The sequence below is a fragment of the Tasmannia lanceolata genome, unplaced genomic scaffold, assembly GCF_043159265.1.
Source record: "Tasmannia lanceolata isolate RefF3 unplaced genomic scaffold, GAP_Taslan_0.1 ptg000020l, whole genome shotgun sequence".
In the NCBI taxonomy this organism is placed as follows: Eukaryota; Viridiplantae; Streptophyta; class Magnoliopsida; order Canellales; family Winteraceae; genus Tasmannia; species Tasmannia lanceolata.
In genome coordinates, this window is record NW_027518697.1 from 28,932,807 (window position 1) to 29,004,895 (window position 72,089).

The 72,089-nt window shown below is 41.2% G+C and overlaps 1 protein-coding gene across 1 annotated transcript; it reads right to left on the bottom strand.

Moving 5' to 3' along the window:
• Positions 1 to 5,470: 5,470 nt before the first annotated feature.
• LOC143855142 (monothiol glutaredoxin-S6-like) lies at positions 5,471 to 26,332 on the bottom strand. The gene is made up of 4 exons (XM_077365354.1): positions 26,038 to 26,332; positions 6,397 to 6,470; positions 5,856 to 5,954; positions 5,471 to 5,736 (listed from the first exon to the last, which is right to left on the bottom strand). Exons 1-4 carry the CDS (start codon positions 26,235 to 26,237, stop codon positions 5,678 to 5,680), a joined length of 432 nt encoding a protein of 143 aa, XP_077221469.1. The 5' UTR covers positions 26,238 to 26,332; the 3' UTR covers positions 5,471 to 5,677.
• Positions 26,333 to 72,089: the final 45,757 nt, after the last annotated feature.

Consider the following 72,089-nt stretch of genomic DNA (forward strand, 5'->3'; position numbering starts at 1 on the left):
GAGGGATCGAGAGATAGGGAGAGATCATAGCCACAGACCAAGCTCTTTTTCCTTTTTCTTTCTTTTAACAGAGGAATAAAAGAGAGAGAGCTGGTTGTGTGAGGAGAATGGGATGAAACCGAGGGTTGTGGGGGAGAATCCGAGGCCGAGAGTCCTCAGAGGAGGAGATCCAAACCCAAGTTATCCCCCGGGGAGAGGAAAAACCTCTTGTTCTTTTTCTTGGCCACCGTCCTTTTTTTCCTTTTTTTCTTTTCTTTCTTTTCTAGTTGCTGTGTTTCCTCCCTTGTTTCTAAACATGGGCTGTCCCAAAAATCCTTCGAGAGATCCATCTTACCATTCTTAACATTATTGCCATATGATAGGGGAGAAGAATTAAGAATTGATTTTCCAATACAAGAAGGCTGCCGAATATTGTTTCTAATATGGGCCAAGAATTTCCAAAATTAAATACATATGGAATAGAGAGTTAACAATCATGACTTATTAACAAAAATGGCTTTTTTTTAAAAAAAAAAAAATCTCTTACGTGAAGTACTTTCTAATATAGAGGGATGGACAAATGGAAATGTGGTCTACATTGTAAGTTGATCTCCACCATCCATTTAGCATGCCACGATGTAGATTAGTTGCGCTCTCAACTCATTGGTGTAAAATGATCTGGATCGTCCATTTAATAAGCCACATTGAATGAAACAATGAGAGGCTCCACTTAAATTTGGTCGAACATGTCTCTCTTCCAAAATTGCGATTTTAAACATTAGTGGGCCCACTTTTTCTCCCACGCACGCCCATTCCAGTTTACATACCCATTTCAGTTAGATGATCAAAACCGTTCATTTGATGGGCCCATAGAAATTGCATCCCAAAATATTTCCATTGGATGATCTCAGCCGTCCGATTTATGGGTCACGGCCCAAATAGATTGCGCGCCCCAAATCACTTCCATAGAATGGTCTGAACTGTTCATTTGATGCAACATAATGTAGATTGGATGCGCCCCTCTAAATCATTTCTGTAGGCTTATCCGAATAACTTAACTTGATGATCGTAACAACATTGGTTGTTAAAACAACGTCTCTGAGATCCTGACCGCTCCCTTGATGGACATCTTTATTCATTAGATCGAAGCAGGCTCAAAACTCATTTTTCATTAAAACCATATGTGGGCCTCCTGATTGATCCGAATTTAAACAAATGTTCAATGCGGGCCTACCGATGGGTCCAAGCTCTCTCTTGTTTGGGATTCTTCCGAAGAACCCTTCTCAATCACTTAGCGGGAACATGCAAAACACGACGAAAACGACCAAAATATTTAGAAATGTAACAGACGGACGCGGAAAGGAAAGACATTGGAAAACCGATAAGAAAAAACTAATTTCTTTATCGATTAAGGCAGAGCAAAATGGGGGTGTCTACAACATCCCTCTCTTGTTTTGATGATCAACAAACCCAAATTGATGGTAGTTTCCTAATTACTTTTCTAGTGTTGTCATTTAGACAAGTTTCATTGAAGTCAACACTTGAAGCTAGAAGAACAAGGGCTAGTCTTGGAAAAAGTTAAGTATTGGTGGTTAACCTTCAAGCCATATGGTGTATTGAAGAAACAAGGGAACCACAAGCACAAGAACATGTTCAAAGACTATCTCAAGATAAAGGAAGACTCATGCAAGCAGACTATTTTTCAAATGCATAGGAGTCCTCTTGAAGATCAAGAAGATTGAAGATCAAGAAGACTCAAGGTTCATATGTTTAGAATGCATAGGAGTCCTCTTGACATTTAATGTTTGCATGCTTGGATTTTTTCAAACCATCTTTAAAACTATTTTTCTAAGTGCTTAAATGTATTTGAAAACACACGTGTAAAGCCCAAAGACCATGGCCCAAAGTCCCTCAGACCAAACATTTAAAATCAAGTTTTTAACACAGGGCCGGTCGACCGAGGTAGGCTGGGCGACCGCGGAATGCTACTTGGAATTCCAGGGCATCTCGAAATTTATTAGGCTGGTCAACCAGGACAACTCGGTCGACTGCGGGATGATTTCTCAATTTTGAGAAATCATCCAGGTTGGTCTCGGCGGACGACCGCGACCCCCTCGATCGACCGCACTATTGTTTTCAAAGCCAAAATATTTTTCAAATAGGTAGCCCTCGGCGGGCGACGGCGGTGACCCCGGTCGACCGCGGCGATAAAAATTTTGAAAATAAAAAAGAGGCGCCCGATAAGAGAGGGCGATCACGGTGGCTCGGTCGACTACGCCGGTTCGGTGAAAGAGCCATTTGAGCTTGTCAGTGGTAGGTGCAACTACCCCACCTACCCAGTTTTATTAAGGTTTTGCCATTGAGATTTTCTAAATCAACTATGGGTATTTAAACATGAAGAGAAACCTCATTTTTCACCTTTTGAGCATTTTATCAAACCCTAGAGCTTTACTCTTTGAAATCAAAAGGATTCTTCTTCAAAATCTCTTGAGCATTCAAACTTGCATTCATTTCTTGCCAAGAGGTTCTCCCTAAACTTTTAGTTTCAATCATTGAGAGGTTTGTGAGCTTTGAGAGTTGTATACGCCTACAAGAGGCTTGAGTGTGTTTCATTTTCTTTTATCCTTCTTTCATTTGTTGTTGAGATTGTAAAGAGGAGTTTCTTGCTTCAAGGTCGGAGTGCAACGAAGAAAAATGTCCTTGGAGGGGGACTTGTAATATGAGGGTGTGTTCCCTTGTTGAGGTGGCGAATATTGTATACGCTTTGTGAGACGGCGTCAAGGAGTCTCATCATAGTGGAGAAAAATCCCAAGGAAAGGCGAAGTACTTGGGTAGTGGAGTAGGTCAAGTTGTGACCGAACCACTATAAATCATTGTGTGGTCTCCTTACTCTTTCTCCTCTCTCTTGTGGTGTTGGTAATCTCTTTCCCTTCTATTTTGAATAAAACTTGAACAAGGGTTCGAACTAATTAGGATAATCTCACTTGCCCTAGCTTTTTAAATAGAAAAATTTGAAAACACCAGTTCACCCGCCCTCTTGGTTGTTGCCCTTTGGGATTTCAAACCCTAAATAGTGGTTGAAATTGGTTTTGCAAAATCCTAACAAAACCCTAAATAGTGGTTCACATTTGCAAAACCGTAACAAAACCCTTACATAGTAATTGAAATTAATTTTGCAAAACCCAAAAACAAATCCCTTAATAGCGGTTGAAATTTGGTTTGCAAAAAGTAATAATAAAATAATGGATGTAATTGATAGATGTGATTGAAAAGGAAGAGAGAGGTAAGTTTCAAAAAGTAATAATAAAATAATAGATGTGATTGAAAAAAGGTGAAGGGCATTTTCATCCTCCAAAATCCATGAAGAGTCAAAAGCACTCTTCTTTAGTTCTTTTCAAATCACCACTGCTTTCTTCATATTCGTGCAAAATAGTGCTTTTTTTTTTGTCATTTTTCCTAATTTAAAAGGGATAAATTAAGGGGGAGCTATTTGGCTAAAGAAAATATTTGTGTGTGTGTGTTGGGGAGGGGTCGGGGCTTATATTGGAAAATCATCTTGTGTTTGCCATCATAAAAGGGGGGCTTATATTGGAGAATCATCTTGTGTTTTGCCATCATAAAAAAAATAAAGAGATTGTTAGCCCGAGGGTTCAACCTTGGTCACTCATGTAATTCATGTTTTGATGACAACATATCGAATACCATATTGTATAATACTTGATGTGGTAATGTATGAATGTCTTAAAAGAATGCTCTTCTAGGAGCAAAGCAAAGTACGTTGGAACATGGATCGAGCTGATGCATTGAAGAATCTAAGTAAAGAGAGAGGATTTATGGAGCATGAAGACAGATTGAAAACCTACTTGAGCATTAAAGATTGAAGGGCCTGAAGAACTGATATATTTGGATTGTAAACTAACATATTCAAGACCTAGTGAGTAATTGCACTTTGAGTCACATCATGACATCAACCCTTCTTGTTCTAGACTAATCATCATCGGAGCTCCAAACTATGTGCCGGTTGTGATCAGTTACATAATGAGGTATTCACACGGGGAAAGAGAAATCGGAGTTCTATTTTTTTAGCCAAAAAATAAAAGAAAGGTAGTTTAGTAGATCATAAAATACCCCAATCTCATGAAAAATTACCAAAATATCCATATCCCGTAGAAAATGACAAAAACACCCTTATCTCATATAAAATTACAAAAATACCCATATCGCGTGAACAATGACAAAAATACCCATACCTTATATAAAATGACAAATTACCCCTATCTCATACAAATTGCCAAAATACACATATTTATTAGAATATGACAATGTACCCCTGTCGCATAAAAATGACAAAATTACCTATATCTCATGGAAAATGATTAATACGGTCAATCTCCTAGAAAATTAAAATCGCCCTATCTCTCGGAAATAACAAAAATGACACTAACTTGCATAAAATGACAAAAATAACCATATCTCTTAGAAAATGACAATTGTACGCATCTCATAGAAACTAGGGGTGCAACTCGGGTAGGGTTGGGTCGGGTTGAGGCCAACCCAAACCCGACTCGAACAAACATTTACTCAACCCGAACTCGAACAACCATTTACTCAACCCGAACCCGAACCCGACCCGACCCGAGCAACCCCTTTTTCCAACCCAACCCGAGATTTTAAGCTTAGAAAATCAAAAAATTATAAAAATGCCGGGTTTCACTCAGGTCGGGTTGCCTAAGCCCTCAACCTGAACCCAACCCGAACTCAACCTAACCCGGCTTTTTTTTGGGTTGAACCCGACCCGAGTTGCACCCCTAATAGAAACTAACCAATGTAGCATTATCTCTTATAAACTTATATAGGGGTATTTTACCATTTTCTATGAGAAATATGTATTCTGTCATTTTCCATGAGATATGGTTATTTGGTCATTTTTTATTAGAAAGGGATATGTTGGTTATTTTCTTAGATATTGGTATTCTATAATTTTCAATGTGATAGCGGCATTTTGTCATTTTTATGAGATAGGGGCTGTTTTGCTATTTTTTATAGAATTTTTATCATTTTCTATGATATAGGGATATTTTGCTTATTTTGCATAAATATTGGTGTTTTTGTTATTTTGCGTGAGATATGAGCACTGATCATTTCTTGGAGAGGTGTACTTTGGTAATTTTTTTAGATCTAGATGTTGATGCTGTGGCCATGGGACATGGGACATGTAGCTTTTTTATCTTTTCTATGAGAAAGGTATAGTTTGGCTATTTTGTATGAGATAAGGTATAGTTTGGCTATTTTGTATGAGATAAAGATTATCTGGAGAAAATGCGTTGACCCAAACATCTTAGAAGGACAAGTGACAAGCACGAACCAATTGGCCCTACATATCTCCATAAGGTCAATGACCAATGAGCGTCCTCAAGGAGGTGTTGAATCTGTTGATTACCAGCCTCGAAGAATAAAAAAGAGGGTGTTTGGCCACTAACAGAAAAGAACAGAAGAAACAGGACATGTGAAGGTATTCCATGAACATTCAGACCAATATATCCTCACAAAGGCGGAGTCACAATGCTCATTTATTGTAAAAAGAAATGGTCATAGGAACATATGAAAAAGATCTTCTATGAGATTTTTCTGTAAATATTATCTGCAGTAAATTGCTAGCTCCAGAACTAATTCAAGGTATGGCTTTGTATGGTTCACATCAGCGACTTTCGCTAAGCAATTTTTGCAGTCGGCCACTTTTGAGAGCTTTCAGTGTATCTAGAGAGTATAAAATAAAGACAGATTAGAAATGTAACAAAATTGGGAACAAAAGTTTCTGCTAATTTATGGTTCAGAATAGGAAATAAGAAATAAAGGAGCTGAGTAAGAGTACCAACCATCAGATCCACCAATATGCTTGCCATTGACAAAAACTTGAGGCACAGTGCGTTGGCCAACTAGATCTAGAAGAACATTCTGAATTTCGGACCCATCATCTGTGTTCCAAAACAACATAATTTCATGTCACCAAAAGCACATTCAATTGGCATAGCATCATCTCTAAGTAACAATTACTACTTTCTCATGTAGTAATGTGAGTGTACATGTGTGCTACAAGACCTTGAAATGAAAAAATTAACCGATAATTTTGGAAATCTCATTACTGACTGGGGAATTGACTGGTAAAAAACGCAGGACTTTGGTCATGGGTTCCTGAAGCACATCATGATTTTCAGCAGATTGCAGAATTCCACTCTCTGATGCCCAGCAAACCAAAGGCAGTAAGAGCAATCATGCAAGTTATGGGACATACATAATTATGGTAGTGTTTTTGTTGTTGATTGAAAGACGAGAATAAGTGAAGCTTTATAGAAAGTAATTCATGAGTGCATGCGTGCATATAACTACGTTCTTTAAATAATTAAAGATAATAGGTACCTCGAAGGTCAATCTCCACAACAAAAGGCTTCTGAGATAGTTTGCTGAACACACGCTTAGCACGTATGGAATACCTAGTAACACGAAGATAGAAAGTTAAAACAACATACATGCCTAGTTTACACATTCTAAAAATTGCTGAACGTATATAAATAATTGGAGCAACAGCAGAAACCAAGGGATACAATCATAATTGCAAACTGATAAAAAAAAAGTGGGGTTCAATAGAATGACACTACATCTTATGTGACCTTCAAAAGTTGCTGTATCGAAAATATACTCAAAGCCGCCATGCAAAACCTCTTATATACTCGAAGCCATGGTTCACTCATCCAGAAAATTGTGGCAAAAAAATGGCATACAAAATTAAACAGCGTATCAGGCCAACACCATGAAGTCTACAATGGTGGAGGCTCTCTCAATGCACTCCTGCCGCAAAGGAATACGAATCTGTAAGGCTCACAGAAGAGCAAAGTTGAGGAAGCTGGCAGCTTCTGCTGCTGAAATGTCAATGCAATAAAGTGGCCACCAATTGGACCAATCATTTGTAACATATATTACCAGATGTAGGGTATGGCAGCATATAGGGTTCTTTTATCCTTTCACCTTCAACTTAAGCCTGCCACAAGTTTCTAATATTAGGATTTGGGGAAGTGGGTCTAGGTTGGACTGAGTAGGATGCAAAGTCTATTTTGGCTAATAAAAAGAATGATGGAAGGGAAGACATGGGCAACTATAATTCTACGGTCTGAAATTCATGGTTGAAGTTAAAAATTAGTGAGATTCTTTGGGTAGTGTAGTTTACTCTCAAAAGCTAATTTTGAGGATAGACTATTATTTCTTATATTAGACATATGAAAAACTGTTATTTTGGCATTAATCTATTCAGTGTCATGATTACCATGGTACTAGCATTCTTGGCCAATGCTATGCATGGGTGTAAAATAATGGGCCGCACCACATCAATACATGAGGTGTAACATGGTGGGCTCCACCCTATGCGGGCTTGGGTAGAGATCGTAGGACCCACCACATCAAAAAATGAGGTAAATTCATGGGCCCCAGGGTTTGAGTGGAGTTGGTAGGACCCATCATATCAAAACATGGTGTAAAGTGGTGGGCCCCACACTAATGCATGAATTTGGGTGGAGATGGTAGGCCCACTTATGGGTGTAAAATGGTGGGGCTCATCATATGCATGGGTTGGGTAGAGATGGTGGGCCTTACCATATCAAGAGGTGCAAAATGGTGGGCCCCACACTTGCTATGCATGGGTGTAAAATGATGGGCCTCACCTTATTAAAAAATCGAAAAATGATGGGCCCCACTTGTGCATGCTATGCATAATGTATAAAAAAATTCACCACAGAAAATTCAAGTAAAATTTTTCCACAGAAAAAGTCTTTCTATAAAAGTGTCATAGAAAGAAAGCGAATGACAAAGGAAAGAAACATTTTTGGTATATATAATAGATGATGATTTAAGTGTCATATTAGACGTTGACATAAGGTTCCTTAAGTAACATTGTAGGAACATCATGCCTGGTAATAAGAAATTCATGGCAGGAGACATGATGTTTTAGTTTGAGGGAAACCTGAAATGATTCTAAGCAGAGAATGAAGACAGGGAATCTCATTTTGACACAGCTAACACGTGTTGGTATGAGATAGAGTGACTCTTCTCAATCAATGAGTAATGGATCCTAAGCAGACATGAGAGTACAAAATAGGTTTACACACTGAGCGAGGTCATTGGTTGCAGAAAACCCATTAGATTAATCATTGTCCTATTGTAACCGTTGTTCTATTACAGGATATTGTTACTATCAAGACCTGAAGGGTCCATATTATTTCGTATATTGTTCGGGTAAAATTGATATTACCAAATAAAGTTTCCTGTACCCAGTGGGCTATGCACAGGAAAGTTGGGTTGCACACAGAGTATGGCGATGCAGGGCGATCGAAGGAATGACTAATGCTTTGCTCTGATACAAAATCTGATGCACTGCTGATGTCGCTCTGATACTAAATCTGAGGCATGACGATCGAAGGAAGAACTAATACTTCGCTCTGATACTAAACTAGAGTAGGACAAATGATGTAGGGCCGGGAAGAGAAATAGAAGAAAGGGGAGAGAAATAGAAGAAAGAGGAGAAGAGGAGAAGAGGAGAGGAGGAGAGGAGAAAAGAAGAATAGGGGAAGAAGCGAATATTAAAGGGGAGAAATCTCAATCAATTCAATTAATCATCCAACACTTAATCCCTAATACATAAGGACTATATATAGGCAATGAAAGTAAAATTCCATAGAAATAAATAAAAGCCCTAAACACTAAAAAGCATGAAAATAAAATCCTACAACTAAATAACATGGAAATAATATCCTAGAAACAAAATAACATGTAAATAGATCCTAATGGGCAAATATGCCTCTTAATGGGCCTAGAACTCGCCCTCGAGTTCTAGTCCGCCTGGATCAAATATGTAAACGATCTACTAAAGCAGCAGGAGTCGTGATCCGTCAGAGGCACTCCTGATGTCTAATGCTCGTGACAACAATGAGAATCAACTGAAATCCTGGTGGAGCGAGAGGGAAGAAATCACCCATGTATAATCATAAGAATATAAACCACTCTGGAGAAGTAAACTGGCTGGGAAGGTAGCAGCATACTCCTCCTGGATCGGCATGGTAGCTATGGGCAGTACCAATTCATGAGCATCCTCTAAAAGGTCAACATCCGTTGGTATCTCATCAGGCCCAGTGAAATCAGCAATAAAATCATCTGTTGGGACCGTATCTCGCTCATGGCTGTCGTCTGGTGTGCTGAAATCCTCTATCTGAATATCCACGGAGACTCAACACTGGCATTATGCTCCCGTCATGAAGTAGAAGAGATATCCTCAGCGTAATGCTCAATCTCTCCATGCTCTGATAATGCCTCATTAGTCACTGGACTCTGTGGTTCTATACCTTCCATCTTTGATTATGTATCTTCCATCATGGACTTTGTATCTGACATAATCACGGGCTCAACGTCGGTAACGATCTCGTCAACAGTAGCATCCAGATCCTCAATAGTGTTCGCAACTTCCTTCTCCCCTTCTTGAGAAATAATATCAACAAGTGGTAGGGGAGAAGAAGTAGCTAAGTGGCTTTGCAAATCCCACTCATGTAAGTGATGCTCTTGATATCTGTTGGCTGCTTCAATTTCGGCTTCTTGTGCACGACAGGCTGCGGCTTTTCGTTCACGGCAAGCTGCCTCCTCACGTACCAACCTCTGCTCGAACCGATAAAGAGCCACTGACGCATAAGCTCTCATAAACTCATAATGGACCTCCTTCCATCGACGGAATGGAGGTTCGCCTAAGTTACGGCGCTCCATCACCATGTGTATCCAGAACAATTAGGATTGTTATCACGGCCGCTCGGTGGTCATAGGCATAGTATTCATAATCTGCAATTCTGCATCCATAGCATAAATCCACAGTAGAAATGCATCCTCATAATAGCTATAGTACCCATCAAAATATGGAACAAATGGTGGAGCAATTGAGATCGGTGTCGAAAAATGAAATCAACGGTCTGATCTATCTGTCATGTCAAATGGAACACAATGCGTTTTGCGTATCTCAGATCAGATGGCTCGGATTAGCGGTCAGACTAAAATGGACGGACGACAAAAGCTGGTTGAAGTAGTACTTGCGCTAACTCCTGGCTGCTGAGAGTGGGCTGGATAGACTCCTAAAATCGTCACGACCCACTTTTGTGTTGATGACGCGGTCAAATTCCAAGCGGAAATTGCCCGAATGAAGAGAGAAAGTGTATAGAGAGAAGGTGGAGAGAGAGACAGCCTACCTTTTTTTGGCCCAAAAACAGACAGATGTTAAGATCAAGATGGGGTGCTAAGGAGGAAAAAGTGGGGCGATTATAGGTACTTTTAGGATAGGGTGTGGTCCAAGGGTAGAATGGGAGGCAGAAACCCTAGGGAGGGAGGCGAATCTCTCTCTCTCTCTCTCTCTCTCTCTCTCTCTCTCTCTCTCTCTCTCGTTGAAGCCAGAAACAGCAAGGGCATGGCTCTTCCGTGGAGGCCAGATCTGGGGTCTTGGGGGCCGGATCTGGAGCCGTGGAGGTCGTGGAGGCTGTGAGGCCAAATCTGGAGCCATCGAAAACCATGGAGGTTGTGGGAGGCGGTGGAAGGCCTGTGGGTTGCCAGATCTGGAGCCGTGGAAGGCCAGCTAAAAGGCTGTGGTAGGCCGTGGGTTGTTGGACCTGGAGGCCGTGGAGGCTGTGAGTTGCAGGATTTAACAATGGGGTCGCCGAATCTGGTTGTAGGAGGCCGTAGTTTTCGGATTCAAGATCGTGGGAGGTGGCCTGAGGTTGGGCTTGGTGGTTAGTGGTAATGGAGGTTGCTGGATTCTGACTTCTTCTTTGGGGTTAGTGAAAGTAGGAAATGGAGGGGTTGAAGGAAGAGGGGTCCGCCAGAGCTGGGTGGTGGTGCGAGGAGGAGGCCGTCGGAGATCGAGTAGTGAAGATGGGTTGTTGATCGAGGTGCGAGGATGAGGCTACTGTTGAATGTTGAAGAAGATGGTGGTGGCGGCTGAGATTCCTCCGTGGAGATGGATGGTTTTTATCGAGGAGATATAGGAGGGATTGGAGGTGGTGACCGTGGAGAAGGAGGTGGTGGTCGGTGGGGAGGTTTGCCGAAGTAAACCACCGGCTCAACCTTTTCCTCTCTCTCTCTCTCTCTCTCTCTCTCTCTCTCTCTCTCTCTCTCTCTCTCTGTGATAATGCAGTCGAAGAAGAAGGCCTGGCGTATGATAGAATAATGGCTATTGTGCACTATTAGGGGCACACAATGCTCTGGTTCTTCGAGCGGGATTTCTGAAAATCGAATTCACCAGCTGGAATGAGGTGGAGAAGTCTGGGTGGCATGGCAGACACGTATTTTGATTTGGTGGAGCCCACAAATATGGCACTTTTTGTTGGATTCGATTCAAGCTACTGGATAATGTAATGGTGAATGGGGATGGGTAGCATATAACAGATATGTAAGCTAATTCTACTGTATATAGGGGGCGGTACTGTTGTAGCATGTTAGGGGACAACTTGTCCCTTATTTGGCACGTTTTGGAATAATAATGTCAATTTAAAAAAAAAAGGGTAGAATGGGGGGGAAGAATAAAAGTGTCTTCTTTTTCTTTGAAAGTGGTCATGTGACCACTTATGAGAAAAAGAGGGGGGGTGTCCATGGCAAAAAGGGGGTTTGAAATTGTGTGGAGAGAAATGAGTGGGGGTGCCCAAGGTGAAAAGTGGGGTAACTTTTTCTCTTTTTAACCCTTTTACCTATTAACCTGATGTCACAGGTTACTACATGGTAAGTTAAGGTATTATGAATATCAAAGAGTAAGTAAAGTATACCTGTGACTGCGAGTCAACAGGTAATGTAATTTAACTAAGGCAACTTGCCTTCTATCTCAAGGACACTTTGTTGGAGAAGATGATGTGCGGGGTTATCGGCCGAGAAGAAGGAACAGCAGCTCCTTGGACTTGGACAGCGACGAGGAGATGCAAAGGCGCGGTGGTCGTAATCTCAGTTGCAGATCGGGGGGAAGAGAGTTAGGGTTAGGGTTAGGGCTAGGGAAATTGTGGCTATCAGGTTAGGGATGATGGGTGTGGGGTAAGGGAAAAGGTTGGGACTGTTGTGGCCTGATAATTGGTGGTTTTCTGGGTTGAATAAGGGATTTGTTGGGTTTTTTTTTTTTTTTTTTTGCGGGGGTGTTGGGTGGGGTGGGGGGGGTGGGGGACAGCAAGGGTGCAACTTGGGTTTAGGTCTGGGCAGCAAGGGCGCATGGGTTGGGTGTTAGGTTTCAGGTGTAAACAGAGGAGGAGGAGGACAAAGGACAAGGATAGGTTTGGGTTCAAGAAGCAAAAATTGAGGCTCTTATCAAACATCGGCCCCAACAACTTATTGTCGTTTATAGCTGTGAATTACACCGTTTCTAATAAAGACCACTCACTTGAAGGAAAGGCCAGCTCCTTACTCATTTATTTTACAAATGCTTTCCCATTAACTGCTTACCCAGCTTGTATGTACATAGTACGCTATGCGTTCCAAGTGGAGTTAATGCTATATCTCATCCTTTCCTCAGTGGTGATTATCTCTAAACAAGATACCGATTCAAGCCCCTTGTATAGGTTGGGCGAGTGTCACGATCAAGATTCCTCGAAAGAAGCATGAGCTGAGCGTCTGAAAGCAGACACCCTATCTTTCCGACAAGAGTTGAAAATCTCCTAATAGGGTAACGGGAAGTGATCATAGGATCTATGGACTTCGGCACTTTTTCGCACCCTCTTTTCCTGGTTTGCTGGCCTTGTTTAAGCTGAAATTTTGAGGAAATAGATGTAACTAGGTCCCTAATTTCCGAAATTACATCCACTATCACCTATGGACCTGCTGATTTGTTGCTAACCTAAGATTTCCGAAACGACATCCTCTATCACCTATGGACCTACCGATTTGTTGCTAACCCAAGATAAAGCATGCATTCGATAGTAGTAGTCTTCCATTTGAGTACCGGAATAAACAGTGATATACTCAAAGAAATACATAGGTTTTTAATCAATAAAAACATAGATAGGCATTTTTTATCACAATATTTGTCATTTCTTATATATAATTTATTTTTTATGATTTTACATTTGTAATTTTTTTATCTTTTTATACCAAGCTCACAGATTCCTGAGAACAGTATTAAACTATTAACCATCAAGTTTGTGAAAGCTCCACCTCCACAACCCTAAAGAGTGTACCAAGGCCAACTTTAATGGATGTAGAAAGCATCAAGAACGCAAAGAACGATCAAATGAAAATGTTCGAGGAATGGCAAGATAGCTTCATCAGAACATATGAAAATGATAAAGGATAAGTTCCACCAGCACATGCAGGCCCAATGGGGGATAAATATGCGATATGGGTAACAATGAGCCTTGTGGCATGGCTTAAAGCTACTAGCTAAGTTACCTCATATGAAGATTTGGATTGAAGGAGGGGTATATTGTTGCAATCTAGTGGTTGATGAAAGAATGTCCTCCACCATGGAGGTCTGCCTCTTTATAAAGATGAAGCAGCCCTTGGCAAAATATGAGATTGACCAAATTTCCCATATACAATGAAAGCAACACAAACACGAATAGTTTGGAAATTTCAGCATTAGTTGTAGCACTCTCCCATATCGTGTTAAATGTACAAGTTTTCTTTTCTCGATATACAAAACTCCCTTTGCAAGTTTGTATTCAATTAAAAAAATAAATTTCACTTCAAATAATCATAGCATTGCTTGTAAGGGGATATTGTTATTCGAAACTGTTGGATATCTGTGTGTTTCTATGTATGTATGTCATAAGGGCATAGTAGTCTTTTCCTCTTTCCCATCTTATATATACTTGAGTGAAGGGGAGAGACCTTAACTCATTCTATTCTCTCACTTTGGTTCTTCTCCAACATGGTATCAGAGCTTTAGGGTTTTTGTGCCCTAGGGACCAAATTGGAGATTCTTGTTCTTCTTCTTCTTCTTCTTCTTCTTCTTCTCCACTCTCTCCACCCAACCCTATGACCTAAACTCATTTCCCATTCTTCTTCTTCTTCCCTCTTCTTCTCTCTTTTCTTCTTCAGAAACCGTGGAAGATGCCTTTCATAAGGCACTAGAAATCGAGAGATATCTTAGATTCCACAACCTAAGGGGAGTCGCTTCTCAGGTAGAGAGACGCAGCCCTCTAGATTCAATTCGTCTCAAAGACCTAGTGGAGTTAATCAGTCAGGTCCAACTACCTTTAGGAATAACAGCAGCGTCTCCACAGGTACTAACAACCCTAGTCAGGCAGTTAGCACTAATAGGAATAGGGTACCCACGCCTCCTAATTCACGTCAGTCCCAGTCGGGTCCTGAGTGCTTCAACTGCCATGGTAAGGGTCAAATAGTGTCCCGTTGTCCACACCGCACCTTGGCCATTGGTGAGGAACAAGATGATCAATTTGAGGGTTAAGATGAAGAGCAAGACATCGAGTCGTGTCCTCCTGTAGATTCTGCAGAGGAAGATGACCTCAATGGAACACATGATGGCCTGCGCATTAGTGTAGTGCGGTGCATTTTTTCCACGCCTGCAGAAAAAGAGAATTGGCAACGCACTAACATTTTTCACACTTATCTTGAATGCGAAGGCAAAGTGTGTAAGATTGTCATTGACGGTGGGAGTTCAATGAATGTTGTCTCCCACGCGGGTGTAAGCCTGAATGAAACTCAAACTCGAACCACACTCGCAACCGTATAAGGTCGCATGGGTCGACAAGACATCCCTCCCTGTCTCACAGAGGTGTCTTGTCCCCATCCAAATGGGCGATTACTCTGATAGGATCTGCTGTGATGTCCTACCCATGGATGTTGCCCACATCTTATTTGGCCGCCCATGGATCCATGATCTGGATGTTGTTCATTACGGGCACGAATATACACATGTTTTTAAGCATGGTGGTAAAACAATTAGGGTGAAACTGGCACGTCCTACAGATAAAGATATTGGTTCCAATCCTAGTTCCTCATCAAAGCCAACCAAGCAAAAGAGTCTCCACATTCTGAATCGAAGAATTTGAAGGAGCCAGACAAAGAGACAGGACATATGTTGGCATTAGTAAATGAAGGAGCTCTTCAGCTCTCATCGGAGCAGATCGTTAACCTCCCACCTGAGGTCACTCAGTTATTACAGAAATTTAATGATGTGATTCCTGATGAGCTCCCTGCAGAATTACCACCAATGAGGGATGTTCAGCATGCGATTGACTTGATCCCAAGATCCCAATTGCCTAACCTTCCACACTACCGCATGAATCCTCTTGAACGGACCGAGTTGCACCGACAGGTCCAGGAATTATTAGAGCGGGGTGTGATCCGAGACAGCCTTAGCCCTTGCGCTGTACCTGCGCTGCTAACACCTAAGAAAGATGGGTCATGGAGAATGTGCATTGACAGTCGCGCCATAAATAAGATTCCAGTCAAGTACAGGTTTCCGATACCCCGTCTTGAAGATATGTTAGATCTCTTAGCAGGATCTTGCTGGTACAGTAAAATCGACTTACGAAGTGGGTACCACAAGATAAGGATTTGTCCAGGTGATGAATGGAAAACTGCCTTTAAAACTCCAGACAAATTGTACAAATGCTTAGTCATACCCTTCGGTTTATCTAGCGCTCCAAGTACATTCATGAGGGTCATGACTCAAATACTACGTTCGTTTTTAGGCAAATTTGTTGTGGTCTACTTTGACGATATATTGATCTTTAGTCGATCGAAAGGAGTACATCTGGATCACATTAGGCAAGTTCTTGAGGTTCTTCGAACAGCAAAATTTTATGCAAATCTCAAGAAATGCTCATTTATGTAAACCCAGGTTATCTTTCTCGGTTTTATTGTCTCGGCACAGGGTGTTTCTGCAAACCCTGAGAAGGTAAGAGCGATTAATGAGTGGCCGATCCCTAAGACTGAAATGACCCAAACTTACTGTAATTTTATGGCCCTTTTCACCCACATTGTTAACTACAAATAGGGGATGCACATTCACACACACATTTAAACAAACACCTTAAGTGCACCAACTCGTAGGGGGCTGTTTTGTAATTCTTTTTCTGTCAAACACCAATAATGACTTTACAAAGAGAATAGAGCTATGCTCTCATAATATGGAAGATTGGGAAGGTTCCAATCACCAATTACAAACTGGAAAACAAAAAAACAACATTTGGTATTGGAATGGAGGTTGAAGATGGGAAGCTTGGTTGGGCATTCTCATCAATGGTTGTGGAAGATGGAGATCTCCAAGGGCACACTACCTGTCGGACAGAGGAGGGAAGATAGATGGGGTGCTCACTGCACCGGCCAGTTGGAAGACTCACTGTCTTCAAAACTGGTTGGCTTCACTAGCCAAGGAGGGAAACTTTTATTTGTTATATCTTTCCTTTTCTTTTATTCTCATTCCACATTCTCCATTTAAACACCAAAGAGTTGGGTGCCAGTACCAATTCTGTTTAAGGCAAAATCAGCCCCAAAATGCCCATCTCATAGCCTCCTTTAAAGGCCTTCCCCAATTCCATCGTTGAGTGCATATAAAGAATGAGAGGGTGCTCATATCATTTCTGCCCCCTTAGCAAATAGTTCACAATATGGCCACCCAATGACCCATTTGACCATTGGATGGCCCCACGGTCGATGCCCAAACACAAAAGAAGGCCCCACATGGCCCTAACCCACAAAATTAGGCACCATAGTCTATGCTCCTAGAAGGGGACATGACAAATCTCCCCCTCTTGAATTGCTTGCCCTCGAGCAATGCAAGTGTGGCTGCTGATATAGAATGCTCTCCCTTTCCCGTGTGGCATCCTTCGTCGGTAAATTATGCCACTTCACCAAGTATTTTGTGATGGTGCGGCTCCTCAACCTTCTTTGTCGCATGTCAAGAACGGCTTCGGGGTTGAGTGCGACCTTTCCCTCATCATCAAGAGGGGGCAGAGTAAGAGAGGGGTGAATGTTCTGCCCAATGGCACCCTTCAAACATGACACATGGAAGATGGGGGTGGATTCGACCACCCTCTGGAAGATCCAAACGATACGCTACACTACCCACCTTAGAAGCCACCTGATACGGACCATAGAAGCGAGGTTGAAGCTTATGAGCCCCCTTCTTCTTCGGCACCTACTTTTCATGATTTAAGGTGGGCATATTGAAGAAAATTGTAGAAGTAAACAGTTACTTGGGGGTAGTTAAGAATTCATAGAGAACTAGTGGTTGTAGCATTATGGGCGATGGATGGACAACACCAAACAACGTGCCCTAATTAACTTTTTGGTGAACTGTCCTAAAGGAGTAGTTTTCCTAAAATCCATTAATACATCTGGCGTAGTGAAGAATGCTGATGCGATGTTCGCAATTTTTGATGAGATTGTTTTGCAAGTAGGTCCGGAAAATGTAGTGCGGTTTATAACTGATAGTGAGCCAAGTTATAAAGCTGCTGGGAAGAAATTAAAAATCGAATATGGGACCTTCTTCTGGACCCCGTGTGCAGCCCATTGTTTAGACCTGATCTTAGAGCACCTGAGCAAACCAGGTATGTTTCCTCTAATAAGAAGCACAATTGACAAGGCTCAAAAGGTTACGAGGTTTATCTACAACCACGCAGCCCTACTAAACTTGATGAGATAAAAATTCACAGGTGGGAGGGACTTGTGTCGTCCTACGTGGACCAGATTTGCTACAAATTTATTAGCATACAGAGTCGGGTGCTTCATAGGAAAGCCCTACAACAGATGTTTGTGTCTGATGAGTATGCTGCTCGTATGTATGTCTGACACCTATTGAGTGGAGAGATAGTTACTACAGTGTTGGACAAAGAATTTTGGATCAATTGTAAGCATATTTTAAACATCAGCGAGCCACTGGTGAGGGTGCTGCGTTTGGTAGACCGGCAAGACAAACTGGCGATGGGTTAATATTTTGCTTTAATATTCTGAGGAGCCATCATTTACTAAACAAAAATTGGTACTCAGCATTCATCTTTGGGTTAATCATAGCATTGTACAATTGGTTGGTGATGACTGAAAATAGAAATGTTTCTCAGCAGCAAGGTTTTAAATTTCGGTTTCTGTGTTGGTTTCGGTCACCACCGAAACCGAAACATTTCGGTTTCAGGCCGAAATCATGTAAAAATTAGATTATGAATTCGTTTTTTTTTTAATTTCAACAGAAATTTCGACTATTTCAGTGGAAATTTTGGCTATTTCAGTGAATATTTCATAAATTTCGGTGGGAATTATAACATTTCAGTGGACTTTTTTAAAATTTCAGTAGATCTATTTAAAATTTCAGTGGAAATTTTGTAGAAAGGGTAAAAACGAAATTTCAACCGAAATTCAGGTGACATTTCGGTGCAATTTCACCGAAATCTTATAAAGAAACGACTTAATGAAAATTTCATTTCAGTCGCGGCCGGAACGAAACGTTTCGGCCGAAATTTAAAACCATGCTCAGCAGCCCCTTTCAGACATGCAGTGGCTGCAACCCTTTTGACATATGCACAGAATATGCCCCATGAGTTTGTCATTAAATTTTTTTTGTTATGTGATTCTCTTAAAATGCATCACCATCTCTGCTTAGGTTGTTGATGGCCAGCCTAATAATAGTAGAAACTGTTATGGTCCCAAGTGGGGGCTTACCTAGGTATAGGAGTTGGTGGGACCCAACCTCATATGGGACATGTTTAAAAGGCTTAGCATAATGTGTTCCATCAACTCTAGAGATTTTGGCGTATTGGTTAGGTACCTAGCATTTGTTATCACAGCAGACACCATGTCACATTTTTGAGTCACAGAAAGGGTGACCTGTGGACAGGACAAATTGGAAAGGGCTATCTAGTAGAAAAGGCAAGAGTAAAATCCACCACAAAGTGGGACATCGAGGACAACGAATGGGAAAGCGTGGTGGAATGTTAGGGTCCTAAGTGGGTGCCAGCCTAAGTATGGGACTAGGTGGGACCCATCCTAGTATGGGATAGGTTTAAAGGGCCTAGCCTAAAGTGTTCCATCAGCTCTCTAATACCAATGTTAGGTACCTAACCACCTACAGTGCTTCGATACCAAATGACTATATCGAAGCACAGTAGGTTCCCTTGAATATTTAAGTAGCCTTTGCAGTAAATAAAGTTTTCCCCTTCATCCATCAACCCACCAATGACCATTGGTCTACTGTCAAATGGATTCTCTGCATTCTTAAGGAGACAAATTCCAATGGTCTTTACATTTGACGATCAAGATCATTTCATCTCACTGCCTTCTCAAATGTAGGTTGGGCAGGATGCCCTGATGACCACAGATCTATGGGTGTATATTACATATTCTTCGGCGACAATCTTTTCTCCCTAGTTTCCTTTTAAGTAACAAATTGTTGCAAGATCAAGTACTTAATTTAATATAACTAGTCCGGTTTCCTTTGACCAAGGAACCTATGTTTCTAATTTCTCTGCAAGGAGCCATGCTTTCTCTGATCTGTCTAGGCGTTTGGTTTTTGAAGAGGTTGATGATCCTACCCACTCGATGTTTCAATTGGTGGATGGGGAGGCCCTGGATAACTTTGATATCAGCAAGGAGGTGTTGGAGATTCCTAACTCAATCAGGCGTTCGATAGTATATGATCCCCCTAATATGATCCAGAGTCTTGATTGTTCGGAGATGTCCATTATTCCTTATTCGGTTATTTCAGGAGGCGTAATTGGATCACCTAAGGACAAGATTTGCAATATGGAGGCTGACACTGTAGAGATCTTGGTTAACCACACGGCTATGCTAAGTAAGAAGCTTGGTTTCATATATCCAGGCTTGGAAGGAGACTTTAGGCAAATGATTAGAGAGGCGGAGTACCGTGATCAAAGTCACGGCAAAGTATCGGGGGTTCAATCTTCAGGAACCCTTAACAGAAAGGATAGGGAGTTAAAAAGGTTGAAATCTGCTGTCAACTATGAAGGATTCTCGTCTGGCAAAGCCAAGTTGGAGGGTAATTCTGAGCGGAAGAAGCCTCATAGAAAGGGAGGGAGGTTCTCTAAAAATGGTGTTAGATGAAGATTTTGTCTTGGAACATTAATGGTTTTGGGTCGCTAGAGAAGAAGGTGCATCTAAAAGATATGGTGGTTAATCAAAAGCCAGATGTTGTTTGTATCCAAGAAACAAAATTAGGTTCCAATGATAGAAGGATGGTAAGGAGTGTGGGAGGCTGCGCAAATTGGGATTTCTCCTGTATCGAGTCTATTGGGGCTTCTAGGGGTATTTTTATTATGTGGGATGGTTCTAAATGGTAAAGCTCGGAGGTTCTGAAAGGCAAATTTACTCTGTCTGTTTTATTTCGAAAAGTAGAGGATGCTTCTTTGTGGTTTTTTTCCGGAGTTTATGGGCCTCTCGCTGGGGGTGAGAAAAAACTTTTGTGGGAGGAGCTGGAGAGGGTAAGGGGTTCTCGGTCTGATCCTTGGTGTATTGGAGGTGACTTTAATGAAATTAGAATGGTCAATGAGCGTTTAAGGTGTAGGAGATCCAATTTGAATATGTGGTTGTTCGCTGATTTTATTGTTAAGCATAGCCTTATTGATTTGCCTCTATCGGGTGGTAGATTCACTTGGAATAGAGGGGAGAGCCATGGTCGCATTGATCGTTTTCTCATTTGTCCTAGCTGGTTGAATTTGGTTCTCGAGGTTTTTCAACGGATTATTCCTCGTTCTGTTTCGGATCATTGCCCGCTGCTGTTGGATCCGCGACAGGAGTCATGGGGTCCTAAGCCATTCAGATTTGAGAATGTTTGGCTTTTGGAACCTAACATGGAGCACGGGTTGGGTGAGTGGTGGTCTTCCCTTTCAGTGCAAGGTCAAGCTGATGTCATTATTGGTATGAAGTTAAGGTATGTGAAGGCAAAACTAAAGATGTGGGTAGAGGAGACTAAAGTGGCTAAGATGGCTAGAAGGAGGTGGCTGGAAAATTTCATGAGGGAGGTTGAATTGGAGGTTGAGGTTGGTTTGGCTTCCGAGGTTGATAGAGTGAAATTGGGTTGTGCTAAAGAAGAACATAAAGGTATTTTATTGAGGGAGGAGATGGCATGGAAACAGAGGTCACGAGAGGGACAGGAATTCTGCATATTTTCATGCCATGGCAAGTGCCCGTCACAAGTGTAACAGGATTTCTGTTCTTAATGTGGATGGAAGGATGCTTGAAGACAAGGAAAGTATTACTAAAGCTATCATTGAATTCTATGAGTCATTGTATTCTTTGGAGGATGTTCCTCGCCCTATTCTAGAGGGGGTGATGTTTAAGGTGCCTTCTCTTGATGAAAGGTATTCTTTAGAGGTTCCTTTCGATGAGGATGAAGTTAAAAAAGCAGTGTTCTCGATGAGTAAGGATAAAGCTACCGGTCCTGATGGGTTCTGTTTAGCCTTTTTTCAAGCATGCTGAGAGTTTGTTAAAAAGGACATTATGTTCTTCTTTCAGGCTTTCTTTAATGGTTCGCTGATGGATCATAGTACTGGTTCCACATTCATTTCCCTTCTTTCTAAAATTAAGGGAGCTGTGAAGGTGACGGATTTTAGACCTATCAGTTTGATGGGTTGCCTTTATAAAGTGCTTACGAAGGTTTTGGCTGAGCCAATCAAGGTGGTGATGCCTTCTGTCACCTCTGAGGTCAAAGTGCCTTTGTGTCTAAGAGGCAGATTCTTGATTGTGTTCTTATTGCGAATGAAGCTATTGATTCTCAAAGGCGGTCTGGCTCTGGAGGAGTTATTTGCAAGTTGGATATGGAAAAAGCTTATGAGAGAGTGGACTGGAGTAGTTTGGACTATATTATGGGGCTGATGGGCTTTGGGGACCGATGGAGGGGATAGATTCGAAGGTGCGTTGAATCAGCCTATTTTTCTGTGTTGATCAATGGATCTCCTAAGGGTTTCTTTAAGTCCTCAAGGGGGCTGAGGCAAGGGGATCCTCTCTCCCCTTTCTTGTTCGTTATAGTAGCTGAGACATTGACCAAGCTTATGGTTTCTGGAAGTGGGATTGGGCTGTTTCGGGGCTTTGAAGTGGGGAGGGATAAGGTGGAGGTGTCCCATTTGCAATTTGCTGACGACACCCTGCTTTTCTGCTGTCCGGATGAGGCATCTATCTTGAACATGAAGGCAACTTTGAGATGTTATGAACTGTTCTCTGGCCAGAAGATTAACTTCCATAAATCGTGTATGTGTGCTATCAATTTGCCTTTGGACCAAGCTTCCTGTTTTACGTCAATTCTTGGGTGCAAGTTGGATTCCTTACCTTCAAAATATCTGGGTCTACCTCTTGGGGTTGGTGGACCTGGAAAAATCTTATGGGACCCGGTGGTGGAGAGAATTGAAAGGAGACTGGATACTTGGAAGAGTAATTTAATTTCAAAAGGTGGGAAATTGGTGCATGTGAAGGCGGTTTTGGCCAATATTCCCACGTATTTCCTTTCTCTCTTCAAATGCCCAGTAAGTGTGGGCTTGAGGATTGAACAAATCCAGCATAGATTTCTTTGAGGTGGTTCCGGGGATTCTGCGGGTATACCCCGTGTAAAATGGGCGGAGGTCTGCTATCCTTTTAAAAATGAGGGGTTGGGGATTCGAAAAATTAAAGAATTTAACCAGGCTCTTCTTGGAAAATGGCTTTGGAGGTTTGGTATCGAGAAAGATCTGTTCTGGGTTAAAGTGATTAGTAGCAAGTACGGTTCTAAGGTTGGTAAGTGGGATTCAGGGGATTTGTTTTCTTTTAAAGGGTTAACTGTTTGGCAGGATATTATGAAAATTTTGCCTAAATTTGTTAAGTACCAGATTCAAGATTTACTCAGGGGATCGAGTTAGCTTTTGGTTGGACGCCTGGTGCGTTTATGAGCCTTTGAGTTTACTGTTTCCGGAATTATGTAGGGTGGCTCTTAATACGGAGGTTCTGGTCAAAGATTGCTTTGTGCGGGAGAATGGGAGAGTGGTGTGGATGCCAGCCTTCCGCAGAAATTTCTTCGAGAGAGAGTTGGAGGCTCTGACTCATCTATTCCAAACCATAGAGTCGTGTTATTTAAAGAGATCTGGGGCTGATATGAGAATTTGGCTATGGGACAAGTCCGGTTTCTTTTCTTTTAAGTTTTTTTATTCACACCTTCTTATTTGTCCTAATCCTTCTATCTTGGCCAAGGTTTGGAAATCTCTTTGTCCCCCTAGGGTTTGTTTTTTTGGATGGGCGGTATGTAGGGATAGGATTCAAACCATTATCTTCCTTAGGAGAAGGGAAATGATGCTGATTGATCATTGCCCTTTATGCCTTTTGGACGGAGAATCGGCTAGTCACCTTTTTATGCATTGCAGTTTTGCTCGATCTGTGTGGAGTCTCATTTTGGCTAGATTCGGTTTGAGCTGGGTATTTCTCTCCTCAATTTTGGATTTACTTGAAGCTTGGGAAGAAGTGCCGTGGAAAAAAAATGGAGAATTTTGTGGCATGTGTTTGTTTTCTACGTTTTGGGAGATCTTGAAGGAAATGAATGCTAGAGTTTTTGAAAGTGTTCACGAGCCTGAACATCGAGTTTATGTTAATATTATTGCCTCTGTTATTGCTAGGGTCAAGTGTTTACCCTCTTTTCAGTTTGTGTCCGCCTACGATTTATGGGAAGGCTGGAGTATCATCTGCTTGGAGAAGTCATCTTGTCACAAGGTGGTGCAAAAGTGGATCCCACCTCCATCTGGTTGTCTAAAAGTTAACTTTGATAGGTCTAGCTTCGGAAATCCAGGTCCGGCGGGTATTGGTGGCCTGTGCTGCAATTCTTTCGGTACATCTCTTTGGGCTTTTTCAGGTCCTCTTGGTGTATGCGATTCCAATGAAGCTGAGGCTAGAGCTGCTTATGAGGGTATCAAGCATTTGGATAGGGGGGTCCTGGATATATCCATTGTGGAGGGAGATTCTTTAAATGTTATTAGATGGCTTCGGGGATCTACTAAGCCCCCATGGAGATTTTGATCTATGTTCGATGAGATTGATGACATTGTTGGTGGGTCATCCATTGCCTTCAGCACGTGCGCAGATCAGCAAACGGTGAAGCAGATTGTTTCGCTAGGGAGGGTGTTGAGAGGGAGGAGCTGGAATTCTTTAATTTCCACCCTCCTCGAGGGTGTTTGTATTTTTTGCTTTTCTGTTGCTTTTTCTTTTCTCCTTGTTCCTCTCTTTGGGTTACCTCCTTGGTCCTCCCTTTTAATATATTCGATTGCCTTTCAAAAAAAATATAAATAGTTAGCTAATGTTGCTATCGAATTGACATGTGCTCAATCTCTTCTCCAAGACCTTAGCATCTTCCTATCTTCAATGCCAGTGCTATGGTTTATGAAAAGACATTTGTGTATACTGGTAAGTATTTTACCTTTCAAAAAAAATGCCAGTGCTATGGTGTGACAATTTGAGTGTTACCTATCTCACAGCAAACCCAATTTTCCATGCTTGGACGAAATACATCAAGGTTGGTTTTCACTTTTTCTGTAACAACGGTGAAAAGGCTCTCCACCTGTAGATATCCATCTTATCCCTGTTGTTAGTCATAGAATCAGATTTGATCATGTAATCTATGGCAAATCATATGTGTAATCTACAAAAAATCATATATAAACTTCTAAATACAATTAGCTAGCTCCTCATACGAACACAAGTGAGAGATATATTTGTTCCTTGTTGGCTTGTGTTTTCTACTCCATATATGGTAATATAGTTTTTGTTCTAGGGTGAAAATCAATGCACCTAAAACCTGTCCCATAACAGGTTTAGGTCCCACCAAGTCCTAAACCTATGCAAGGGTTAGGACCGTAACATTCCACCATGCTTCCACATCCACCGTAATTGGCAGCACACTCTGTGGCAGCTTTTACTCTTGCCTTTTTTCAGGTAGCCCTTTCCACTATGGTAACTTCACTTTGACGGCCTTCACTCTGGCCTTTTTACCATGTGGCCCTTTCCAGGTAGTCTCCTCCACTGTCCCTTTCATCACTCCAACAAGTGAAGTGGTGGCTACTCTGATACCAAATGATATGTACCTAACCAATATGCCAAAATCCCCAAAGCTGATGGAACATGTTAGGCTAGGCCTTTTAAACCTGTCTCATACTAGGTTGGGTCCCACCTAGTCCCATACCTAGGCAGGCCCCGCTTAGGACTGTAAAATTCCACCATGCTTCCGCATCTGCGGTCCTCGACAACCCACTATGTGGCTGCTTTTATTCAGACCTTTTTCCTTGGTAGACCTTTCCATAGGTTGCCTCTTCTGCATCAGCCCACTATGTGGTAACTTCACTCTGACGGCTTTCACTCTGGCTTTTTTTTAAACCAAATAGCCCTTTCCAGGTACTCGAACACGTGACATTGTACCTCCAGTGATGCCAAATGTTGGATACCGAACCAATACACCAAATGCTCTAGAGCTGATAAAAAGCATTAGGATAAGTCCTTTAAATATCTCTCATACCAAGTTGGGTCCCTCTTAGTACCATACCTTGGTAGACCCCCACTTAGGACCAGAACAAAAACAGATCCCAAACACAACTTACATAAGGAAGTGCAATGTATTAAAATTTGCATGGCAAGATACTTCCGATTCCTTTTTAATGTGCGCCCAATTTATCCAAAGTACATCCTTCTACATTACAAGTAACATGTGTATCAACATATGTTTGAAAAACGTTCCCAGTCTATATGAATTGTGCTCTTATCCAATGTTACCATAATATATCTATCAATTGTTCAAAAAAAAATTTACTTTTGTTCTGTTTTCAAACAATCACATGACGCATGGATACCTATCCAATTTTTCAGCACCCATTATTTCTCGAACAAAAAACCCTAGATCCCCATTTCTGTAATTTGAGACATCGACTAAGACTATCGAACTAACAAATTTGGATTCACATAAAATAAAGCAAAGCATCAATATATCAAATCAGAGGGAATTTGACGAAAGGGAAGAAAAAACTACAAGAGATGAGAAGGATCTAGATTTATAAAAGAAAAAGGAGCGAAAAGGAGGGAGAGGAGACTTACGGGCAGTAGGATTTGGAGAAGATGGCGATCTTGTTGGAGTAGACCACGTTCTGCACGAAGGCAGAGGCCGATTTGAAGGCACGAGCATTGTCTGGACCACAAACAAGCAGAATACCAAGAAGAAAAAGGAGACCTTGACGACTGGTCATCTGTCTCCTGATTTCTGATTTCTGATTTCTCTTGCAGGAAGGAGTGCACATGAAGAGATGAAAACCTGGAATGTGGGAAACGCTTTTCTAATCTTTTTCCCTGGTTCGGATTGTGATTACTGATTAACAGATTTTTTATATGGTATGCGAGCGTATAGTCCAGTACTATATCAACAAGCACTGTATAGCACCCCCAACCCTAGTATGATGTAAACCGTTCATTGTTGGGCCACGACGGTAAATTGGTTATGCCCAAAAAATTATTTTTTTCGGACGATCCTAACCCTCCGATCTATGGAGATTCCCATAATGTGCAGTCCCTATACAGTTGATGATGCCAAAATCCGATTCTAGGATGAACAGTTAGTAGAGCTCCAATCGGTGATAAACATGCGCTCACAGAGAAAGCGTTAGGGGTCCTGGAGTTGTGGCTCCGGGAGACCACTCCGACGCTCAAGTCAGAAATCGGCACTAAAGAAGAACAAAGATAGAGGTTGAAGACGAATTGTAACTCCTGATCGAGATTGTAGAATACGTACAATTGAGCGTGGGGGTCTTATTTGTAGAGAAAGAGTCCACAACTGTTTAGGGAACTTGACTCAATAGGATTCTTTCCTTATCGGGCGATTTCATTAGGAGATAAGTACCAGGTTTCTTTATTGGACTCGGTTTCTATTTTGGGCGAGCGATATTATTTTAGAGCTTCCTTCCTTAGGTAGGACTTTCTGTCGGTGACGCTTTCCTCATCGGAGATGTTGCTATTCCTGAGACAAAGGAGATTCTTTCGAGATCTTCGTCTAATGGGAGATTCACTTCATTTCGATCTTGGGATGATGCCACGTGTCGTCATTGAGGGAGGTACCGATGTTACCCCCAACATATTGCCCTCCACTCTCCCGAGTCATTTCATGGGGCGGAAGAGTTATCTTCAGCCTTTATCAGTCACTCGGTACTGAGCGAGATGATGGGTCGTTCGGTCTGTAGTCTCCGAGAGATAACTGATGTCACAAGGCGAGAAAATTAGAGGTTTAAATGGTGAGGAGCCAAAACGTGTCGCGACCTTGGGAACACAAAACGACAGTTAAGGAAATGATGGCGGGTGATGGGAAAGGGCACCCTCATAATGAGGCGCCGGACCCGTAACATACCCCGTGGCGGCACGTGTCCAGAAGGCGGCGATTCCTAAACGTCATGATTATCCCGCTCAGTTTTCTCTCTCACGTTTTTGCATCCCTATTTAAAGAGGTTGGGGCATATCATTTTCGTCTTCATTCTTTCCATCCTTTGTTTTTCTCTTGCCATTTTCATCTCCTTTTCCAAGCCTTGCCTTTCCTTGTTTACCATCATGACTCAAGGATCCAATTCTCCCAATTGACCAACGAGCAACATTCCGGTCATCGAGGTGGGTTCTCCATCTAATGAAGTATAGGATTGTGACGAGTACGTAGGAGAACCGGTGGCCAAACGGACCAGAGGAGCGAAGAAGGAGGTGCTCCTGCAGACACCCCCATTTTGCTACTCTTTAAAAATTGAAAGGTTTGATTGGTCTGTTAAATCCCAAGTCAGTCTTCTGCATTATGCTAAGCATTCTCGCATTTTAGGGGGAATTTCATATCATTAAAGTGTTTTAAGGTTGGTTTGCAATCCCGAAGGTCTCTAGGGGGTTCCATTAGTCTCCAATTGATGGTATCTTATGTTTCCAATCAAGTGTGAAAACCTGCTATTTTTGGAATTTCTCAGGATTTTCTCCGGTTTTATCATTTTCTGCATCTTAGGGGTATTTTGGTCATTTCCTATGTGTCTCAGATTATCCCGAAAGTTTGTTTGAATTGATTTCAAGTATTTTGGGAAACCTGCTATTTTTAGAATTTCTAAGTGTTTCTATCTTTCTTGGAAATTTTGTGTTCTAAAGGCATTTTGGGCATTTCCAGGGAATTCCAAATATTCCTGTTTGATGTCATCCATCATCTTAAGTGAACTTTATTACTTTCTATTTTTGAAGTTTCCTTCGCATACTTGTTATTTTTAACTTCGCTCTTAAATAGGTATTATGGTTCGAGGGCATTTTGGTCACTTTTTGATATGTGTTGATCAAACAAGGTCATTTTGGGCAAAAATGATTTTTCCAATGGGAGTTAGGCCATGTGTGTAGGACCGACCATGCGCATCACATGGTGGCTCACCATTATAAATTTCGAATTATTCTTTGAAATGGGTTGAATTTCATAAAAGATGAGAATGAGAAAGGGCTAATATGATAATATAACTAAAACAATCATAACTTTTTAACCATTAGTCCAACAAATTCGTAGTTATACTTGTTGGAAACATCTCGAGAAGGGCTATAATTTTTTAGTTTACAACTTGTCGTGATTCTTCCATGAAATTAGTCAAAAAAGAGCTTTAAAATCAAGGAGTGCCATTTGGACGAGAATTCCTGCCCACTAAAATTGTCATAACGCTTTAATCGATTGGTCAAATTTAAAGTATAAATATGCGTTGGATCAAAGGGCTACAACTTTGTAGTTTACAACTTTTCGTGATTCTTCCGCTAAATAGGTAAAAAACGAGCTTTAAAGTTGGGCATTACATTTTGGACGGGAATCACCATGATATCTTGCATTGTTTTTTTTTTGGAAACTACAATATTTAGAAATGCAAAATAGAATGCCTTTGTCATTAAGATAGCATTTTGTATGGAATTTGGAAATAAGTACAATTGGGAAACAAAAAGAAAGCAAGCCAATAGAGAGAAATTGAAAGAAAGTTAAAATGACAACTCTCACATGGGAAATTTTTATTCTTGTTTTTTGCCCTACCTTTCTTTACAAAAGGAGATTAAACCAACATTTTAGGAACTCTTGTAATTTCGTCCTGCCCATTCTCTCCTCCAAAAAATTCGTCCCCCTTTTGTGGAGGAATTTGCCATATTCCCTTGAATTCAAGTGAAACAAACCTATCTCCTTCATCTATTCGTGATTATTATTCGGAGCGGCTCATCTTTTCATCAAATTTGAGTTTTCTTTTGCTTATAAAAAGGTTTTTTAAAGCTTATATCTCAGATTACAAGCCTTAAAGACCTCGGATTTGTGATCAAAGGTTAGTTCTTCAACCATTTTTAGAGTATAACTAGTAACATGTTTAGGAATGTCTTTTTCTTATTTTTTTCATGGTTTTTTTGTAGAGAATTCACGAGATATTGTCTTGCATGATCATAATATGATTTATGATGAGCCAATTCGCATTATTACTTATTTTGGTGGAAGAAAAACCATTTTACATGTAGAAAATAGGATGTTCAACGAATTAGGGTTTCAATTGGTCTTTGAGTCAATTCTCAAAGCAACTAGTTCAAAACCAAGGATTGTTTCTAAGGTTATATTTTCTAAGTTTTAATTGATTTAAAAGAACATTAGAAATTCAAAAATTTCAGTAGAATTCATCCATCTTGATGATTTAAAAATTCGTTAAAGAAATACCTAGAAAAATAATATTTGGTGAATAAAAACTCTTTTACATGTTAAAATAATTCAAAATTTGATGAAATTTTATTCTTAGTAGCCTTTTGATATTTGAAATCATACAAAAAATTTCAAAGGATTTTGTGTTTATTTATTATTTTTACTGGATTTTTTAATGAAAATCTATTATTTTCCACATGTATGAAGGAGATGTTACCAAATAAATTCTTCGGAAGTAAAAATTCTACAATAAGATGGATTGGCCCAAAAAGATCATATTGTGAATTTTTCAGAACTTTTGTGCATGTTTGATATTTTTGGTGATTTTTATTTGAATCAGCCAGAACATAAATAAATCTATTAAAAATAGTAAATTCAAGAAATAATATGTGAAATTTCTATTATGATTTTCTATTATTATGAACATGTTCCAGTATTAATTTGGATTGATTTGGATGATTTTTGCTATAGGTTATTTTAGAACTCCAATAAATTGCTTAAATTTGTAAAAATCATAGAAACCCTTCAAAAGATAAAAATCACTAACTTAATAACTTAGGTTGGGCAAACCCAAATTCAAATCAACTTTAGAACTGTTGGATCACGATCCCACCTCATATGAGCCTTTAAAGCCCCCTTTAGGAACACTTACGTCACGTTAAGTTCTAGGTCTTAGGGAGTTCTAGAGTTAGGAGACCAATTAGCCTCATCATAGCCGGTTGCTATTATTAGCAACTGAGCCATAGATTATGAGTCACTAGTTAGCCCCTTTTTCCTATAGGATAGGCCTAGTTAATCTAGGATGTAGGCCCCACTTGCATTAGTCTAGGGAGTGTCTTGCATTTAGATATGATCATATAGTATCTTAGATGGAGTCTTAGGTTAATAAAAAGTAATCAACTTGAACTAATTAATCTCTCTCATAAACTTTCGAAATAGTCTGTCAAGTCTAGATCGGTGTCCTAGATGAGTTAGGCATGTAGCATAGTTTAGGCCAAGGAACTACGTCGACTTTGATCCCAGTGAGGCTTGGGTAGCTGGCAACTTGGATTGCATTCCAAACTCAAGTCGACCCTACACACACTCCAGTAGGGTTTTAGGATTTTATTTTATTTATTTCTTTATCATTCTTTGAACTCTTAATTAAATTGATTAAAACACTTAGAATTTTCTCAAAATTAGATTGTAGGAGAACTCTCACATAGATTGAACCAAACTGAATCAAGAGAATCAAAAGATATATCTAGGAACCACATTGAAATTAGATTATTTAGGATGCATGTCCCGTAGTTTGCATATCAAGAGAGTTTAAATGAGCATTTTAAAAGAAATTTAAGTAAGTTAATTTTTGAAATTAAAGACCGAATTACTAGACGAGAAATGTGCATATGGTGTATTTATCGTGCCTTCCATTCTCGTAATCAGGTAATGGATCTAGACTTCTAGGATCGCAGATCATTGTAGTGTCACTTATAGGTCCTAGGTCCCTTAACTAGGTGGCGACTCTGGTTATTCACTTGTGCGTGAAATTCGGATTGCTTTAGTGATCCTAAGTTCACAAAAAAGCTGATTCATATAAATAAGCATAAGTACACGCCGCTCGCGTAGGTAAGAGAGACTAAGAGAGAGGCGGGTAGTGTCCCTCTCGCTGGATTGGGTCCCACAGACTGGCGACTCTGTTGGGGACCATCTAACTTCATTAAAATTTCAAAGGATAACTCATTTGAATTTAGTTTAATTGGCTCATAAAAACTCTATCTTATATGCTTGTGTTGCTCTTTGCTAGATTGGTTTGTATGTTATGTTTTATTTTCTTATCACACTATACTGCAGACTAAATCTACAAAAACCTGAAGGCATCATAGATTGCGAGAACTTATTGCACACACTTTCATCACTTGCATGCAAACCCTTGCATCTTACATACACACACGTCTTATTTAGGAACCCAGAGTGTTATCTAGCATGGTTGACTAGGAGGTCATGTCCTAGTGCCTCTGTGTTAGAGAAGCATTCCACCCTCAGCCTAGTACCTTTATGGTGCGTAAACGGATCTGTTGGTTCACGTACTGCTACTCTGGACACCGGTAGAGTATATCGAACACGGATCGCGCTAAGGGAACTCTTAGCCTTACCCCTAGATTACTTCACACTTGAATATAACACGGACATGCGTACTAGATTAGGATGCCTTACCCATTTGTGTCTAGATTAGGCCATAGTCCATCTTCCAATGGCTACGATCGGTTTTAGGTACACAAACAAGTCATAAGTCGAGATCCTCTCTCCACTCCACTAGATTAGGATTATGATTGATGCCTTCAGGTAACACCAGAGAAAATATAAGAAGATTAAAAAACTTTCCCTTTGAGATTAGGATATAAATCTCATCTTTTTCTAAGATCTCATAGGTTATCTTCTTAGATTATCCCTCATGTACGATCTTATCTCGACTGTATCCTTCTTTATCTATGATCCATCCATTAAGAACGGTGATTCTATCTCCATATTCCTCTGATCCCGTAGCTTTCATTGGTTTCATCTTCTAAATTTTCCTTGCTTAATCTTCATCATCTTGAGGTTTAGAAGGTCCATTTCATAGGTCCATCTTCGCCAGTCTCTATTCGGACTATTGTCATGGTTGTCATTACCTCTCAATTGTCTGCCCATTCGTCTCTCATACCTAAGGCTGTATTTGAAGAACTCATTAGTCTCATTCTAGTCAAGAAAATCCACTCCATGGCACCATAGTTTGAGCTCCTTGTATTCCTAGTCTAAGATTATGTTCCTTTGCACTAGGGGCATTATTCAAATCTTCTCTCTTTCTACCCAAGTGTTCATTTTCGTAGTCCTTAGACTAGGGGCATTCCCCTTTACTCATCATGTCGTCATTGTCATACCTTACTCATTTCAAGATTCATTCCGTCATCCCCCTCGCTTGCAAAAGCCACAGTCATTTCTAATCATTGTGAAGAAATACACACTGAATGCCAATCTTATACCTTGTGCTTATTGTTTCCATATCAGGAGTATTCACCATTGATTCCGCTCAAGCTTCTTAGGTTTGAGTCTCTTCTCGGTTAGTAAGGAAGTCACCTCCCCCACCTCCTTTGAAAGCTTCTCCGTCACCTCCTTCTACACCCATGGCGGAACACGTTGAGAACCCTCAGACTAATAACCTTGTAGTTCTGATGGCTGCACTCCTCGAGCAAATGAAAGAAATTAAAGAAGATAATCAGTTTCTTAAAGCCCAATTCACCGAGAAGTTTGGTTCATCATTTCCTTCACCTTCAAAGGGCAAAGAATCCATGAACCCTATCATGTCGGAGCTTCCTTCTAAGCCTATGGTGATCCCCATTCCTCAAGGCCCATTTGATGTTACTGATGAAGAACAATATGGTGATGAGAACTACAATCAGGTCTCAATGCCAGTCGATAAGTCGGTCATGGAGAAGTTGGAACAGCTAACTAAGAAGGTTGATAATATGCAGATACAAGAGTAAGGGGCATTTAGCTTAAATGATTTCACACTCCTCCCGGAAATCTGTCTTTCAAAAAAATTTCAGATGCCGGACTTTGACAAGTATGATGGCACGTGATGTCCTACTTCCCATCTTCAGATGTTCACTATCATGTTGTAGACGCCCCATTTTGACCAGGCCCTAAAGTCCCTAAAAGTTGAGTTGAAGTCCCAAAGTCGAATAAAAGTCCTCAGGTTGAATAATATTTCGAGAAAGTGGACCCAAATGAGGAGAGAGCATAGATTTTTACTAACTTGGTGTGGTCATCTATATGTGCAAATTCCCCAAGAGGCAGTTCGTATTCTAAGGAGGGTGTTTGTAAAATTTTAGGTAAGTTAGTCGAAAATGGGCAAATAAGACAAGCCGGGAGAGTGTAATTATCAAAACATGGATGTCAATATCATTTCCCTAAAAAAAATAACTAGGGGAAAATAATTTGCCCTTTCCCCTTCCTTGCTTAGACCACGCTCCTATAGCGCAGTAGCGCAGAAAATATGCTAAAGAGGGCTGTCAGAGGAAGAAAGAGGATGCATATATATTTTCTTTTTAGAAATAGGGTGAATTAGCAAAGCAAGGGTGCCCATTGATGAATTAGAAAAGGCAAGTAGAACATAATGGTAGGAGGGTAAAATAACTTTATCCTAGGGGCATTTTAGTAAAATGAGTATTGCTTCCTCTGTAAGCAATGAATATGGGCTATATGATAAAAAAGTGAGGTGTAGGGTTTGGATTAGATTAGAGCATTCTAGATTTTAGGGTTTCTAAGAGGACATTAGGGCTAAAAAGGGGAGGATTGGATGGCTGAGATAAAAAGAAAAAGGAAGAAAGAATAAGAGGAAGGCCAAGATTGGTTGCAAAAGAGATGCCCTAAATATATTTCTTTCGAAGAGAGCTCGTGGCAGGGAGTTGTTGTTGTTTTTTTTTTTTTTGGGAAAGAGGGGTAACACAGAGAAAGAGAGAAAGAGAGAGGAGAGATAGCAGAGAGAGGTAGGGAGCAAAGAGAGGCTTGCTGAGCAGAAAATGAGCTTGAGCCCCACCTATCCGACCCACCTCCGCCTCCCTTCTTCTACCTTCGACCACCATGGATTCCGGCAAACCCCATCAGAATCCGGCCATATCACCTCACTACCCATGTTATCTCCTTCTCCGATAATCCCTAACCCCCATACTTCCCAAACCCACTTTCCATCGGAATCCGTCAAAACCTATCATCATTTTCTCCGGCCAAACTACCGGAATCTAGTCAAAACCCCATCTCCAACGGCCGGATCTACCATCGCCATTACCTCCATTACTACCCTCAAAACCTTCATAAAAACCCACCATTTTCACTCTCATTTCCGCTTCAATTTCTTCTTCATTTATCTTCCCTTCACAACAAGATCCGACCCATACCTCCATCTCCGATCACCTCTGCAAAACCCATCCACCGCATCAAACCCATCTGAGTGTCCTCCCATTTCACAGCCATTTAAACCCTCCTCCATTGCAAATCTGCTTGGACATCTCCTTCCACTACCGATTCCAGCTCTCACCAAAGCCACAAATCCCCATTCCAAAACCCACTTCGTTTCTTTCCCCCTCTGCAACTGGATTCGATCCTGCCACCACCATTTTAGATTTTCTAACCCAACTCTCACTCTCCCACCTCTATCTCAATCAAAGATCCAAAGCACCTTGTTGCTAGTTTGTTTTCATCTTGGAGTTTCAGCCAAAGGATTTTTTTTTAAAGTCATATTTCAGGCAATATTCACAACTGTTTTTGAAAGGAAAATCCGGTAAGCTTCTTTCATCTTATGATCAAGACGATTTGTTGATTTTTATTTTATTTGAGGGTTCTTGCATAAGATTGCTTAATGTTGAATGCTTGATAGATGCCATTATTCTTGATAATATGAGCGGGTAAACTAGTTTTACCTATCCTAAGTTTCATTTGATTTTGAAGACATTACTATAAGTGAATTGAATTTGTAGATAGGTTTACACAGCTGTGGGGTTCCTCATTTCTTTTATTGATGAATTGGCTTGCAAGAGAACTGTATGTTAACACAAAAATAACTGATTTTTTATGTTCAAAATGAGTCTGTCTGTCTTTGTCTGAACTTTAAATGGCCATAGCAGCCCTTAAATCTTTGATTTTGAAAGCCCCATACTCTTCATATAGCAGCCCCTTGTATGATGTATAGTGGTCCTTATCTTTTGTGGAGTCATGGAAATGCCCATAGCTGCTATCCATAGTTGATGTCCTACACTGCATAGTTGCTATCCTAAGTTGCATAGTTGCTGTCCTACACTGCATAGTTGATGTCCTAAGTTGCATAGTTGCTGTCCTAAATTGCATAGTTACTGTCCTAACTTGCATAGTTGTTGTCCTAAATTGCATAGTTACTGTCCTAAATAGCATAGCTGCTGTCTCTTATGCTTTCATACTCTCTAATTTTGATTCCTCTTTGCCTTGAAGGATATAATTGCTGCTCTACAGATTTAGCTATGTTCTATGATTAATAATATGTATATAGTTGTTGTCCTATATAGTTTAGCTATGTTCTATGATTGATTATAAGCGTATAACTACTGTCCATTACTGCATAGCTGTTGTCCATCACTGTATAGCTGCTGTCCTACATGTTATATGCTCTATAATTGTGATTCCAATTGGGTTTAAAAAGTACTATTGGTTGTCCTTCACTGGTATAGTTTCTCATTGATTTATATAGTTCATTGTCACCACAATTTCTTTTAGGAATAAGTACTATTGGTTATCTCATACAGTCTTTTTACATCATATGTTTTCTTATGGAAAACAAAATGGATAGGAGTGAGTTGATGAAAAATGAAGAGATCAAATAATGTCTGTGAGAACTGTTTATGAGACAAGTTGACATTGTTATAGTCACATGAGATAAAAATGGCTCTAAGTACTCTTCATATGAGTCGTTTATGAGATGGTGTTTGCAAAGTTACAAATGATCAAATAATGTTTCCATGTCTCAACAATCATATAATTTTGATTTCATCTCACAAGTAGTTGTTCCTCATTCGGTTAGTTTTATGTAGTTGTGTTGAACTGAGAATTTTTCTAGCCTATTTTTATTGTGCTAAACTGAATAATCTGGTAACTTATTGTCATTGTGTTGAATAATAAAAAAAAATCTTGCAGCTCGCTGTCATTGTGATGAATTGTAATTCACTGTGATGAATGGTTGATTGAAAGAGATTGTAACATATCACATTGAATTGATTGGAGGCTTTTGTAGCTCAATGACATTATGCTGAATTGATTAAAGGATATTATAGTTCATTTTTTGTGAGTTGAACTGTTGGTTGGGAAGCTTTTGTGACTTGTGTCTTCTTTGAAAATTTTAAGGTTTGAACTTACTTAGAATGCTTGTACGTTCCATGAGAATACTAATATTGTAGTCTGAAAGAGTGTAGGGTTCACCCATGTTATAGGTTTGCATTTCTATCATGGTAATGTTTACTTTGCCCTTTCTTATTGTGAAAAGGGCGATGAAGGCGATAGCCCAAGCCCATCCTTAGGGGACTTATCTAGTCTTGATAGCATTCCTCTCTTTCTTTTAGAAGACTAACCCAGTCTTTAGACATGTATCCTAGGCATTTATTCCCATCATTGCAAGGGCAATGATAGCGCTAGCTGGAGCCTACCCCTTTAGAGAGATATGCTTTGTCTCATAGAAAGTCACACCTTTTAGAGAGACATGCTTTGTCTATTAGAAAGCTTACCCTTAGGAGACATGTCATGTCTCATTAGAGCCCTTCTCAGAGTCACTAACATAGGAGTCTGTCCTTAACCAGAAAGTCTTTTCCATTAGCATAGGAGTTTGTCCTTAGCTAGAGAGTTAGTCCTTATTTCAGGAGTCTGTCCTATCATCATAGGGGTTAGGATTCTGTCCAACCTCTCATTAAGTCATGTGATTTTATCCAACTCCTGCAAGGTATAGGATGGTGTTCAACCCTTGCAGAGATGTGACTCCATCCAGCCCTCCCCGCAAAGTATAAGATTCTGTCCAACCTTTGCGGGATATCAGGAGTCTGTCTTACCCTTATGATGATAAGATTCTGTCCTCCTGTGTAAAAAATACTTGAAAAACATCTGAAAAGCCAAAAATCTTAAAAGTCATGAGTCACAAAGAGTAGTTAGGAAAGTTTGTTCTGAACTATGTTGGCTTGATCCTCTTCCACGAGGTACGTAGTGCAGCTTGGGATCTTTATCCCAAGTCCAGCCAAACCTTTCAAAATAAACATTTCAAACCTTCCAAAAATACAAAAAATTCTTCAAAACCTTTTCAAAAATATCTTCCCCGAGAGTTAGGAGTCTGTCTTAGAAGTTTGGGGTGTCTTAGAGTTAGGAGTCTGTCCTGGTTATGTGGATGCTTTGTGTGTTTTGTCGTGTGAGTGTCCCTAGAGTTAGGAGGCTTCGAGTCGTGGCCGGTTAGACACTTAGTCGAGCCGATGGCTAGACTAGAATGCGCTTAGTTAACCCATGATTTTTCTTAGGACACACAACCTAGTTACACATAGGGTGTAGGGCCCACCTGCATTAGTTAGGGCATATAGGGAGTCCTAAAAAAATGTAATTCACTTGAACTTAAGCAATCACATAAGAAGCTTTAAAAACTAGTCGAGTTTAGGATAGCGGTCCTAGATGGTTAGGCATCGTAGTTTAGAATAGGCCGCCGAACTACGCTGACTCTGATTCTTCCTGAGGCCGGATACATAGAGCAGCAAGGATGGATGGCCATCTTGGTCTGAGTCAAGTATCACATTAGAGTCTAGGGTTTGTCGTATGGAGTCGTGTGTGGAGTCGTGTTGTGTTATGTGTTTTGCTGTGTTTTCTTACTTTCCTGTACAGACCTTATACCTTTAGCTTTAGCATCCATGTGTTTGCCCATTGGAATTTAGACACCAATTCGGCATGACACTCATAACCTAGCTATTCTTAGGTGACGTGTCTTTCATCTCTTTTTGTGTGTGCTTATTATTCATCTCCGAGACATGCATGATTAGATAGACGTTATCTCGGGGATATTCGTTCCCATTTCACATGATTTTTGTCCAAAACTCTTCAAAATCAATAAATAAATGGCATAAGAGACCAGGTGCTAGCACTTGGGAGAATTGGGGGCGCCTAACCCCTTCCCCATTCGTCATCAGGCACAGTCCTTTTGTATCTCTGGTTATTTGTTGTGACAGAGCATAGTATGGGATCCAGGGCCTACTTCCTTGGATGGCGACTCTTTCTTTGTTTAAGGTACGTCTCGAATTCGGGCTAGTCCCCGAATCGAGAGGTATCTCACTTTACATCGACACTCATGCTGTGAGTGTCACTCTTTCGAGAGTTCCTTGGTTGAGCTCTTCTTCACGTGGATGATCTGGAGATTTTCTGAGGGCCCGTCCTCCGCCTCTCTCGGATCGGGGTCCACACATGTGCCAACCTCAGAGCTTATCTTCTGAACAAACGGCTCAGCTTTTTCCTGTTCCTTTAACCAAGGTTGCCAGAAGGTGGTTTTTGGGTTTGGACAAGACCCGTTAGACATTGCTGAACAGTTTGTGTAGAAATTCAAGTCCGATGACAGGGCAGAGATCACTAAGAAAGACTTAGAGAATACCAAACAAGATTCAATGGAGTCTTTCTTGGCATTTGTGAAAAGATGGAGTGGGTTGGCAGCACAGATGATTGACCGTCCCACTGAGAAAGAGCAAGTTCAGATGATATTAAAAAAATTGTCCCCTCAGCTCTATTATCACATGTCTCTCCAATATTATCCTGACTTCGAGCACCTCATTAATGATGGCACACAAATTGAAGAAGCAATGTCTCAAGGGGTGTATAACTGAAGATACTCGAGATTTTAAGAAGCTTGTACCTGCACAGGTCAAAGAGGTTGGCAATGTCTCTCGTGCCAATCCTCAACCGCCAAGACCTCAGAACCCCACAGTCATAGATTATGATCAACCGATGATCACGCCCGAGAAGAAACCAAGAAAGGATTTTGATCCTCTACCTGTTCTACTTTCTAAAATCCTATAAAGATGTTTAGCCTCAGGTCGCATTATTTTGCCTCCCATTCGACCACCTCTCAATCCAGTACCCCAAAGTTGGAGAGCACATGAGCACTGTGTTATCACCAGGCCCAGGCCACGTTACTGATCGATGCATAGCCTTGAAATATGTAATCCAAAAACTGATTGATGAGAAACAATTAGCATTTCAACAGAGGCCGAATGTCGTCAATAATCCTATGCCGACTCATGCAGTACCGCCGCCGGCAAATCTCAATGCTTAGACAACCAGGGCTCAAAGAAGCACAGGTCCAGTTGCAGTGAAGAAGAATCAGAGGTTGAAAGTACTAGACATGAGCCAGCTTTCACCGAGCCTCCGAAGCTAGACCGCTGCAGCAGTTAAAGTCAAAGTTTCAGTCATTTACTATTTTATATTGAGTCGAGTCTTTATGGTCAGTCCAGTCATTATGGCCAGGTCGGTTATCAGTTGAGTCAGAGTCAACGCCTACTCCAGGTGAGTCTTTTTCTGCATTTATTTTCAAATCCCGAGCATGTTCAGGATGGGTCATTATATGTAGTTACTTTCTATTCGATAAAATTTGCTTCCCAATTATATTCCAGTGATTGTTTCTAATCTTAATAAATAAAAAATGAAACTCCTTCCTTGAAAGAGGATGAAGAGGTCGACGAAACTCCACTTGAGTTACAGCAAATGCTTAAACAAGAGGAGGAGCACCGACCCCAGTCTTTCAAGGAGGAAATTGAAATGATAAACATTAGCACTAAACCTTTAGCTCAGAAAATATGAATGAGAAATGAATTACATTCTAAGGATCGTGAGTAATTAATAAACCTAGCAAGAGGAGAAAGAGATCGTTCAGTACGCATTACTATAGATACCAGGGGCATGGCCCAAAGAATAAGGACGTGAAGCACACCTATTATACTAGAGGCTGTAGACACCCCATTTTGACCAGACCCAAGTTTGCGTTGTCTGTGCGAGTCTCGTCAAATCAGTGAGTTGGGGTCCCAAATTGCACCCTGAGCTAGCTTAGGGTCCCACCGAGGTCCCTGTGAAATTTCGTCAAGATCCGACCACGTTTGCCTAGCGAACGAGCTAAGTGTAAACACCCCATTTTGACAGGACCCTAAACCCGCGTATTCGAATGAAATCCCGAGGTCAGGCGGAAAATGAATGAATGTGGGGCCCGCTGATATGGGACCCGCTTGTGTGGGACCCATTTGTGTGGGGCCCGCTGATGTGGGACCCGCTTGTGTGGGGCCCGCTGATGTGGGACCCATTTGTGTGGGGCCCGCTGATGTGGGACCCGCTGTTGTGGGGTCCACTGATGTGGGATCCGCTTTATTCAACGAGAGAATAAGGACAGTTATCATTTTCCTTGGTTTTAAAAATGGGCGTAATGAGTAGTTTTGGTTTTCGTATGGCATCCGATGCCATTTGAAAATTGTTTTCTATTTTTTTATTTATTTTTTTGCAAAATTTAAGGGAATTAGGGGGGACAAGAGGGGGACAAAAGACTCTCATTTTCTCCCCTCATGATGACTCGTCATCATGGGTCTTCTGATCTCTCTCTCTCGCAGGGAAAGAAAGAAAACAAAAAAGAAAAAAAAAAACGGGTGGGAAAACAGCAAGGGAAAAACCAGAGAGGAAAAAAAAAAGAGCAGAAGAAAAAAAAAGGAAAAGGGGGAGGGGAGAGGCCAACCGACTTCCACCACCACTACCACCTATCTCACTACCCACCTCCATCTACCCCATCCACCACCAAACCCACTGCCGACCTCCAATCCCACCACCCTCCAATCTCCGGCAACCCAACCGGAATCCGACCACCGGAATCCGGCACAGCCACCATTAATCTCCCAACCACCACCCTCAACCTCCCTCCAAAACCCTTCTAAAAAAAAAGAAAAGAAAAGAAGGGAGAACGAGAGGGAGGGAACCAAAAAAAAAAAGAAAAAAAAAGAAGAAGAAAATCGGCAGAGAGAGAGATCCGGCCAGTCATCTTCTCCGGCGAATTCCTTGCCGGAATCCGATCGCACATCTCTCATTACCAGTCACCTTCTTCATCTCCATCTACGCCACAAGCGTCTCAGATCCGGTGGTTTTATATTGATCCGGCGGATCTCCGGCAAATTTCTCCCTTCTTCGGTCAGTATCATCGGATTCCGTCGATTTTTACTACCTCCTGCAATGATTCCATCTCCGGCCAAGATCCGAGGTCTGCAAATCTGAAAGGAGAGAGGATCAAGCTGCTGATTTCAAATCTTTCCGAGCTTTGATCATTTTTTTTAAACTCGATTAGCAGTCCATGTAAGTAGTTTCTCTTGAATGTTTGTTTTTGTTCTTGAGTTTTATTTGGAGGCTTGAGTTGCTTGTGATTGTAGACACCCCGCTGATGTGTGGGGCCCGCTGATGTGGGGCCCGCTGCTGTGTGGGGCCCGCTGATGTGGGGCCCGCTGCTGTGTGGGGCCCGCTGATGTGTGGGGCCTGCTGATGTGTGGGGCCCGCTGATGTGTGGGGCCCGCTGATGTGTGGGGCCCGCTGTGTGTGGGGCCCGTTGTGTGTGGGGCCCGTTGTGTGTGGGGCCCGCTGGTGTGGGGCCCGCTGGTGTGGGGCCCGCTGACGTGTGGGGCCCGCTGACGTGTGGGGCCCGCTGACGTGTGGGGCCCGCTGATGTGTGGGTCCCGCTGATGTGTGGGGCCCGCTGCTGTGTGGGGCCCGCTGCTGTGTGGGGCCCGCTGACGTGTGGGGCCCGCTGACGTGTGGGGCCCGCTGGTGTGGGACCCGCTGGTGTGGGACCCGCTGTGTGTGGGGCCCGCTGTGTGTGGGACCCGTTTATGTGGGGCCCGCCGATGTGGGGCCCGTTTGTGTGGTTTTCTTCTTTTTTTTAGAGTCTGTCATAGAGAGTTTAGGATTCCGTCCTTCCATCTTTCAGAGTCAGTCTTCAGCATAGGAGTCAGTCCTTCAGTCTTTCAGGGGTCTGTCCTATCATCATAGGGGTTAGGATTCTGTCCATCCCCTCATCCAATCACGTGATTTTATTCACTCCTGCAAGGTATAGGATGCTGTCCAACCCTTGCAGAGTTGTTATTCTGTTCATCCCCCCGCAAAGCATAGGATGCTGTCCAACCTTTGCGGGATATCAGGAGTCTGTCCTCCCCTTATGATGATAGGATTTTATTCTCTGGTGTCAAAAAACAATAAAAACATTTCAAAAATACTTGAAAACAACAAAAACATTCCAAAAAACACTTGAAAATTCAAAAACATCTCAAAAACAATTCAAAATCCAAAAACATTTTAAAAATCAAAATTTCAAAAAAAATCTTGAGTCATGTGCAGAGTAGTTAGGAATTCTGGTCCGAACTACGGATGGCTTGATCCCTAGCTGAGGGGTACGTAGGCAGCTCAGGCGTGCTGCTGGCACCCTGAGTTCAGTCACCATTTTTAGACACCATTTTTACACCCTTTCACCATTTTCAGTCACCATTTTTTGTAAATATTTCTCACAACTTTCACCATTTTTCATAACTTCAAAACCTCCAAAAAATACAAAAAACTTCAAAACCTTTTCAAAAAGATCTTCCCCTAGAGTTAGGAGTCTGTCCTAGATATTTAGGGTGTTTTAGAGTTAGGAGTCGGTCTTGATTTGTATTGATGTGGTGTGTCCTGTCGTGTGAGTGTCCCTAGAGTTAGGAGGCCTCGAGTCGATCGGTCAGACACTTAGTCGAACCGATGGCTAGACTAGGAAGCATATAGTCAGCCCATGGTTTTCTTTATGTTGCACAGCCTAGATACACATAGGATATAGGGCCCACCTGCATTAGCTTAAGGCTAATCAACTTGCATTAGTTAGGGCATATAGAGTCCTAAAAATTACAATCCACTTGAATTTAAGCAATCGCACAAAAAGCTTTAAACATCAGTCGAGTCTAGTGGATCGAGTCTAGGATAGCGGTCCTAGAGTTTTAGGCATCGTAGTTTAGAATAGGGCACCGAACTACGTTGGCTCTGATTCTTCCCGAGGCCGGGATACGTAGTGCAGCTAGGATGGATGGCCATCCTGGTCCGAGTCAAGTATTGCATTAGAGTCTAGGGTTTGTCGTGTCGGGTCGTGTGTCGAGTCGTGTTGTGTTGTGTGTTTTGCTGTGTTTTCTTATTTTTATGTACAGATCTTATACCTTTAGCTGTAACATGCATGTGCTTGTCCACCAGAACTTAGACACCAATTAGGCATGGCACTCATAACCTAGCTATTCTTAGGCGACATATCTTTCATTTCTTTTGTGTGTGCTTCTTATTCATCTCCGAGACATGCATGATTAGCTAGACGTTATCTCGGAGATATTCGTTCCCATTTCGCATGATTTTCGCCCAAAACTCTTCAAAATTAATAATAAATGGCATAAGAGACCAGGTGCTAGCACTTGGGCGAATTGGGGGCGCCTAATCCCTTCCCCATTCGTCATCAGGCACGAACCCTATTTTATATCTCTGGTTATCCGTTGCAACAGAGCACAGCATGGGATCCAGGGCCCACTTCCTTGGATGGCGACTCTTCTTTGTTTAAGGTACGCCTCGAATCTGGGCTAGTCCCCGAATCGAGAGGTATCTCACTTTACATCGCCGTTCATGCTGTGAGGGGCACTCTTTCGAGAGTTCCTTGGTGGGGCTCTCCTTCACGTGGACGATCTAGAGAGACTCGCGCGGGGGCCCGTCCTCCACGCCCGTCCCGGATCTGGTTCCACAGGCTGGCGACTCTGCTGGGGAGTTCTTGAAACATTGCCTAACTCTGTAAAAATGCCATTTTTACTAATTTTGAAGAAATTTGGGTCAAAACCAAGTTAAATGGGAACTTTATCGTTAGAAATCCAGGGGCACCAAGTAGGTGCGTAAATAAAACGAGGGATTCACACACTGCACATCATATGTTGCCATATCGTTCATTCTTTATTTCTTTCGTTGTTTTTCATTATTGGCTCCACGGGATAGATTCGATGCGTGCCCGACTGGGATGTCATTACACCCTGATGGTGCTGTTGAATCTATTTCCAAGCTATGCGCCAGCGCTGCGGCCGTAAACACTCGGTGCACTTGTGTTTACAGCAGCCGATGAGCAATGAAGCATACTATGTATAACACTCGGTGCACTTGAGTTATACATATTAAGTATGTTTCATACGCATAGTACCCGATAGATTGAGTTCGGAGCCCTACTTTGTTTTATATATTATGTATATACTTACTGACCTAGTGAAACCCAACTAGGAAGTACCCGTGTTTATATAAGTATATTGCATTCATATAAGGACGAACATGTGTGGCTTACACATGTTGGAGCCTAGGTTTAGGAGCCATGTCCTATCTATAGATTATTGTAGCCCACCTTATGTGGCTACAGACGCAGTCCTAGTACACTCACTTGTCTGTCATGAGTCGAGACTCTCTCGACTCCGCTAGATTAGACTAGGGTTGGTGCCCCTGGTTAGGATGTATATATATGTATATATTTATTATTAGATTAGGGCTTGCTTCTTAGTTAGGTTTTCTTATAATCTAATCAATTTTTCCCCATCTATCCATTCTGTGGATTATCATAAGATTCTTGGCTCTTTTAGTCATGATCTGTTTTCCGTGAGCCTGATCATTTGATCGATCCTGATCAGATCACTCCGCATGTCGATTATGAGTCTATCTTGCCATCATCATTACCGGAGTGTGTGTTCTTGCTGAGAGCCCTGCTTTATCTTGACCATGACGGCATACTCTTCATGTTTAGTTGCTGAGTCTCTCCTACTACAGCCGTCATGCTGCCGGATTTTTCCTAAATACCTTGAGTGTGGTCACTATCTTTTTAGGCTTGTTGACAAACCATGTGCTTACCGTACCATATCTCCTAGTATAGCCGTCATGCTGCCGATTTTTTTTTAGAAACCTTGAGCGTAATCATTATCTTTTCTGGTTCGTTGACAAACCATGTGCTTATCTTACCACATTTCTTGCATAGATGTTATGCTGCCGGATTTTATCCATGGGAGGATATACTCGTATCATCTTTTGTCTCAGCTTGTGTATGGGATTTTCATTTGATTACCCTATATTGAGCTATAGTGTTTGTCCATTCCATGGCGGGAATCTGACCTTATTAACCTCACTCATTTGCAGTACCTATTTCTATTCAACCCACACCAGAACCTATGGCTGAATCTGGAAATACTCTGGCCGAGATGAATGAGTTGATGAAGTCTATGCTCCAACAGATGAATAATATGAGTGAGGAGATAGTCCGTCTGAAAAGTGATAGAGGTTCTACTTCTGAAGAACCTGTACCCCGGCAAATTCCACTTATACCTCCCCCACATCCTGCAATGGCCAGGCTTGCTGTTTTGAATGTCGAAGACGATGTCGAGGATGAGCAGTATGCAGAAGATAATTGTTTCCCTCATCTGGAGAGAGCCAATGAGGGCAGAGCGATAACAAATAGATTGGATAAGCTAACCCGAGAAATGGAAAGCATGAAGTTCCAAGGCCCTAAGAAGTTGAACATGTCCGACTTCATGACAGTCCCGGGAGTTGTTCTTCCTCCTAAGTTCACAGTACCTGATCTTGACAAGTATGATGGGACGGGATGCCCCACCAGTCATCTGAAATCTGTCATTCCTCTTCTACAGCAACATGGACTCTCTCCAGAGCAGATTGCTTTCCTATTCCCCAGGTCTCTAGTCGGAACTGCAAAGAAATGGTTTTTGAGTCTGAAGTCTGAAGAGATCCGAACCTTAGAAGACATTGCTAACAAGTTTGTGGAACAATTTTCCATGGAGGAAGGGATAGAGGTAACCAAAAGGGATCTGAAAATGTTGAAACAGGGGCATAATGAAACTTTCACTTCCTTCATCCGAAGATGGAGGAGAAAAGCTGCTCAGATGACCCACAGATTGTCCGATGAAGATCAGATCAAGATTGTAGTTAAGAACCTGTCTCCACAGTATTATCATCATATGGCTATCCAATACTTTCTCGATTTCAATCACCTCATCAAGACGGGAACCCAAGTAGAGGATGCACTGGCTAAAGGCCTAAAGACAAGGACCTCAACTGATGTTAGAGACGGAAAGAGGACTATGGTAGCAGCTGAAGAAGTCAGTAATGTGGAGACCTCTCGTCAACCTTTCAAGAAGGTGGTTCAGAAAGGAAACAAGCCTATTCAGAGGTTACAAGAAGAGATTCCTCCATTGCCGAAGAATCTTGAAAAAGCTTTGAGAGAATTGGTCGAAGTGGGTAAACTTGAACTTCCTGAACCTTCTTCTCCTCCAAATCCTCTTCCTAGCAAATTTTATGAACAAGATTTCTGTGAATATCATCGAGTTCATGGACATTCATCCAACAGTTGCCAAGCCCTGAAACATAAGATCCTAAAACTTATCAAGGGTGGTAAGGTAGTTGTTGGAGAACCCGGGGCTACCAAAAAACCAGTGCAAAGATCAGTTGGCCCTTTACCGATGGTAGGAGCTATCTCTACGGATGAACCATTATTGGATCCTGCATCCCTTATTCGTCCTATCTCAGAAATGCCACCTGTTCCATCAAGCCTTCGACCAATGGAGGAATCTTTTGAAAGGTCGGCCCTCATCCGAATGGAAAACTGGATGGTTAAACTCTTTGGTCAGATGGCCATGTTAACTGAAGAAGTGAGGGAGATGAAAACTCAGATACGATATCTGTCTACCGGATATGATTCAGCTCCTAAGCAGTTTGCCGATATGGGTACTATGACAGAAGAAACATCAGTTCAGAGTTTAATTCTTGACAGATATGTTGATTTGCATAGTGGGACGAAGCCTGTATTTGTTCCCAGTGAAGTTCAGAATGTTGAACCTTATCGTCAACCTTTTAAGAAGCCAATCATAGAAGTGGAAGAGAGGATGGGTCAGAGACTGAGGAGAGAATGCGCTCAGCTACCATGTTCTCAGGAAGTTATCATGAAGAAATGGGTCAGCGAAGGTCGTTTGACACTTTTAGATCCGAAGCTTATTCCTAACCCACTCCCCAAGCACTGGAGAAGAGATCAGTATTGCGAGTACCATAGAGGTATTGGTCATACAACAGAAAAGTGCCTGGCATTGAAACACAAAATTCAGGACGAAATAGATGGAGACTCTTCCCTTCTTCCTGAACTCTGTGCTTTCATGAATTATGCACCGGTTAGACCTATTCAACCCTTCAAAGGTTCCACCACCTCTGTTTATGCTGCATCAAAGCAGAGGGATGAACCGAAAGGGAAAGAAAAAATGTCAGAATGTGAGCCTCCGAAGAATGTCAGGGCAGAGAGCATGATGCCACCAGCAGGTTTTCAAGGGCAGTTTGGGCCAGGTCGACAAAACTGCATGGGACCGCCTCTTCCGAGATTCCTATACCAGGACCGAAACCACTAGCCGACAACATCATGGAGGAAGACGTGTACTTCTGAACTTCAGTGCCTAGTCCTTGTCCGCGTCCAAGTGTCGTGTTTCAAGTGAGGTGTTCCAAATGTCATGTTTCAAGATTTAACTTCTATCGAGTGTATACCAACTCTTGTGTTGAAGGTTGGTGAGTCATAGTGTCAATGTCAAAAAAAAAAGAAAAAAAAAGAAGGGGGTGTCCTGTTTGTCAGTCTTTTTCATTTAGAGTCGGTGTTTTATTTTCTGTCAAGTCTGATGAAGACCCCACTGAGGCGTGTTGAGAACTATTGATGTACTTGAAAGTTTTCAATTCAATAAAGTTTGATTTCAATATCTTCAATGTTTTATGATTCACTCTTGGATCTAATGTTTAAAATAACTAAAGACACCCTCCTCGGACGAGGATGCCGATGAAATTCTCCTCGTGATTTGAAAGATAATCAAACGAGAGGAAGAGCGTCGAGCAAAGCCACTTGCAGATGAAATCGATACCGTGGATAGTGGTATCGAAATCCGAAACTCGGGAAGTAAGGATTGGAAAAATCTCCCGAAGAGCGCAAAGAATCGATAAACCTATTTAGAGGGTTCAAAGAAGTGTTGCTTGGTCCTATGAGGATAAACCAGAAGCGTGCCTTGGCATCGTTCAATGTGAGTCACCCTCGGCTTCAGACAGGTCAAAAAAGCAAAAAAATTCAAATGAAGAATACCAAACATCAAATGCAGTGAATGAAAAATTGAGAGAAGACTTTCGGACAACAAAGTCATGAGCATAGAGCATGAACCCCAAAAAGAATACTTGGGCTATACATTGCGATGGAATTTCAAGTTAAAGCATTCCAGGCGTAGGGGCATTCCCCACATCCAAGCAAAAAAATAAAAATCAGAATGAACAAAGAAAAATAAGATAGAATCCAGAGAAGAAAGGAGAAGGGAGCATGCCCCGCGTCAACTCCTCAAGAGCATCAGAATCGCAGGAAGCGGAGCTGATAAATAGATTGAAAGATTTCAAAATCTTCAGCATTCAGAGAAGACCCAGAGCCGTAGAATCCCGAATATCAGTGCGAGATCCCAAAGAAAAAGTGGGAATTCAATCAGTCTAGCTTGCACAGTGCAGATGAAGTCTTGCCAGGAAATGCCGCCAGACTCCTAAAAAAAAAAAAAAGTTCAAAGCCATTGAACCTTAGCCATTCAAGAAGCTTGTATGCCAAAACATCAGAAGGCCATCCTTGGACGCCTGAGCCTTAAACGCCAAAAATCCCAAGTTCAAAAAAAATCCTTTTGCGAACACCTTCGAGCCTCAACAAAATCAAACATTCTTTTCAAACACCCGCAAACCAGGGGCATTTTGACCCGAACTACGTCTGACCTGATCCCTTTCTACAGGGTACGTAGGCAACCTGATCCATCCAGGTTCGGTCCACCTTTGGAATAAAAGTCAAATTATTCCCTTTCAACCTTTGAGCTAAAAACCAAATCATTCTGTGCCAAACCCCAGCAAACTACGCGGACCTGATCCTCCATTTTTGGGGTACTTAGGCAACCTGACCAATCCAGGTTCGGTTGAAACTTTGAAATCCAAAGGAAATATCCAACCCTTTTGAACCCAATCCCGCCTAGAAAGTCCTTCTGATGAACAAGCAGAGGTTCAAAGTCAAAAAAAAAAAAAAAAAACGATGGAGTCTGAAGACCCGCTAGGCTGAAAACCCGAGAGGGCGCTCTAGGCAAAATTTAGGGTCATTCACCCGCTAAGTTGACAACTGAAAAGTCGGCTTAGGCAAAAGTTAGGGTAGCAGGCCCGCTGGATTGAAAACCCGAAAGGGCGAACCAGGCAAAAGTTAGGGCAAGCGGTCCGTCAGATTGAAAACCTGAAAAGGCAATCTGATCAATGGCAATGACTTCCAACAAAAAAGCGAATCATTGAGATGGAGAAACAGCCTTCAACCAGCGTAAAATCTCGGGGTCCAAGTAGTGCCAGCAAGCTTACTTTAACATTCCTCTAAACTGGGGCATTGAAACCGAGCAATCCAAAAGGGATAATAACCATGACCTAAACACCGAAAAAGGAGAGTAGTGCCTCTTGACACGGTCTTCGAAATACTCTAAAAGTGGCTAAGCCATACCCTTGAAAAATAACACATCAGATCCAAGAGTGAGTCGAAAGCGAGCCGAACAACAAGAATCTTCTTTGACCGAGTCCTTGGAAATCTATTCCTCCTTCATATTTGTGTTCCCTTTCCTTGCAAAGTCCAAACTGTCGGGTGCTAGAAGAATGGGAGCGTGTCCTCCAAATTGCGAAGAAAATTCAGAGTAAATCCTGGTTTAGGTATCAGAAGGGGCGGGAGACATCTTGTTCAAACCTACCCGAGACCTTAAGCCTCCAAAAGTGAGCCATGCAAAAGAAGAGATTTTCAGACTCAGCCATCATGGTTATTGTCCTATTCTCTCCATACAAAAAAAAAAAAAAAAAACTTTGCATCCTCAAGCCTTCATGAAACGAAACATCTTTTCTTCAACCATCATTGTCTTGCCTTCTTAAAACTCCTGTCATGGAAACACAATATACTAGGGGCATCTTTTATGACTTGCGTCATAAAAGATGTCAAGCGCACAAAGGCAATCAGTAACAATGTCTCAAGCAAGTAAGGATAAGAGGGGTACAAGCACATCTCAAGCCTAACCTCTAAACTCCTCAGTTGAGTCCTCTCTTCAGAAGAGTCAATTCTCTAAGAAAATCAGTTTCCCAAGCGGAGTCTAGAATTTGCTCGTGCAGCCTTCAATCCCCGGCAAAATCAGAAAAAATGGTCAATATCCAAATCCCTGCAAGTTATCTGAGTCCAATTCTCAGCAAGGAACTCATACTCCCAATTTCCTCGGCAAGAGGCAATCAGTCTAAAAAAAAAAATCATCATTCGAAATCAATCAATTCTCAGCAATATCACTGTCCTTCCAAGGCTCTTCGTGGTTTGTCAGGCAGGCACATCATGGACCCTTGCTCCCTGAATGGCTCTTCGTGATCTGTCCTTTAGGATATATCATGGACCCGCTCTCCATGCTCATTTCATTCATCTCCATTACTTGTTATTCTTGTTGGGCTCTTCATGGCTTATTGTCATGGACCCCAAATTCAATGTTTGGCTCTTCACGGAGTATTGCCGTGGACCCTAAATTCCTTTCTGCTGGGCTCTTCATGGTTTCTTGCCATGGACCCTAGATTCATTGCGTGGCTCTTCACGGCTGGTCACCGTGGACCCTCGATTACTTCTTGGCTCTTCATGGTCTACCATTCAGGTATACTACGGACCCATGCTCCCCGATTGGCTCTTCGTGATATGTCCTTCCAGAAATATCATGGACCCACTATTCATAGTCATTCTATTCATATCTTTTACATGTCATTTGTTTCTGCATGTTGGGCTCTTCATGGCTTATTGTCATGGACCCCAAATTCAATGTTTGGCTCTTCACGGAGTATTGCCGTGGACCCTTGATTCCTTTCTGCTGGGCTCTTCATGGTTTCTTGCCATGGACCTTAGATTCATTGCGTGGCTCTTCACGGTTTGTTGCCGTGGACCCTCGATTACTTCTTGGCTCTTCATGGTCTACCATTCAGGTATACTACGGACCCATGCTCCCCGATTGGCTCTTCGTGATATGTCCTTCCAGAAATATCATGGACCCACTATTCATAGTCATTCCATTCATATCTTTTACATGTCATTTGTTTCTGCATGTTGGGCTCTTCATGGCTTATTGTCATGGACCCCAAATTCAATGTTTGGCTCTTCACGGAGTATTGCCGTGGACCCTTGATTCCTTTCTGCTGGGCTCTTCATGGTTTCTTGCCATGGACCTTAGATTCATTGCGTGGCTCTTCACGGTTTGTTGCCGTGGACCCTCGATTACTTCTTGGCTCTTCATGGTCTACCATTCAGGTATACTATGGACCCATGCTCCCCGATTGGCTCTTCGTGATATGTCCTTCCAGAAATATCATGGACCCACTATTCATAGTCATTCCATTCATATCTTTTACATGTCATTTGTTTCTGCATGTTGGGCTCTTCATGGCTTATTGTCATGGACCCCAAATTCAATGTTTGGCTCTTCACGGAGTATTGCCGTGGACCCTTGATTCCTTTCTGCTGGGCTCTTCATGGTTTCTTGCCATGGACCTTAGATTCATTGCGTGGCTCTTCACGGTTTGTTGCCGTGGACCCTCGATTACTTCTTGGCTCTTCATGGTCTACCATTCAGGTATACTACGGACCCATGCTCCCCGATTGGCTCTTCGTGATATGTCCTTCCAGAAATATCATGGACCCACTATTCATAGTCATTCCATTCATATCTTTTACATGTCATTTGTTTCTGCATGTTGGGCTCTTCATGGCTTATTGTCATGGACCCCAAATTCAATGTTTGGCTCTTCACGGAGTATTGCCGTGGACCCTTGATTCCTTTCTGCTGGGCTCTTCATGGTTTCTTGCCATGGACCTTAGATTCATTGCGTGGCTCCTCACGGTTTGTTGCCGTGGACCCTCGATTACTTCTTGGCTCTTCATGGTCTACCATTCAGGTATACTATGGACCCATGCTCCCCGATTGGCTCTTCGTGATATGTCCTTCCAGAAATATCATGGACCCACTATTCATAGTCATTCCATTCATATCTTTTACATGTCATTTGTTTCTGCATGTTGGGCTCTTCATGGCTTATTGTCATGGACCCCAAATTCAATGTTTGGCTCTTCACGGAGTATTGCCGTGGACCCTTGATTCCTTTCTGCTGGGCTCTTCATGGTTTCTTGCCATGGACCTTAGATTCATTGCGTGGCTCTTCACGGTTTGTTGCCGTGGACCCTCGATTACTTCTTGGCTCTTCATGGTCTACCATTCAGGTATACTATGGACCCATGCTCCCCGATTGGCTCTTCGTGATATGTCCTTCCAGAAATATCATGGACCCACTATTCATAGTCATTCCATTCATATCTTTTACATATCATTTGTTTCTGCATGTTGGGCTCTTCATGGCTTATTGTCATGGACCCCAAATTCAATGTTTGGCTCTTCACGGAGTATTGCCGTGGACCCTAAATTCCTTTCTGCTGGGCTCTTCATGGTTTCTTGCCATGGACCCTAGATTCATTGCGTGGCTCTTCACGGCTGGTCACCGTGGACCCTCGATTACTTCTTGGCTCTTCATAGCTTATGGCTATGAACCCTTGATTCTCAGTTTTTCTAATCCATTAATCACTCAATATCTTTCTTGCAAGGTTCTTCGTGGCTTATTACCACGGACCCCGGATTATGGCTTGGCTCTTCGCGGTTTGTTGCCGTGGACCCTCGATTTCTAGTTTCCTAAAAATAAAAAAATATAAATAAATTTCGTTCCGCGAGGCTCTTCGTGGCTTACTACCATGGACCCTCGATTCCCGTTTGCTTGGCTCTTCACGGTTCACCACCGTGGACCCTCGTTTTCTGCAAGGCTCTTCATGGCTTATTACCATGGACCCCTGATCAAAATTTTCATTCAACTGTTGTTCTTCCTTGTCTAATTTGGTGAAAAGCTGGACAACAACTCTCTCTAGTTATTTTGTTGTCAAGTCATGGTCCGTCGTTCCACAGTGTGCCGTCACCCAAGTGCGGAGTCAGGAATACCTGTGTGACCGATGTGTTACTCGAGTGTGACCGATGTGTTACTCGAGTTATTTCTCTGGTGGGAGGCTATCTCACCAATATGTTTTGAATGCTGAGTTATGTGTCCCGCCTTTTACCAAATTACTCATAAGTCATGTTGAGTGTTGAATTTCAAAACCAAAATCCATTTTATCCTTGTAAGTATCGTTCTTAGAACCGAAAAATCCCAAAAAAATTTCTTTTGTTTTCGGGTCGATCAAAATGCGTTGTCTGTTCAGCTTTGCCATTCGCGTGTTACACACGCTCTGCCAAAGAGGGGCATCTGTAGACACCCCATTTTGACCAGACCCAAGTTTGCGTTGTCTGTGCGAGTCTCGTCAAATCAGTGAGTTGGGGTCCCAAATTGCACCCTGAGCTAGCTTAGGGTCCCACCGAGGTCCCTGTGAAATTTCGTCAAGATCCGACCACGTTTGCCTAGCGAACGAGCTAAGTGTAAACACCCCATTTTGACAGGACCCTAAACCCGCGTATTCGAATGAAATCCCGAGGTCAGGCGGAAAATGAATGAATGTGGGGCCCGCTGATATGGGACCCGCTTGTGTGGGACCCATTTGTGTGGGGCCCGCTGATGTGGGACCCGCTTGTGTGGGGCCCGCTGATGTGGGACCCATTTGTGTGGGGCCCGCTGATGTGGGACCCGCTGTTGTGGGGTCCACTGATGTGGGATCCGCTTTATTCAACGAGAGAATAAGGACAGTTATCATTTTCCTTGGTTTTAAAAATGGGCGTAATGAGTAGTTTTGGTTTTCGTATGGCATCCGATGCCATTTGAAAATTGTTTTCTATTTTTTTATTTATTTTTTTGCAAAATTTAAGGGAATTAGGGGGGACAAGAGGGGGACAAAAGACTCTCATTTTCTCCTCTCATGATGACTCGTCATCATGGGTCTTCTGATCTCTCTCTCTCGCAGGGAAAGAAAGAAAACAAAAAAGAAAAAAAAAAACGGGTGGGAAAACAGCAAGGGAAAAACCAGAGAGGAAAAAAAAAAGAGCAGAAGAAAAAAAAAGGAAAAGGGGGAGGGGAGAGGCCAACCGACTTCCACCACCACTACCACCTATCTCACTACCCACCTCCATCTACCCCATCCACCACCAAACCCACTGCCGACCTCCAATCCCACCACCCTCCAATCTCCGGCAACCCAACCGGAATCCGACCACCGGAATCCGGCACAGCCACCATTAATCTCCCAACCACCACCCTCAACCTCCCTCCAAAACCCTTCTAAAAAAAAAGAAAAGAAAAGAAGGGAGAACGAGAGGGAGGGAACCAAAAAAAAAAAAGAAAAAAAAAGAAGAAGAAAATCGGCAGAGAGAGAGATCCGGCCAGTCATCTTCTCCGGCGAATTCCTTGCCGGAATCCGATCGCACATCTCTCATTACCAGTCACCTTCTTCATCTCCATCTACGCCACAAGCGTCTCAGATCCGGTGGTTTTATATTGATCCGGCGGATCTCCGGCAAATTTCTCCCTTCTTCGGTCAGTATCATCGGATTCCGTCGATTTTTACTACCTCCTGCAATGATTCCATCTCCGGCCAAGATCCGAGGTCTGCAAATCTGAAAGGAGAGAGGATCAAGCTGCTGATTTCAAATCTTTCCGAGCTTTGATCATTTTTTTTAAACTCGATTAGCAGTCCATGTAAGTAGTTTCTCTTGAATGTTTGTTTTTGTTCTTGAGTTTTATTTGGAGGCTTGAGTTGCTTGTGATTGTAGACACCCCGCTGATGTGTGGGGCCCGCTGATGTGGGGCCCGCTGCTGTGTGGGGCCCGCTGATGTGGGGCCCGCTGCTGTGTGGGGCCCGCTGATGTGTGGGGCCTGCTGATGTGTGGGGCCCGCTGATGTGTGGGGCCCGCTGATGTGTGGGGCCCGCTGTGTGTGGGGCCCGTTGTGTGTGGGGCCCGTTGTGTGTGGGGCCCGCTGGTGTGGGGCCCGCTGGTGTGGGGCCCGCTGACGTGTGGGGCCCGCTGACGTGTGGGGCCCGCTGACGTGTGGGGCCCGCTGACGTGTGGGGCCCGCTGATGTGTGGGGCCCGCTGATGTGTGGGGCCCGCTGCTGTGTGGGGCCCGCTGACGTGTGGGGCCCGCTGACGTGTGGGGCCCGCTGGTGTGGGGCCCGCTGGTGTGGGACCCGCTGGTGTGGGACCCGCTGTGTGTGGGGCCCGCTGTGTGTGGGACCCGTTTATGTGGGGCCCGCCGATGTGGGGCCCGTTTGTGTGGTTTTCTTCTTTTTTTTAGAGTCTGTCATAGAGAGTTTAGGATTCCGTCCTTCCATCTTTCAGAGTCAGTCTTCAGCATAGGAGTCAGTCCTTCAGTCTTTCAGGGGTCTGTCCTATCATCATAGGGGTTAGGATTCTGTCCATCCCCTCATCCAATCACGTGATTTTATTCACTCCTGCAAGGTATAGGATGCTGTCCAACCCTTGCAGAGTTGTTATTCTGTTCATCCCCCCGCAAAGCATAGGATGCTGTCCAACCTTTGCGGGATATCAGGAGTCTGTCCTCCCCTTATGATGATAGGATTTTATTCTCTGGTGTCAAAAAACAATAAAAACATTTCAAAAATACTTGAAAACAACAAAAACATTCCAAAAAACACTTGAAAATTCAAAAACATCTCAAAAACAATTCAAAATCCAAAAACATTTTAAAAATCAAAATTTCAAAAAAAATCTTGAGTCATGTGCAGAGTAGTTAGGAATTCTGGTCCGAACTACGGATGGCTTGATCCCTAGCTGAGGGGTACGTAGGCAGCTCAGGCGTGCTGCTGGCACCCTGAGTTCAGTCACCATTTTTAGACACCATTTTTACACCCTTTCACCATTTTCAGTCACCATTTTTTGTAAATATTTCTCACAACTTTCACCATTTTTCATAACTTCAAAACCTCCAAAAAATACAAAAAACTTCAAAACCTTTTCAAAAAGATCTTCCCCTAGAGTTAGGAGTCTGTCCTAGATATTTAGGGTGTTTTAGAGTTAGGAGTCGGTCTTGATTTGTATTGATGTGGTGTGTCCTGTCGTGTGAGTGTCCCTAGAGTTAGGAGGCCTCGAGTCGATCGGTCAGACACTTAGTCGAACCGATGGCTAGACTAGGAAGCATATAGTCAGCCCATGGTTTTCTTTATGTTGCACAGCCTAGATACACATAGGATATAGGGCCCACCTGCATTAGCTTAAGGCTAATCAACTTGCATTAGTTAGGGCATATAGAGTCCTAAAAATTACAATCCACTTGAATTTAAGCAATCGCACAAAAAGCTTTAAACATCAGTCGAGTCTAGTGGATCGAGTCTAGGATAGCGGTCCTAGAGTTTTAGGCATCGTAGTTTAGAATAGGGCACCGAACTACGTTGGCTCTGATTCTTCCCGAGGCCGGGATACGTAGTGCAGCTAGGATGGATGGCCATCCTGGTCCGAGTCAAGTATTGCATTAGAGTCTAGGGTTTGTCGTGTCGGGTCGTGTGTCGAGTCGTGTTGTGTTGTGTGTTTTGCTGTGTTTTCTTATTTTTATGTACAGATCTTATACCTTTAGCTGTAACATGCATGTGCTTGTCCACCAGAACTTAGACACCAATTAGGCATGGCACTCATAACCTAGCTATTCTTAGGCGACATATCTTTCATTTCTTTTGTGTGTGCTTCTTATTCATCTCCGAGACATGCATGATTAGCTAGACGTTATCTCGGAGATATTCGTTCCCATTTCGCATGATTTTCGCCCAAAACTCTTCAAAATTAATAATAAATGGCATAAGAGACCAGGTGCTAGCACTTGGGCGAATTGGGGGCGCCTAATCCCTTCCCCATTCGTCATCAGGCACGAACCCTATTTTATATCTCTGGTTATCCGTTGCAACAGAGCACAGCATGGGATCCAGGGCCCACTTCCTTGGATGGCGACTCTTCTTTGTTTAAGGTACGCCTCGAATCTGGGCTAGTCCCCGAATCGAGAGGTATCTCACTTTACATCGCCGTTCATGCTGTGAGGGGCACTCTTTCGAGAGTTCCTTGGTGGGGCTCTCCTTCACGTGGACGATCTAGAGAGACTCGCGCGGGGGCCCGTCCTCCACGCCCGTCCCGGATCTGGTTCCACAGAGGCATGGATTGGAAATTTCCTCTTCTAATTTCAATCATTGGCCTTAGTTTCCAAATTCATTTGAGACACTTAATATGGAAAAAAGGTTCAAAAGCAGACATCGCAAAGCAATTGTCAATGTCAACATTCGAAAAGTAAATTTCTAGAAGAAAATTCAAGATATTACATTCAAGGATATTAAAAATTTGTTCGCATCCTCAATAACAAATACACATCAAGATTCAGAAGGAAGAAAACTCATTAATTCTTACCTGGAAATGCCTTTAAACTCTGAGAAAAATGATCAAATATGGAAGTCTGTCAACCTAGATCAATTCTAAGCTTGAACACGAGAAGGCCTCCTTTGGCCGAACAAATCCCCAAAGTCATAACCCAATGTCAAAAAGAAAAGAAAAGAAAAGAATACCCTTTTGCAAACCCCTCTGAGCCTAAATAATATTTTCTTTGAAAACCCATTACATTAGGGGCATCCACCCTGAACTACGCTCGGCCTGATCCCTACACTGGGGTACGTAGGCAGCTTGGTCAATCCAAGTTCGGTCGCTGTCAAAATCAATCCATCAAAGAATTTTTTTTTTTTACTTTATACTTGGTCAATCCAAGTTCGGTCATTCAAAAAAAAAAGAGAAAGAAGAAAAAAAAGTGACAAGGAAAAGTCTATCACAAGGAAAAAAGTAAAAGAAAAAAAACTATTTTACCTTTATACTAGGGGCATCTGTCCTGAACTACGCGTGACCTGATTCCTACACTGGGATTCGTAGGCAACCTGTTTACAGGTTCGGTCGAAATTTGCAAGCCTTTAGCCTTTTTCTTGTCTAACCATGTCTAACCTGCAAAGTCCTTCTGGTGTTCAAAGTTAAGGTTCTAGACCAAAAAACAAACACAAAAAAAGAGAGAGAAAAGAGAAGAATACGGAGTTTGAAGATCCGCTAGGCTGAAAACCTAAAAGGGCGGTCTAGGTAAAATTTTGCTGAGTTGAAAACCCGAAAGGGTGACTCAAACAAAAGTTAACGTCAAACGGTTCACCAAGTTGAAAACCTGAAAAAGGCAACTTGGTCATGGTAAGAGAAGATATCCCAGAAGTCTATGGTAGGAAGATTCAAGAAGTTCAAGCAGGTACACTTTCCATCCTCGAAACTAGGGGCATGAAACCAAGCGATCCAATGGGTGGTAATCAAATCCTTGGAGTATTACTATTTTAAAGAAGAAGTCTAGTGTTTATCAATTGTAAAATTACTCTTTGAAAGGCTAGACCTACCAAACAAAATGTTAACTAAGTCAAAAGCATCACTTTGAGTTGGTCTAGTCAGTCCATCCCTTTCTATTATAGTCTATTCTTTCAGAAAACCTCAATTCTTTGAATAATATCTTCTACCAGTTTTTTTCTTTGAGTAGAGTTGATCGTTGTCTTCATATTGAAAGGTTGGAACTGTCTTGGTTAAAGAGGTAAGGTGTCAGCTTATCTGCAACTGTACTAGGGCATTCAAATCCTGAAAGAAGGACTTCAAGAATCAAGTGAAAGAAAAGCCAGCCACTTTCGAAAGCATTTAGAAGCATAAACGTCAGAAAGCATAGTTTTCATAAGAAGACCATGTCCTAGTATGTTGTAATTCCATGACAAGAGTCTTAAGGAAGTGGTACACTGGTGGTTGAAGAAAAAGTGCTTCGCTCTGTGGAGGCTTAAGGTCACACAGGTTCTTTTCTTTGATATAGGAAGGAATAAGACAATCCCCATGATGGCTGAGTCTGAGAATCTCTTCTATTTTTGCTCACTGCTTGAGGATTTGATATTTCTGGCAGGTCTAAACAAGATGTCTCTTGCCCCTTCTTTAATTCCCAACCAGGATTCACTTTGAATTTCTTCACATTTTGGAAGGTGTACTCTCGCTCTTCTAGTGCCAGACAACTTTAGACCTTGAGAGAAAACGAATATGAATGAGGAACAGATTTTCAAGGACTCGATCAAGGAGGATTCAGATTTTTCAACAAACTTCACTCACTTTGAAGAGACTCAACATTTATTTCAAGGACTCGACTAACTTTTGATTCACTCTCATATATGATGTGTTGTTTTTTTATGGTATGTCTAGTTGCTCTCAGAGTAATTTTGAAAACCATGTCAAGAGGTTCTAATTTCGTCCATCGGTATTTCTGTCATGGTTATTACCCCCTTCGGATTGCTAAGTTTTAATGCCCCTAGTTTAGGGAGGTATCAAAGTAAGTCTTGCCGACACTACTCGGATTCGAGGATCTTGCCCTACTTGAAGACTGCTTCTCCACCTCATTAAATTCTCTCTTTGCAGGGAATCACAACTCTCATGACTATTGCTCTTCTAAGTTTTCCGCCTAGTAGACCACTTGTCTTAACTCTTGCCTGGTTTTCTCACTCTAAACTCAATTTTCAGAATTCTTCATAACTGAGGAACTCTTTCTTTGTCTCATCAACTCATTCTTCATGAGAAGTCCTTGCCTCTGACTAGATTGCCCTCTCAAGTTTTCAATCCAGCAGACCGCTACCCTTTTGCGTGAGCACCTTTGGTTATTGAGTTAGCAAGTACATGACTTTATCTAGGCCGCCCTTTCAGGTTTTCAATCTAGTGGGTCTTCAGACTCTCATTCTTTTCTTTTCTTTCTATTTTTGTTCTCATTTGCCTTGAACCTCTGCTTGTTTCACAAGAAGGACTTTCTAGGTGGGCCTGGGTTCAAAGGGGTAAGATATCTAAGGTTCTAAGGATTTGGACCGGATCTGGTCTAGCCAGATTGCTTACGAACCCCAAAAATGGAGGATCAGATCCGCGTAGTTCGCTTTTTGGGGTTTGACAAAGAATGGTTTTGCTTTTAGCTTCAAATTTTTGAACGGGAATAATTTTGCTTTTTCCCAAAGGTTGACCGAACCTGAGTTGATCAGGTTACCTACGTACCCCTGAAGAGTTGGGGATCAGGTCCGACGCAGTTCAATTCTTTTATCTTTTATGACGCAAGTCATAAAAGATGCCCCTGGTTTATTTTGTATTTGGAAGAAATACTTGGCTTAACTTTTGGCTCAAAAATTTGCAAGCGATTTTTTGACGTTAGGATTTTGGCTATAAAGGCTCAAACGACCAAGGATGGCCTTCTGGTGCTGTGGTGTACAAGCTTTTGAAGAATAAGGTTCAACGACTTTGAATATTTTTGTCGAGGAATCTGGCAATTTTTCAGGCAAGACTTCAACCACGATGCTTCACTTTCGAATCTTGGAGATCTTGAATTGGTACTCAAGATTCTACAAATCCTATGAGTCTCCAAATGCCGAAAACAATTTTCATATATGATCTATCTCATTGACTCCATCATCTGGGTTTTTGATATTCCTAATGAGTTGTCTTAGGGACACATCTTCCTTCTCCTTCTTGTCTTTCTCTCATACTTTTTTTTTCTTTTGAATGTTTTTTTTCTTTTGGACATAAGAACTGTCCGTAATCATGAAATATTCCAACTTGAAATCTCATCAACGATGTGCAACCCAAGTGTTCTTTTGAGGCTCACTCTATGAATTCATTTTCTGGAAAGTCTTCTCTCAATTTCTCATCAGCTCCACTGGATGTCTGATGTTCATCTCTCTCAAATTCTTGCTTTTCGACTTAAGGTCTAAAGCTGATGGAGTCTTGCTTTTCATCACGACAGGACATTCACTCGGTTTATCCTTATAGGATCAAGCAAGACTACCTCAAACACCTCTAAATAGGTTTATCAATTCTTTGCGCTCCTCGGGAGATATAGTTTTGCTAATCCATCTTTCCCGAGCTTCAGATTTCGATACCACTATCAACAGCTTCGATTTCTTCTTTGAGTGGCTATGCTCAACGCTCTTCCTCTCGTTTGATCATTTTTCAGATCTTGAGGGGAATTTCGTCTGCATCCTCATCCGAGGAGGGTGTCTTTAGTTATTTTAAACATTAGATCTATGAGTAAATCATAAGACATTGAAGATACAGAACCAAATACTTTATTAAATTGAAAACTCCAAGTACATTAATGACTCTTGGAATGCCTCTATGGGCTTTACATCTGCTGTGACAGAAGACTGGATTCTGACTCAATGAAAAGACTGACAGACACGACAGACACGACAGACACACATATTTTCTTTTTCTTCTCTCTTTTTTGACACTAACACTATGACTCACCAACTTTCAACACAAGAGTTGGTATACATTTGACAGAAACTATATCTTATAACATGACATTTAGAACATGATACTTGAACAGAGACACTGTAAGCCCAATGGTTCCCACCGTGGCATTCCCATCTTCTTTTGATGATTCCAACACACAAGTGATTTTATATCACTAATGTGTTTGATTGTCTAAGTTGTAGATCATGAGTGTGTAAAAACAAGATTGCTTGGATTGAGGCCAAGAAGCTCTCATTGGACCACATTAGGAAGGCCAAAGACATCAGAAATTCAAGACGCATGAAGACTTGAAGCATCGCAATTGAAGATCGAAGTTGTATTAGAATATATAAGATCCAATCTTAGTTTAGATTTTAAGAGGCATAAATAAAGTAATCTCACACACCCCTAAATGTTTAAGAGATTGTCTTTGTGGTGTTCCAACACTTTGGAACCCTCATAACAATCCCAACTTGGTGTAGAGTTGGAAGCCCAAAAACAAGAATTGAAAATATGCTGGAAATAGGCTTCTCAGAACTCCGAGAGATTCCTTGGAGCTCCGAGAAATGGTCCAGTAACATTTTTCCAACTTCTGTTTGTATTCCCGGAACTCCGAGATAAATTCTCGGAACTCCGAGGAATTTCTCGGAACTCCGAGAATTCTCTCAGAACTCCGAGACCACTATAACGGGAAAAAATATATCCGTTGGGGAACTTTGCCAGAATTACGACAATGCCCCCAAACGGTCATATTTGAGTTTTTCTATATATATGGGTATTCTCAACTTCCCAAAAGATCAATCCTAACACTCAAAAACTCTATTTGAACATCCTAAGAGTGAATCAAGCTTGTTTATGCCTCTCATCCTCTAGAATTAGGATTTGGATCATTAGGCTCAAATTTGTACATCTTCTACAAATCTTGTAAATCCTTATGAGGGATTTTTTTGTTCTTTCTTTCTTATTCAAAAGATTGTATTGGGGCGAGTGTTCGGAGAAGTGGAGCCCACTCTCCGCGGTGAGGATTGCCACCAAGGTTAAAGGCAATCTGAATTGTAATCGGCACCGATCTTCGCCGAAGTTAAGAAGATCAAATAGTGAAGCCATCAATGGGTTTGGTTGGTGGAGTGGAGTAGGCCTCGCGTTGGAGGACCGAACCATTTTAAATCTCGGGTGCACTCTCTCTTATCTCTTGCTTTACATTTGCATTGCACTTAGGATTTAACTTGTGTGCTAAATTATTTCATCTTTGATCTCTTAATCTTCAAAATTGGGTTAGAGTTTTCAAAAGGTTAAAACTTGTTAGTAACCTAAATTTTACCTCCTCATTAGTTGCCGTTAGAATAGTATTCGGGCCTACCCTTGGAATTTCAGACACTTAGACATGGGCAAGGAATTAGCACTGGAGTTTACGAGTAGCACGCCTTCCTTCATGATGTTGTCGGCTAGTGGTTTCGGTCCTGGTATAGGAATCTCGGAAGAGGTGGTCCCATGTAGTTCTATCGACCTGGCCCGAATTGCCCTTGAAAACCTGCTGGTGGCATCAAGTTTTCTGCCCTGATATTCTTAGGAGGTTCAATCTCTGACATCTTTCCTTTTCCCTTCGAGTCATTTCTCTACTCTGAGGTGGCATAAGCAGAGGTGGTGGGACCTTTGAAGGGTTGAATGGGTTTTACCGATGCAGGATTTGCAAAAGCATGGGGTTCAGAAAGAATGAAAGAGTCTCTGTCTATCTCGTCCTGGATTATGTGTTTCAAAGCCAAACACTTATCTGTTGTATGACCGATACTTCTGTGGTACTCACATTATTGGTCTCTTCTACAGTGTTTAGGGAGTGGGTTAGGAAGAGGCCTCAGATCTAAAAGTGTCAAACAACCTTCACTGACCCATTTCTTCATGATAACTTCCTGAGAACAAGGTAGATGAGTGAATTCCCTCCTCCGTTTTTGACCCATCCTTCTACTACCACTGGCTTCTTAAGGGGTTGATGATAAGGTCCAACATTCTTAACTTCATTGGGAACAATGACAGGCTTTGTCCCACTATGCAAATCAACATATCTGTCAAGAATTAAACTCTGAACTGATGCTTCTTCTGTCATAGTCCCCTCATCGACAAACTGCTTTGTAGCTGAATCACAACTGGTGGATAAGCATTGCATCTGGACTTTCATCTCTCTAACTTCTTCAATTAACATGGCCATTTGTCCAAAGAGTTTAACCATCCAATTTTTCATTCTGATGAGTGCTGACCTTTTGAATGATTCCTCCATTGTTCAAGAGCTTGATAAAACATGTGGTGTATCTGAGATAGGACGGATGAGGAATGCATGATCTAACAATGGTTCATCCATAGAGATGGATCCTACCATATGTAAAGGGCCAATTGGCCTTTGCACTGGTTTTCTGGTGGTTCTGGATTTTCCAATAGCAACCTCACCACTCTTGATAAGTTTCAGGATCTTGTGCTTCAAGGCTTGGCAACTATTAGTTGAATGTCCATGAAATCGATGATATTCACAGAAGTCTTGTTCATAAAAGTTGCTAAGAAGAGGATTTGGAGGAGGAGAAGGTTCAGGAAGTTCAAGTTTACCCACTTTGACCAACTTTCTCAAGGCTTTATCAAGATGCTTAGGCAATGTAGGAATCTCTTTATCCAACTTATGTATAGGCTTGTTTTCTTTCTGAGCCATCTTCTTGAAAGGTTGATGAGAGGTACCCACATTGTTAACCTCTTTAAAAACCATCAAAAGTTTCTTTTCATTTCTTGGATCAGCAAACAATTTCATAGTCAGACCTTTTGCCAAAGCATCTTCGGTTCTAGTTCACGTCTTAACCAAATGATTAAAGTCTAGATAATATTGAACAACCATAAAATGGAAATATTGGGAGGATAGGCTTTTTATAACAATCTTGATCTGATCTTCATCAGACAACCTAGGGGTCACCTGAGCAGCCTTTCTTTTCCATCTTCGGATAAAGGATGTGAAAGTTTCATTTGGCCCTTGTTTCAATATTTTCAAGTCTCTCTTAGTAACATTGATCCCTTCCTCCATGGAAAACTGTTCTACGAACTTGTTAACAATATCTTCCAGGTTTCTAATATCTTCAGACTTCAAGCTCAGGAGCCATTTCTTAGCAGTTCCGACTAGAGACCTAGGGAATATGAGGGCAATCTGCTCTGGAGAAAGTCCATGCTGCTGTAAAAGAGGAATGACGGATTTCAGATGACTTGTGGAGCACCCTATCCCATCATACTTATCGAGATCAGGTACTTGGAACTTAGGAGGTAGAACGACTCCCGGGTCTATCACAAAGTTTGCCATGTTCAACATTTTCGGACCTTGGAATTTCATATTCTCTAATTCTTGAGTTAGTTTCTCTAACTTGTCAGCTAATCCCTTTCCTTTATCAGGCCTATCAAGGTGAGGAAGACAGCTCTTTTCTGCATACTGTTCGTTGTCAAAATCATCCTTAACATTCAATATAGTAGGCCTATTCATCACAGGAGGTGGAGGAGGTACAATTGAGGGGTGCTGGGGAACAGGTTCCTTAGAAGTAGAGGGTTTATCAGCTTTCAAACGAGCTATTTCATCATTCATGCTATTCATCTGTTGGAGCACTGCCTTCATCATTTCGCTAATTTCTGCTAAAGTGTTTCCAGATTCTGCCATTTGAACTGGAGTAGGTGAAAGGAAATAGGTACAGCAATTGAGTGAAGCCAACAAGGTCAGACTGCTGCCATGGAATTGACAAACACTAGAGTTCAGTATAGGGTAATCAAACAAAAATGCCATATGCAAGTTGAGACAAAAGATGATACAAATATATCTTCCCCATGGATAAAATCAGGCAGCATAACATCTATGCAAGGAGATGTGGTAAGATAAGCACATACAGTCCGTCAACAACTCTAAAGGATAATGACCAACCTCAAAGTATTTGGAGAAAATTCGGCAGTATAATGGCTATATAGAGAGGGTCTGAAGCAACTAATCATAAAGAGTAGCCAACAGGATTATGATAAAGTGAAGCTCTCCACAAGAACACATGCTCGAATAAATGTCAGCAAGATAAACTCATAATCAACAGGTGGAACACAATCTGATAAGTGTAGACATCCCCATTTTGCTACACTTTAAAAAGCAAAAGATTCGGTAGTTTGTCAAGTTTCAAGTCCGTATTCCACCTAGGATTAGGCATCTGTGCATTTTAGGGTAGATTTCGCCTCGTTGAAGGAATTCTAAAGTTGATTCGCAATCCTAAAGGTTTCTAGGGTGTTCCAATGGTATCTGGAAGATGAAAGTTTAAGTTTCCAAGCAAGTGAAAAAGCCTACTATTTTTAGAATTTTCAAGGTTTCCCTCATTTTTGCCCATTTTTACGCTACAGGGGTATTTTGGTCATTCTCGATATGTCCCGTTTGACCTCGGAGTTATATTTGAGAAATCTTGAGTGATTTTACGAATTTTGAAAAAGCTGCTATTTTTAGAAACTCTCTGGATTTTCCCCAATTTGGGTATATTGGGGGTTGTGTTGGTCATTTCTAATGTGCCTGAGACTATCTCTAAAGTATGACAGAAGAATCCTCGAAAATCTTAAGTGTTTTAGGGAACATGCTATATTTAGAAACTCATGGGGCTTCCACATTTTTCATTATCTTATGAATATTTCAATCATTTCTCATGTATCCATAATCATCTTGAGGGTACGGCTGCTGAATTAGGAGTAATTTCGTAAGATTTGGGAAACCTGCTAAATTTAGATCTCTCAAGGTTTTCTCTTAGTCTTGCGCTTCAGGGGTATTTTAGACATTTCCAATATGTCATATTTGGTCCCTAAGTTGTGTCTAAGAAATCTTGAGTCCGTTCATAAATTTTCAGAAATCTGCTATTTTTGAAATTTCTCAGGGTTTTCCCTAGTCTCACCAAATTCTTGCACCTTGGAGTAATTTGGTCTTTTCCTGTGTAATTCTTTTGATCCCCGAAATGTGTCTGGGAGATTAGGAATGATTTCCTGAATTTTGAAAAACCTGCTAAATTTAGAATTTCTCAGGGGTTTCGCTTAATTTAGAAATTCTGAGTGTTGAGGGCATTTTGGGTATTTTTAGGGGATACCAAATGATCCTGTTTGGTATTGCTCACCGAAATGACCCAATTTTAAAAGTTTCTATTTTCGAAGTTTGACCACAAAGACTTTCCATTTTTAATTTTTTCCTTTAGGGGTGAACCAATTTGAGGGTATTTTGGTCGCATTTGGATGTCTAACGGTCAAATAGAGGCATTTTGGTCCGAAAAGTTGTTTTTTAAAAAAAAAGATGGTTCGATCATGTATTAGGGATGCACCATAAATGTCAAATGGGTTGGGTCCATATATAGAATGTTGAATTTAGAAAGACTTTATTGAATTTTCATTGAAAAAACCCAAGATAGATGTCATAAGGCCTATTGGGCTAAAGCCCACAAGGTGGGGTCCATGTGGACTCACCTATGTGGGTCGGCCACATAAGTGGGCGCCCCATATGAGGAGGCAACATGCAAAAATGTTCAACATGGGATGATGTGGTTGGTGACATCATATTTGTTTTAGAAAAATAATAAAAAAAGGAAGAGTTATAATTAGAAAGGGCTTGTATGGTCAGGTTACTAAAACTGCCATAACTTTTTATCTTTTTGTCTAACAAATTTGCGATTATACTTGTTTCGAACGTCTCGAAAAGATATTTTCCTGAATCAGCCTCTAAATAGGTAAAAAATGAGCTCAAACGTCGGGCGGCCCTTTTTGGATGAAAATCATTCATAAAAGCTAGTTTCGTATGTGAGAAGACTTCTAGATTGATCTTGAAGGATCCCCTTTCTGTAAATTAGCATTGCTTGGCTTGAAAGAAATCAATATTAGAAGTAAATACAATTTAGAAGGTAAGGGAAAAGCAAGCCATAGGTGAGAATTTGAAACTAACTAAAGGTAGGAGTCCTCACATTGGAAACTTCCAAATCCAATCTAACCCTAACTTTTTCTATAAAAACAAAGCAAGCACAACCTTTGGCCTGATTCTAGAAAATTCATCATTCTCTCTCTTTATCCTTGGAATTCATTCATCTCTTTAAGTGTGTTCATCTCTCTCTCAAGTGTTCTTCTCAAAAGGGGTTCTTGAACTTCTTCTTCTTCTCCAAGGCATCATATAATCAAGCATTATTGGAGTATTCTTTGGATCTTTTTAAGCGTATAAAAGGGTTGGAGAAAGTGTATATCTTGGATCACCAACCCTAGAGACAAGGATAGCGATCAACAGTAAGGATCTCTCTTCTTTGCGAATTAGAACAAGCATGCTAGGGTTTTATTTTTGAAATATCAAATCAATGAGTTCTGTTTTGAAATTCCAGTATGTTATAGTATAGATTAAAGGCTTTCAAAATTCAAAGTTTCAACAAAAAATTAGTTTTTCTCCATATAAATATTAATTTTCTTTCTTTATTCTTCAATAAAAGTTTAAATTCAATTTTCAAGGCAAGTGTTTGAATACAAAATCTTTTTAAATTTTTTTTTTTCAATTAATAAAATTTCAAAACTACTAGAAAGTTAAATCTTGGACCACGGTTTGACCGCCTCGATTTCCGTTTTATTTTTCGAAAGATAACCAGGCAAAGGGTTATTTCTTGAAGAATAAAATGGAAAACAGGTTAAATTATATCCACATTTCATGAAACTTTGGTTCCCAACCGATTTTTGGATTTCCAGTTCACCATAAAATTTTTGGAATTGTTTGATTTTTTTTAATCCAGTTTTAATTTATTTTAATTTTGGGTTATTTCTAATAAATACAAAACGATTTTAAAAATTGATGAAACTTTTCAGAACTCATGTTTAATTATAAATTGAAGTTTTTATAGAATAAAATTTTGAAAAAAAAAATTTTCTTTACTGTTTCTAATCGATTCTTCGGTTTACGTGCCGTAACTCGTTCGTATTAAATTATTAAATTTTTAAAATTTTTCTTTACAAACCAGTAACTTAGGTTACAGAATTGTTAGAGAAAAATTTTCAAATTGGTTTTGCAAAGTTTTAATATGGTTTTGTAATTTATTTTAATAAATGGGTTATAATTCATAGGAAACAAATTCCCCTTTTCTATTTAAAAATTAATTTTATGGAGGAGATTTAATTTTTAAGTTTTAAAATTTTGATAGAAAATTTGATAATCTATTATATATCTACAGCAATTTTTTATTTGATTTTAGGATACCATTATGTTTGCTTTTTAAGTAATTCTTTGGTTTCCTTCGATTTTTGTGTGAATTTCAATTGGCATCAAATCGTAATAAAAATTCATGAACGTCATACAGTAGTCTAATCCCATAATTATATTTATACTGTAAGAGTTTGAGTCTATTTGAAATTGATATGCTATAGGTTGCTGTGTTAATCTATAATCTGATTTGAATTTTAAAAAATTGGAAATTGATATCAAATCTTAATGATAATTCATGAAAATATTCTCGTAAGCTATAGTCATCTATATCTTTATTCGGTAAAAGGTGTGATTAATTTGAAATTGATATGCTATAAGTTACTGTGTTAATCTATGAACTGATTTGAATATTGAGAAATCAGAACTTGATATCAAATCTTAATGACAATTCATGAACATTTTCCAGTAAGCTATAGTCATCTATATCTCTATTCTGTGAAAGTTTGGATTAATTTGAAATTGATATGCTATAAGTTACTGTGGTAACCTATGAACTCATTTAAATTTTAAAAAATCAGAGATTGATATAAGATTTTAATGAAAATTCATGAAATGTTCCAGTAAGCCACAATTATCCATATCTTGTTACTGGAAAAGTTTCTGTGTAATCCTAACAATCTGGTCTTAATGTTAATAAATCATAATTTAATAGCAAATCAACACAAAAGTCTGTAAAAACCTCCAACAAATCTTAACTTTACATCATGAATTTAATCTCCAACTTGTTTGAAGTAGAAACCTTAGGGTTCATAGATCTCCCATGTAAATTCACTATACCGCAATAGTCTAACTGCCGATATCGCAACCAGAATCGTATACTAATTGCGATTATTCCTGCATAATTGGAGTGCGTAAATTATAGTATCATATTGGCTCCGATGTCCACTATCCACAGAAATCCTGAGAAACATGCCAGGCAATAAGATACTACAACTTACGTGCTAAATTATATAAGGGTTGAGAGCACGATTCCCATCCATGGTTGCGATTCGAGGCTGAAACTGGCAAACCATATAACCTTTGGTATCCCTTAGATATTTAGGAATCGAAAATCCTTGAAAATAAAAAATCAGTCAATCTAAAAATCACCAATATCAACAAATTGAATTAACTTAATCAAAGTCTTAGGAGTCGTTGGATTGCGGTCTCCTATCGTAGGAACATTTTCGGGCCCCTTAGGAACACTTATGGCACATTGTGTCCTAGGTTTTAGGGAGTCATAGAGTTAGGAGTCTAGCCTCATCACGTCCGTTTGCTATGGATAGCAACCGTGCCATAGATCTAGTTACACTAGTCACCCAATTTTTTTCTAGGACAAACCTGGTTACCTAGGATGTAGGTTATCCTGCATTAGTCTAAGGGACGACTTGCACTTAGATAGGACCATATAGCATCTTAGATGAAGTCCTAGGATAATAAAATCTTCAACTTGAATTAAATAATTTCTCTTAAACTGTTAAAACAACAATCTAGTCTAGATCGGTGTCCTAGATGAGTAGGCATAAGTAGCTTAGTTCAGGTGCACCGAACTACGATCAACTCTGATTCAGTGAGGCTGGGATACATTGGCAACTTGGATACTTGAGTGGCATACCAGGCCCGAGTCGGCTCCACACATAAGTGGTGGGGTTTTGTACATTAATCCATAAATTAAAAGTAATTAAATCATTTTGGAATTATATTAAAATTAGATTTTAAGATGCATGTCACGTAGTTCGCACTTAAATAAAGTTAAATGAGCAATTTAAAAGAAATTCAAGAGAGTTAACTTTTATAATCGAAGACCGGATTATCGGGCGAGGATGGTGCATGTGGTGGTAACTCCCCATACCTTCCATTCTCGTAACCAGGTAACGAGTCTAGATTTCTAGTTATTTATGGGTCCTAGATCCCTCATCTAGGTGGCGACTCTGTCATTCTCCTTAGTGTGAAATTCAGATTCCTTTAGTAATCCAAAGTTCACGGAAAGGATGAATTAAATCACACCTTGCTAGGCTCGGCAGCTTACCCCTGCCTTTGTGGGTACTGGGTTGCACGTTTGTTTGCACCCTATGGCTTGGTTGTTGCCGGCTTGGTTGGGTAATTAATAATAATAATAAAAAGCACACGCCAATCGCGTGGGTACAAGAGACCAAGAGAGTATGGCGCATCGTGTGCTCGCGACACTCTAGTGGGATCAGGTCCCACAGACTGGCGACTCTGCTGGGGACCACCTAACTTCATTAAAGCTTAAAAGGATAACTCGTTTGAATTTATTTTAGTTGGCTAACGAAAACTCTATCTTTTATATGTTTGGTAGATTAGTTTATTTGTCTTGCTTTATTTTCTCATCACATCATACTCGAACTTAATCTAACAAAATCTGAAGACATCATAGATTGCGCAAACATATTACACACACTTACATCACTTGCATCTAAACCTCTGCATCTCACATGCACACATGCCCTTTTAGGAACCCGGAGTGCTGTCTAGCATGGTTGACTGAGATTTGATCACCTGGTGCCTCTGTGCTAGAGAAGCATTCCACCCTTAGCCTAGTACCTTTATTCTGGGTAAACAGATTCTTTGGTTCACGTACTGATACAGCGGACATTGGTATAGTATATCGAATACGGATTCGCGTTAAGGGAACTCTTGGCCTTACCCCTAGATTAACCCACACATGCATATAGTATACAAACACACATGCATCATGTCTGTGAGCCTAGCTTAGGATATCCTACCCATTTGTGTCTAGATTTGGTTGTAGTCCATCTTCCAATGACTACGATCGGTCCTTAGGTACACTAACCAAGTCTAGAGTCAAGATCCTATCAGGATTAGGGTTTGATGCCTTTAGGTAACACTGTTAAAATGTACGAAGATTAAAAAACTTTCCCTTTGGGATTAGGATATAAATCTCATCTTTCCTAAGATCTCATAGGATTAGTCTATTCTTGATCTATCCGTTGAAAGCAATCCTATGCAATCTCATTTAATCTTGTGATCGTGTGTCTTTCATTCTTCTATCATACGATTCAATCATAACTTCATACCAATCTCACCATCCCCTAACTGGCAGGAACTGAGTCTCACGATCTCTCGATTATACAATCTCAAGATCTGATCATACCTGGTCCAGATGATCCAACCTTGTTTATATTTTTTATATCATTGGTCTATTCTTACTCTAGGGGTAACCTGTTATAAGATTATTTCAATAAGTCCCTCAGAGTCCATTCCCATGACCTTAAACT

Excerpts from the sequence above, each read along its gene's own strand:
- LOC143855142 (XM_077365354.1), bottom strand. The coding sequence starts at position 26,237 with ATGTGCACTCCTTCCTGCAAGAGAAATCAGAAATCAGAAATCAGGAGA. Across the intron at positions 6,471-26,037 it reads TTCTCCAAATCCTACTGCCC|GTATTCCATACGTGCTAAGC; the intron begins GTAAGTCTCCTC and ends TCGTGTTACTAG. Across the intron at positions 5,955-6,396 it reads TGTGGAGATTGACCTTCGAG|ATGATGGGTCCGAAATTCAG; the intron begins GTACCTATTATC and ends TTTGGAACACAG.